General features: G+C 51.2%; 1 protein-coding gene across 3 annotated transcripts; it reads right to left on the minus strand.

The window, feature by feature from the left end:
- Window positions 1–4,486: 4,486 nt before the first annotated feature.
- Window positions 4,487–44,349, minus strand: Znf395 (zinc finger protein 395). Of its 3 annotated transcripts, XM_042699840.1 has the most exons (11): window positions 44,294–44,316; window positions 43,577–43,630; window positions 18,212–18,519; window positions 17,020–17,255; window positions 13,399–13,508; window positions 11,271–11,512; window positions 10,786–10,886; window positions 10,016–10,316; window positions 8,907–8,996; window positions 7,899–8,002; window positions 4,487–7,200 (listed from the first exon to the last, which is right to left on the minus strand). In XM_042699840.1, exons 3-11 carry the CDS (start codon window positions 18,461–18,463, stop codon window positions 7,089–7,091), a joined length of 1,548 nt encoding a protein of 515 aa, XP_042555774.1. In that variant the 5' UTR covers window positions 18,464–18,519; window positions 43,577–43,630; window positions 44,294–44,316; the 3' UTR covers window positions 4,487–7,088. The 3 variants fall into 3 exon arrangements, with proteins under 3 accessions (XP_042555774.1, XP_042555775.1, XP_042555776.1); XM_042699841.1 differs by lacking the exon at window positions 43,577–43,630 and having other exon boundaries at window positions 44,294–44,349; XM_042699842.1 differs by lacking the exons at window positions 43,577–43,630; window positions 44,294–44,316 and adding an exon at window positions 26,503–26,545.
- Window positions 44,350–52,731: the final 8,382 nt, after the last annotated feature.

Consider the following 52,731-nt stretch of genomic DNA (forward strand, 5'->3'; position numbering starts at 1 on the left):
CTCAGCCAGGAAACAGGGGAAAAATCCAAATACAGTCATTGACAAGCTAAAGGTCTGCAAAACTGGAGTGTCTTTGTCCATTTTCTGCTGCTGTAACAACAGCACACAGCTATCTCTTGATGTCCACAAAGGATTCCAAACTCTGAGGATGCTTAAGTTGCTTATGTGAAATGGTCTATTTGTATATAAATTGCACACAGGGGCTGGGAAGGTGGCTCAGTGGTAGAGCGCTTGCCTTACATGCATGAGGACCTGGGTTCGATTCCTCAGCACCACATAAGCAGAAAAAAAAAAAAAGCTGGAAGTAGCACTGTGGCTCAAGGCACTAGCCTTGAGCTGAAGAGCTGAGGGACAGTGCCCAGGCCCAGAGTTCAGGCCCCACGACCAGACCAAAAAAAACAAAACAAAACAAAAAAAAAACAAATAAATTGCACACGGCCTCCTGTGTACTTACAAAAGTTAATACAAATCATTGTGGGGCTGGGAAGGTGGCTCAGTGGTAGAGCGCTTGCCTTGCATGCCTGAGGCCCTGGGTTCGATTCCTCAGCACCACATAAGCAAAAAGAAAAAAGCCGGAAGTGGCGCTGTGGCTCAAGTGGTAGAGCGCTAGCCTTGAGCTGAAGAGCTGAGGGACAGTGCCCAGGCCCTGAGTTTAGGCCCTACAACCGGACCCAAAAAAAAAAACCAAAAAAACCCAAATCATTGTTATTCTGTGTGGTTTAGAGACTAGTCTGAACCAGGAGCTGATGGCTCATGCCTATAATTCTAGCTACTCAGGAGGCTGAGATCTGAGGATCGAGGTTCAAAGCCAGCCCAGGCAGGCTTTGAAGCTCCTCTCTCCAATTAACCACCAGAAAACCAGAAGTGGCACTGTGGCTCAAAGTGGTAGAGCATTCGCCTTGAGCAAGAAGAGCTCAGGGATAGTGCCCAGGCCCTGAGTTCAAGCTCCACAGATGACCAAGGAAATAGTCTATACAATGTTGGGTACAGATGTAATTCTTCACAATATTTTCCGTCTACAGTTGGTTGACATAGAGCTGACATCGAGCAAGAGCATGGATGGTGTGTGTAAATTAAGAATAGTCAATGCATTGGGCTTACAGTTCAGGCGAAGCAAGCTCAAGGGGCCGCCTCTGCTGATGGCCTTCTTGCTGCATGGGCAGGACAGGCCAGAGGGAGGGTGGAGCCTGACCTAGCCTGTTATCAGGAGCCTGCTCTTAGCTAACCAATTCAACTCAGGTGGGCACAGCCCCGGGACCTAGTCACCCCTTAAAGACCTCACTTCCCAAAAGTTGGATTAGCAGTTAAATTTCAACGTGAGTTTCAGAGGGAACTTGTTTTTTTTCTTCTCAAAACAGGGTCCCCATTTGTAACCCAAGGTGGGTCTTGAACTCACAATCCTTCTGTGTGAACTTTCTGAGTGCTAGGGCTACAGGTGTGTGCCACCATACCCAACTTGGAGGGGATGTTCAAACTAGGGATTCTAGGAAGTCAGCAGGAGGTGGCCAGAGGGTGGCAAGGTGCTGTGAGGGAGCTAGGAAACCCTGGTAGGTACAGGGGAGCTGTGAAACTGAAGACTTGCAACTCATAGCACAGAGAGACAGAGACAGACAGACAGACAGAGACAGAGACTGAGACAGAGACAGAAGAGTTATCCATATACTGAAAGCCAAGAAGTTCAGTATCTTTACTTCCTTCTCCTTCTGACTCTTCCCAGCTAGGAAGTTGGGGAGTCCAATCAATGCCACCCCAAATGTTAAGGCTAGGGAGCTCCCAGATGCAAGCCGAGAGCTAGTTAATTGATTTAGGAGGACTGTAGCCAACAGGTGGGACAGCAGGTTCTAGTTGGGACTTCTTTGTGGGGGGAGCGGCAGGAGGAGGAAGGGGTAAAAAAGCGGTTTGGCCCGCCTGTGCCATGCCAGTCTCTGCATCTCTCCCAACCCTGCGTCCTCCCTCACTGCCCCAGAAGCCACCCCCGAGATGCCTCCTGAGCCCCGACGTGTCTCCCAGCCCTCCTGGGAGTAGGCCCAGCTCAGGAAGGAGTCCATCAGGGCTCCAACGTGACCACCGCACCTCGCGTTCTTCCCACAAGGAAAGCCCATTCTGCTTTTTATGCATGGCACATTTAAATGCATTCGCAAGCTTGCGCCGGCCTGGCTTACTGGACAGGGTCTTCCCAGAATGGCTGGGTGCCTCAGTCTTAAGAGTTCAGGGCTTCCAGTTTCAAGAAAACACTTCTGAGGGGCCAGGGCAGCCAGGATCACTTTGCTTCCAGAGTCCCACCCACCAAGCCGGCTCTGCTAAGGACATGGCTAGTGCATAGAACGGACATCTTTAAGAACAGACCACGGCTGGGCGCCGGTGGCTCACGCCTGTCATCCTAGCTACATAGGAGGTGAGATCTGAGGATCACAGTTCAAAGCCAGCCCGGGCAGGAATGTCCATGAGACTCTAATCTCCAATAAACCACTCAGAAAAAACGGAAGTGGTACTGTGGCTCAAGCTTAGAGTGCTAGCCGTGAGCTGAAGAGCACAGGGACAGTGCCCAAGCCCCAAGTTCAAGCCCCATGACCCATGAAAAAACAACAAAAAAACAGACCATGCTCAAAATGCATTCTCCAAGGAAAGTACTAGGGTTTGAAGACGCCTTGCCGTCTGTGCCGAGGGCTGGGTCCGGGGTGCGGGGACTGGGTGCCTGGTGAGAAGTCATTGGTTGTGTGTCTGGGGGGGGGAGGCTGAGGGACCCCAGCTTCCCTCGCTGCTCCCACAGCATGAACTGTCCCTTGCGCATGCTCCCAACATTGCCACCCACCAAGAAGCGACACAGCCAAGGGCCTGCACAGTGCTGTGCACGTTCACCCTTTTTCTTTAGTTCATTTACCTCAGGTATTTTGTTATGGTAAAAAAAAAAAAAACAAAAAACATCTGAGTAGACATAGGCCTATTAACAGCCCTTAAGTGCCCAGCCCACTCCCTGATAAATTCAGAAATAGGGCCAAGAATAAGTTTTCCTTTGCCATTCAACACGCACAATGAAAATAGTTATCACCTGGATTACAGTCCCGGTGGCAAGATCTCCCGGTGTGTGGCTTTGGTACATACCTTGCTCTCCTCATCTGTGAGATGTGAACCGTAAGTCCCTCACAGGGTCGCTGTTTCTAGATAAACCATGGCCTCGGCAAATGTTACCCACTGGTTTGTTGTTGGGAGTTTTTTTAAATGTGTTTTGGCGCTGTGGCTTGAACTCAGGGCCTGGACCGTTTCCAAGCTCTCTTTTTTGCTCAAGGCTAGAGTTCTGCCACTTGAGCCACACCTCCACATCTAGCTTTTTGAGGTTAACTGGAGACAAAGGTCCCAAGGAGGCGGCTCCAGCGACTCATGCCTGTAATCCTAGCTACTCAGGAGGCTGAGATCTGAGAATCACGGTTCAAAGCCAGCTCAGGCGGGAAAGTCTGAGGCTCTATCTCCAACGAACCACTAGAAAGCCAGAAATGGTGCTGTAGCTCAAGTGGTAGAGCATTCGCCTTGAGCTGAAGAGCTGAGGGACAGCACCCAGGCCCCGAGTTCAAGCCCCATGACCAACCAAAGAAAAAAAGGTCCCAAGAACTTTTCCTGCCCAAGCTGGCTTTGAACCACAATCCTCAGATCTCAGCCTCTTCGGTAGCTAGGATTACAAGCATGAGCTATTGTCACCCAGCTGTTGTTTTGTAGTGCTGGAGATCCAATTCAGGACTTTGTGCATGCTACACATGCTCCGCGACAGAGCTGCATTCCCTGCCCAATTATTCCTTTTTAAATGTAACCTGTTATTAAAACCAAATGAATATGATGTGCAGTATGCCTACAGTGTGGTGTGTGACCACCTGTCCAACACCAAGGACAGGAGGAATTTTATTATTTTTAACCTTCACAAGGGAAATTGTCATTATCGTGGCCTATAAAGTTTGTGAATTCTATGAGCTTTGACAATACAACTATTTCTAACGCATCAGGTGATTATGTACATTTCTTTCCTTTTGCTTAGTGTTAGCCGTTCCCTCTTTCCTTTCATTCCCTCCCTCCCATCGAGGCCCTTGAGTTGCTTAGGGACATTGTATATTTTCCCACTTCCCTCTAATTCTGTCTTCTTCCTACTTTCCCTCAGATGTGCGCATATACATACCATATATGTGGTCAAGTACATGGAGTCACTTAGGAATGATACAAGTTGAGAGGAGGTCCTGGCTCTCGAGTCCTGTTTACTTTGTCAGCTCTCCTTGCATTTTGGAGTTAACATCCATATATCAGGGAGACCATGTGCTACTTGTCTCTCTGCTCTTGGCTTACCTCACTCAAAATGATTGTTTTCTAGTTCCCTCCATTTCCTGTGAATGCCATTATGATGTCCTTCCTAATGGCCGCATAGTATTCCATTGTAGATAAGTACCACAATTTTTGGATCCTAGGAATTGCATTTTATGTGAAAGAGAGACAGATGCACAGGAAGTCAGACAATGTACCATTTTATTCCTTATAAAATATATTTCATATCGTTGCTGTAAAAACATTACATTTCACATTTTTTAAAAAAAATTTAACAGTAAAAATAATACTTGGAAGACAGCGGGGGAGGGGGAAGGGAGAGGCGCCAGTAAGACACATTCACAAACGGGATTTAGCTCCCTCTTCTCGCTCTGTCTGTCTGTCTCTCTCTCATTCTCTGTCTCTCTCTCTCATGTGTGTCTGTGTCTGTATCTGTGTGTCTGTCTGTCTGTCTGTCTCCCTGGTAAAGTCAGAACTTGGGATGACCAGAAAGTAGCAGGACAAATTTCTCCCAACAAGCCACCTCCACACCGCGTTCCTGTCACCCTCTAAGTCGCCGAGCTGTCGCCTTGCTGTCACCGCGAGGCTCAAGTCCGAAGTTACAAAACGGACTTGAGAGCCTGTGGGTGGATCTCAGCCGTGTGTGCGCCGCAGTCGGCTCTGCCGGGAGCCTTCCGTTCCTCAGACGCCGTGCTCTTCAGAGCAGCAGACTCTGCACGGCTGAGGCCGTGGTTCCAATTCCAAGACTTCTGCACACAGGGAGCGCTGGAGAAAAACAGCTTCCCGAGCTGAGCTCTGTGAGCACACCCCGGCGCCGTCCTCCAGCCGGGCCCACACACCGGCGCCAGGAAGGGGAGATACAGAAACAGACGAAAGCAATCGGGCCTGATGCCACGGGCGTCTCTGAGAAGAAACCAATGGAGCAACCCTAGGGACAGGCCACGTGTGTCCACAACCCAAAGGACAGCCGCAAGACAGAGGAGCAGGTGGACGGCGGGAGAGACCACCAGCATGAGGAGGACCAGGGAGCAAATGCAGACAGGGCAGCTGCACAGAAGCGAGAGAAAGCAAAGAAAAAAACCCACACCACCGCAGGGCTTCCCGTGCCTGCCCAGCCTGCTCCCCGGCAGAAGCTGCCCTGCACACGGCAGAAGCCGGTCTCGCGTGGGGAAAATTCTTCCTCCCCAGCTCTACCTACTTGGCCCAAACCACAGTGAGCACAAGCTGGGATCGAGAAGGGGAGGGAAGGGCCTCAGTTTCCCCACCGCAGGCAGGTCTGAAGGTGGACAGTGAGGACACCAGAGGGACAGGGGCCTGCTGTCAGTTGTTAAGGACCCACGACATTGAAGGCCTCTGGCCGGCCTGCACCAAGAGTCAGAATTCCATAAACATCTGCTTCCGAGTTACAAAAACCCCCCACCGAACACACCCAACACCAACACACTGCGTGCGCCTCCTTCACCAGTCCAGACCACCGTCCCTTCCCACCCTCACTCCCTTGGCGCAATGTCTACGGGTTTTTTTAACACGCAGTGTGTCTCAGGTTGAAGAGGACATGTCTGTTCCCACTGATGCCACCAAGGAACCTCGGGGCGCGGGTGTCTGCCCTGGGACAAAGAAGAGTCCCCACAAGCCACGGTGGATGTGCGGCTCGGCCCCAGGAGACGTGGCTTAGCAGGGCGCCCTGAGCCTGTGGCTCGTGGGGGACACAGGACAGCAGGTGCCACGCACTAGCGGGACCCAGGGCCGCTGTGACCACGCATGCTGAGAAGCGTGAAACTGCACCAGCAGGCCCGGCCTCAGGGCTCAGCTTACACCACGCCTGCCACCTTAGTGAGCACAGCCCTAACCTCCCAACAAGAGCGCCTTGTCTGGACCTCCACGCCTGTCCTAAACCATGTGGGCTCTAGACCCACCTCAGCACTGCAGTCTACACACGCCCTCACCTCGATTTCCTCTCTTAACCCTCTCATCCCGCCTGGGCCAGGAACTCAGGGCAATCCCAGGCGAGGCCGAGACAAGGCAGCCAGCCAGAGCCTCTCAGGGCCACCCAAGAAAAGTGAGCATAATCCACTAAGGCTTCCTGGACCCCAGAGGACAGCGAGCACTGCGCCCCACACTGCGGAGAGGAACCCGGGGCGGGGCAAGGCCGTCTGCACAGACGCTGGGCCCTCGTGGTGGCGGCGGCGGCGCTCTAAAAGGAGATTCGCTCTGGGGCCAGTCTTTTAAAAACCTATTCGTCCTGGGCTCTGAGAAGCAGCCGTGCATCGGCTGGGATGTGGCCCGACATTGGGGGTACCCGATCCCAAAGCTGTCACCTTGCAAGGGTCCTGCCCCCACACACAGCCGCGGAGCTGACCCGCGCGCCACACCCACGGGCCTGCTCTCCGGGTTGCCACAAACATCTTCATTTCATTTTTTTTCAGGAGAAGGAAACTCGTCTCATTCACAGTCCCTTTTGGAGAAAAGGGTTGCGCCACGCACACGGAGCCGACCTTTCCTTCCCGGTGGGGACAGCCGCGTGCCCCGAGGCCGGGAGCAAGAGGAGGGGGAGGAATTCTTTGGTCTCTGGTCGCTGCAGAATACCTTGGCAGTTTTGGCTCTCTCCTATTTTAAGGGAAAGAAAAATATTTTCGCATCTTTTTAAAAAATAAAACATTCCCACGGCGGGGAGAAAGTGTTTTAAGTGTTACACCGCAGCGGCGCGCGCGCTCCGTGTCTCGGCTGCTCCGGCGTCTGCGGCGGGGCTGCCGGCTGGCGGCGGGCAGGAGCGCGGCCGTGGCACGTCAGTCCAGGAAGCGCTGGCACGCCTTCTTCCAGCGGCAGGCCGTGCACCACTGGTCCCGGTGCTCGATGCCGTACACCTTGCGGCACTTCTTGGCCTCACCGCGGGCCTTCCTGCCCAAGAGAGCAAAGAGTTCAGCGTCACACGCCCGAGTTCAATCCAGACAGCAACAAGGCTGAGCAAACAAGAAGGGGGCTGAGGCCGGGGCCGGCGGCTCATGCCTGTCCGTCATGCTGGCAACTCAGGAGACTGAGAGCAGAGATTCAAAGCCAACCTGGATGAAGCTGGGAATGTGGCTCAGTGGTAGAGCGCTTGCCTTGCATGCCTGAGGCCCTGGGTTCGATTCCTCAGCACCACAAAAGCAAAAAAGAAAAAAGCCGGAAGTGGTGCTGTGGCTCAAGTGGTAGAGCGCTAGCCTTGAGCTGAAGAGCTGAGGGACAGCGCCCAGGCCCAGAGTTCAAGCTCCATAACTGGACCCCCCCCCCCCCAAAAAAAAATAGCCTGGACACAGAAGTCCATGAGACTCCATCTCTAATTAATCAGCAGAAAAGCGGAGCTTTGGGGCATGGCTCAAGTGGCACCAGCCAAGCAAGCAAGCAGAGAGTGAGTGAAAAGCCCTGGTCCTGGCACACACCAAGAAGCTGGAAAGGGCGGCTCCAGCGGGAGCCGAGGGTCGCCCAGCCTGACGCTCAGGACACGGGCCAGCCCTGCGGTGCCCTCCACAGCTCCCCGCGGGCGGGCGGGCGGGCTCCCGGTCCACCCCAGCAGCGCAGAAGCGCAGACGACGGCAGGGCAGAGCAGGCCTTCTCACCTGGTGCTGCTCGGGGCCCGGGGTGGAGAGGTGACAACCAGGTGCGACTTGACCGCAGGCGCAGGCAGGGGAGGCTCGCTGAAGCTGAGCGACCGGCTCCGGACCTGGCAGGGGAGTGGAGCGTGAGGCCTCCCGGCAGCCCCTCCGTGCAGGGAGGAGCCCCAGGCTGGCATGACGCTGGAGGTCAACGGGGTCCTGGGCAGCCAGGCTGGGTGGGGGAGACTGCAGAGGGAGAGCAGGCCTCAAACGACCAAGCGGAGCGAGGGACAGGGAGCCACCGTGAGGAAGCGAGCGGCCAGTGCAGGAGGGAGGGGCTTCCCGCTGCCTCTCCCTCTCCGCCACCTCCTGGCACCGAGGCTTTGCAGCACGTGGCGCCCCCTGTGGCTGGAAGACGAGACTAGAGTCCGCCATTTGTGAGTCTCATGACTTCCGGTGATCTCACTGCAGAGCCAAGCGATCCAGGGCGCTCTTCCACGGGGGCCTGGGGTTTCTACTCCAGCACACACAGCCCCCTCTTGCTCCGGCCTTCCTCCGTGCCCACCTCCTGTCCTACTGCGCCACATGCACTCCTTACTTGCCTCTTGGCACTGACCCTCTAACAAGTACCCACAGACATCCACGGCTCAGTAGAGACCTGACCCTAGCATCTCCTGTAACTTAAGAGGACAAGCACACTGCTGGACCCTGACCCGTTCTGGAAGCACTTTTCCCTGGCTCCTGGGGGGCTCTGTCCGGCTCCATCACAGGGGAAGGGAGGACACGCGGAATCCACATGAAGTCTGGGGCGTCAGAGGTCTGCCAACGCACCAGCCACAAGCCAAAGACTCAGCTCCCAGCTCAGGGGTGTGTGCAAGAGCCTAGGCTTGTCCCCCCTCCCCTGCGGGGGATGTACCCAGGAGCCCCAGGCTTGTGCACCCCCCCCCACCAAGAGACATGTGCAAGAGCCCAGACCTGCTCCCAACCCAGGATGTGTGCAAGAGCTCCAGGCTTGCACGAGGGCACACTCACCGGTGAGAGAGGGGTGGTGGCAGGGGCAGCAGCCCAGCTGATGCTGGTGTAGATATGAGGGGAGACGGGGATCTGGAGGGAGGGCAGAGCCTGTGGAGACAGCAGGGTGTCGGCCGGGCGCCGGGCGGGAAGCAGAGGCTCTGCCGGGGGCCCTGACGCTTCTCTATCACAGAACGTTTGCACCCGGCTCTCCAGCTGTGGGCTTCACGCGAGGCTCGGATCTCTCCTGAGCTCCCCTCAGAGCTGGCTCCATGCTGGGCTAGAACGTGCCCAGAACGTGCCTCAGGCAGTTGCTAAAGAAGACCCGAGCCCTGTGAGGCCGTGCGGTGCTGCTGCAATGCGCTGGGCATCCCCACAGCACAGGGGCAGCGAGGAGCTCGCAGACGCCCCGCTGAGAGCTCTTCACCAAGGGCAGGCCCACGCGCGATCTTAGCTAAGTGGTCACTAGCTCTAAGGAGCTCGTTCTGTAAGCTTTTCTGATTGTTCTGAAAGCGCTGCTGCTTAATGACTAACTTGCAAACTGTCCCAGAGTCTAATAAAATGGAGCTACAGGCGCAGGGAGATTTTTCAGTGCAGCCCACGGAGGCGCACGTGTGCTCCCTGTGGACAGTGACAACCGTCCCAATGTCACTCTGGCAATTCCCCAAGCACACAGCACATGGCGGCCTCCCTCCTGGGTCCTCCGTGTCTCCTGGAGCCTCTAGGAAATAAGGACCTGACTTACTGACTGCAGCTAATCGTTTCTCGATGAAAAGCTTCCTGGCCCACCACTGGCAGAGTGGGTTTCAAAGCCTGAGCCCAGTACTAAGATGGGCCATGGGAATCCCAACCCCATGACACAGTGCCTGTCCACCCAGGCACCTGGTGGCTTAGGAACATGGTGAAATCTCTCACAACCACTCCCCAGGGCTGCCGCCAGAACTCTGGGGCGTCCCACATTTACTGGGTGACACCCCTTTCCTTTTCCTCTCCTGTAGAATCATCAGCCACTTGGCCGCAGAGCTCAGTTGTCAATTGGGGGCGGGGGAGCGGGGGGACCCCGGAGCCTGCGCTCTGGCGGCTGGTGACCACTCAGACCTCAGGCAGAGCCCCGTGTGCCCCGCCCATACCTGATAGGCATGGTCAGCCTGAATGTGCCAGAAGGAGCCAGGGGCTGACGTGCTGAGTGCACCCGAGGGCAGGGGAGGCTCCAGGCCGGATGGTTCGGGTCTAGGGTACGAAGCTTTGGGCGGAGGCAGTGGAAGAGCAGCAAGCGAGGGGCTGGTCACCCGGGGGGCGGGCACTGGCTCGGCAGAGGGAGTCCCAGGGGCAGAGGGGCCGGGCGCGGCCACGGCAGACTCTTCCTTCATCTGCACCTCCGTGTAGTAGAAATCCTCCTCCCGCTTGAACTGGTCCGAGTCCACGGTGTCCCTGCGCAGAAAGCAGGTGTCATCGGCTCAAAGCTGGGGGAAACTGAGGTACGAGGGAGAATCTGGGTGCTTGGGGCCACTTAGAGAGTCAGGGAAGGTCCCCAAGACACCCAGGAGCCCTGATGCCAAGGTGTGTCACAAGGATCAGGCTCTTGCTAGCAAGGAGTGAATGCTGCTTCCCTCCAGGCAGGGCTAGGCCTCAGCTGCCACCCTAGTGGCCTATATGGAGAGTCAGCGCCTTGGCCCAGCGCCCAGCAAGCAAGCGAGGCCCGGGCCCCTGCGAGAAGCAGATGCAGCTTGGCCACGCCACTTGTTGGCCACGGGGCCCCCTGAGCGAGCAGCATGGCAAAGGCAGCTTCCTGTGGCCGTCAGGACGGCATGGGTGACCTCGGCAAGCTGTTCCTGGGAACCGCGGAATGGGGGCCACCTGAAGAGCACCCTCAGCTGGGAGGTCCGAGCGCCACACCTACCCCAAGTGAAGAGCTTTGACGTGCCGCTTGATGCCGACAATGGAGCGCAGAACTTTGCCACAGTTGGGCCACAGGCACTTGTACATGACCTTCACTGAGTTCTAGGGGAAAAGAAGCCCGTGAGACGGGTGTGCTCCTCTGCCTGGCCCGGCATCCTCACTGGGGAGGAACTTCACTGAGGCCGTCCTCAGCCAGAACCAACAAAAGGCCCTCAGGAAGGGCGCCCTGAACGGCAGGAAGCCCTCAGAGGCAGCCAGAGCAGTCAGGAGGGGCTCTGGCCGCCCTGCGGCCTCTCATGTAGGCGCCTCTGTGGGAATGCAGGGAAAGTGGCGGCGACTGGGAGGAAGCTAACCAGGCAGAGGATCTGACATCAAAGTCCAGTAATACGTCAAGGAAACAGACACAGCAAGAGAAAACTGAGGGGAGACTTGGGGTCTCCCTGCTCCTCCGGGGCAGGCCATCCCTGCACGCCTTTAGTCACGTACCTTCCTCTTCCGTGGAGCTGGTTCATCCAGCAGGAAAGGGTCAGGGTCGGTCTCAAAGCCATGATCGGTCTGGGGAGAACCGAAGGCGTCCCCCAGGTACTTGGGGCTGGCCTGCGGGTGGGGCGGGGAGGGGGTGGAGACGCCGCTGCTCCCGCTCCAGTGCCCGCTGGTGGTGCTGCTGCCGCTGTCAGACACGTCGCCGCTCTCCTTCCACGGGTCCCCACAGGCCGCACGGGATGACGCTGGCGGGAAGGAGAGAAGGTGAAAGGGCAGGCAAGGGCTTGTGGCCGTTCGCTCGTCACCATGGCTTCCAGCGGCAGAACGGCTCAGCCCGCTGTGCACCCCATACACGCTGCAACTGCAAGGTGTACTCAGTTAACCAAAGAACCCAAGTAAAATGTATTTCCCAAGCCAGGCATGACGGCCTAGGCCTATAATCCCAGCTACTTGGGAGGTGGCATTCTAAAGGACCACAGTTAGAAGCCAGACCAGACAAAAAATTAGGAAGATCTCATCTCAACAAACAAGATGAGAATGCTGATGCGGAGCGCTGGTGGCTCACGCCTGCAATCCCAGCTCCCCAGGGGGCTAGGATCTGAAGATTGTGGTTTGAAGCCAATCCAGGCAGAATATTCCATGAGACTCTTATCTCCAATTAACCACCAGAAAGCGGGAAGTAGAAGAACACTACCCTGGAAGGAAAAAGCCTAGCAAGAGTGTAAAGCCCTCAGTTCAAGGGTCCAAAACTGACACACATGAGAAAAGATGGGTATGGCGGTATGCACTACAGTCCCAGCTATGGAAAACGCAGAGGTAGGAGAATCTTGCTCTGAAGCTGGCCATGGGCAAAACGCAAGACTGTATCTGAAAAGTAACTAAAAGGGCTGGAGGTGTGGCTCAGGTGACTGCCTAGCAAGCCTCAATAACAACCCCCCCCCCCATCTGCTAAAAGTGGAGGAGCCCTCCATCCTGAGAACCAAGGAAGTTTTCTTTCCCATTGGCTTAAATAAGACATATATTGTAATTTTTTAAAAAAATCTTTAGCAGCAAACAGGAACTGACAGCACAGGACTATGGTATGTTATCAGTGAGCTACAGACAGGTTGTGTGCACACATGCACACTCCTAATGGAAGTGGAGTAATCATTTTCTTCCCACTTGGGACACTTTTCTGGACCTTACCCAACCTCTAGGCTTTCCTACACCTGGAAAAGTTCCTACAGCTTAAAAAGGGTCCCTCTTTCTCCCTGGGACTTTGCTTGGGCCAACAAAGCAGACACACACTACCAGGCTTCACCACTAGGTGTCCTCGGAGTGCACCAAAGCAAGCTTTGGGTGGAATTAATTAAATCTGCTTTAGCTCTCCTTTATATTTACTTTTCTATCTAGGGAGATGATTACTTATGAGGGACACTTGTAAAGGCTGCTTTCCTTCAGGAATGTCCTTAGAGATAACTCCATATTCTGCAAGCTTTTAGGCAGCTTGCAATTCAATTAGGGCTCGTGGATTAAAAAATCATTCCCTGGGAATGAATAAGACAGGCCAGCCATATAATAATAATATTAATATTAATAAACTTCAGGTTTCCTACAAGTCTTGTCAAAGGACTAACAGCCAGAAATCTTCCCTTCCCCCATTTCACTGATAAAGTATCTTGAGGTCATGAATAGCAGGATTTTGTCTTAATTTAGAAACCTGAAGTCATACCATTGCTTTTATTAAGCAATTTGGTTTATTTATGGTTCCATGATTTCAGGTATCTAGCCTATAATCTCACTCACTGACAAGGCATTTGGAATGGAGGCATGATTTTTCTGAAGCCACAAAGGACCATCGGGCCCACTTCTACCTTGGTGAACCAAATATTCCTTAGGCCTTGTTCAGACTCCATGGTGGCACATTCGCCCATCCAAGAGCTTGCTCACATGGCCAGCATGGCTCAGCACCCAGCTCAACCCTCTTCACAACATCACCAGAAAGCCCACCCAGCCGGCTTGGTGGCACTCGGGCGGCCTGAAAGCCTCCAGAAACCCTAGGGACAAACTGACTCTGGCGATCGGCTGCTCAAAGGCGAGGTGAGCCATGGGCCTCTGCTGTGCCTGGAGCCCTTCGGCCCCCATTACTCACCAGAGAAGTTGGTCTCTGCTCTGGGGGGACTCTGGACAACTGGACTGCAGGACAGGGACGTCAGCACCATGGCCGCCATCATCTCGTCCATCTCTACTGCATCTGACTTCCTGCATCCAAATGAGCGGGTGGGAAGCGCGCTGTCTGTGTGGACTGAGCCACAGCATCCACGGAACAGACACCGTCCCCACGTACCCCTCCCAACAGCCCGGTGTGCCCACGTAATAGGAGAAGTCGACCGTGATAGTCTTCTCATTCTAGACAGGCCGCATGGCTCAAATGGTAGAGTGCCTGCCTACCAAGTTGAAGGCCAGGAGTTCAATCCCCAGTACAAGAGAAAAAAAACTCATTCTGAATGGTATTTACAATAATTAGCCGAGTATCAGCAGATGAGTTCCATTCTTTGTGTGTGTGTGTGTGTGTGTGTGTGTGTGTGTGTGTGCGTGTGCACGAGCACACATATTGGTGTGTCTGTACAACTGTGCATGCCAGTACTAAATCTTGAATTCAGGGCCTTGCACTTTCACTTGGCTTTTACCACTTACAGCTGGAGCTCTACCACTTGAGATATGGCCCTAGTTGTTGGGTTTTTTTTTTTTTTTTTTGTCACTTGTGGGGTTTGAACTCTGGGCCTGGATGCTGTCCCTCTGCTCTTCAGCTAAAGGCTAATACTCTACCACTTGAGCCACAACACCACTTCCTGTTTTCTGAGTGGTTTACTGGAGATAAGAGTTTCATCAGGCTGGGAAGGTGGCTCAAGTGGTAGAGAGCTAGCCTTGAGCTGAGGGACAGCGCCCAGGCCCAGAGTTCAGGCCCACAACTGGCAAAAAAAAAAAAAAAAGGCTCACGGACTTTCCTGCCCAGGCTGGCTTTAAACCACAATCCTCAGATCAGATCCTCAGATCTCAGCCTCTCAGCTAGGATTACCGGCATGAGCCACCGGTGCCCAGCCTGCCTCCAGTTTTTTAACGGAATGCCTTATTATGTGTGGGAGAAGGAAGGAGAAATTGACTAAGACAACTGTTCCCTGTTAAATTTAAATATAAGACAGGGAAGGGGACGAATTTTAGTATTCTGGATTGCAGTGGACATCATGAAACCATGCTTGATTGCACTGTTAGGACTCTACTCTCTTCCCCTAAATAATTTCAAGCTGCAGAGTTAGAAAGGAAGTGAGGCCAGTACAACTGGCCTTTGATGGCTGGTAGTCCTAGTTATTCAGGAGGCTAAGATCGAAGGATCAACGGTTGAAGCCAGCCCTGGCAGACAAATCTTATCTCCAATTAGCTACCAAAAATTGGCTTCTGAGTACCAACAGAACCTATTATATAAGCCAGGATACAATAAATAATCCAACATAAATCTTGGTACCTCCAAACAGCAGGATTCCCTAAATTTGACATGTGATTTTTCTTAAACTCTCTATACAATTACACTGATTTGAAGTAAAATTAGAGCTGTAAGTTAATGTATTAGGAAAAGAAACTGAAATAAATTTCTAGATAGCTAGTCTGCTCCAAAGGGTTGTACTATCACTCTTTATAATTCGAGTCTACTAAACTAGGCGACTGGGTTTGAAACCACTAAGTTAAACAGTTTATGAGCTTCGAATTTCACTTCCACTGAACAGAAAAGCAAACTCCTGGATGGCATCCAGCTGAATACACAATCACAACGTGGCTTCCTGGCCTCAGAACACAGGGTCTACTGTCAACCGCGCCAACAAGCAGCCAGAGATGGGACAGGCTGCACTGCTCCACAGCAGGAGTGGGAAGCGATGCCAGTGGGTACTCTCTTTTTACAGCATAATGAGGGGCTGGGAAGGTGGCTCAGTGGTAGAGCGCTTGCCTTGCATGCATAAAGCCCTGGGTTCGATTCCTCAGCACCACATAAATAGAAAAGGCCAGAAATGGTACTGTGGCTCAAGTGCTAGCCTTGTGCAAAAGCAGCTCAGGGACTGCGTCCAAGTCCTGAGTTCAAATGCCAAGGCTAGCAAGGGAAAAAAAAAAAGCATAATGATCGTCTAACATCGAAGATCTATATTCCCAGGAAAAAGTCGCATCCTACAACTCTAAAACAAAACACCCACTCTTTGCTCAACACTGATGTCTCTGAATAGTCAATCCAGTCCAAGTGTCAGGGATCCAGGCTGGAAAGAGCCTGCTTCCCACTTTTGCACGGCCTTGGGCTAGGGAGGAGTTTACATTTTTAAGTTTTTTTAAGAGGAATATTATTTCTGGACAAGTGGCACATAACAATTGTACTGAATTACATTCAAGTTTGAGGATCCACAAATAAACTACCTTGGAGCAGCCCGTGCCCAGAAGCCCACATCACCCCGCCGGGTGCCAACTCCAGGTCTGAGCAACTGCTTTCTGTGTCTCCTCTTTAAAGACTAGGAGCTGAGTTTGGTGGAAGCCTGGAGGGAGGAGCCCTTTGCCAAACTGAGAGTTACAGGGAGTAGCGATGTCTTTCTGTGTTCTTATAAACAGGAATGGGGAAGGTTGGGCCCATGGGCTGCCAGGGTCCCAATGTCATTTGGTATACAATGGGACAGACAGGCACATCTCCCGCTGAACGCTGTGGCCCTCTGCCTTATGGGTAATCCTGTACAGCCTGAGAACAATGTCATAAATATCCAAATGACTCTGGGTATTCACACACAGTGACACAAAGACCTGTGTGCATCTGATCATAGACAATAGCAGTTATCAAAATAAACTCCAGGAGATGGAAACAAGAAGTGTTTTCTGTTTTGCTATTTGTTTTCTTTTTATCTTGTTTGCTTGTTTATGTCTTTGGGAGGGTAAGGGGGCACAGAAATGGAGGGACAAAGTGAACAAACAAATGCAGCAGTGGTACTCACTAGACACGATGTTGAAAAAGGACTATACAACTGGGTACCAGTGCTTACCAATATAACCCTAGCCACTAAAACCTGAGCATTGCAATTCAAAGCCAGCCCAGGCAGAAAAGTCCCCATGAGATTCTTAGCTCCAATTAACTACTCAAAACCCAGAAGTAGAGATTTGGATCAAAGTGGTAGAATGCTATCCTTGATTAAAAAGAGCTTAGGGACAGCACCCAGGCACTGAGTTCAAGCCCTATGACCCAGGGAGGGGAGTGTAAGAACTATACAACTTGTGGGTAGGGATGGGAGGGAAAAGCTGGGAGAGAGCCAGTGAGAGGGTGACATTATCCAAAAAGAAATGTACTCATTACCTGACTTATGTAACAGTACATTACCTATGTAATAACTATTGTTAAAAATATCCATATGGGGCTGAGAATGAAGCCTAGTGGTAGAGTGTTTGCCTAGCATGCATGAAGTCCTGGATTCCATTCCTCAGTACCACATACACAGAAAAAGCCGGAAGTGGTGCTGTGGCTCAAGTGGTAGAGTACCAGTCTTGAGCAAAAGAAGCTCAGGGACAATGGCCAGGCCCTGAGTTCAAGCCCCAGGACTGGCTAAATAAATAAGTAAATAACTGGATAAATAAGCAAGCTCGGCAGAACACGGGCTCCCATCTCTGCTGAAAGAATGCCATCCGTATTGGCAGGCACCTAGGACCCAGCACCCCTCCATGCAGTCCACACCGTGCCCCCACTGCCCCCACAAACCTCTTGGGGACGTCAATGTTCCTAGAGACGGGTCTGTAGGCCGGGCCCCGGGCCCCATGCTCCTGGGGAGGCCCCTGAGGCGCAGGGGCGCCCTGCCGCTCCGCCAGCCACACTTCCTCTGCCTTGCAGCACACCTGCAGCTTCTGGTCCAGCAGCCAGACCGTCACCTCGTCCTCCGCCCAGCGGTGCCGCTCCACCAGCCCCAAGCGCTCCTGGCCGCCATGCCACACACACACCTGCGGGGAACGGGACCTGGTCAGCTCGCCCAAGACCCCACCCGGGCCCACAGCCGGGAGTCAGGACCAGTCTGCCACGGTCTCCCTGGGCACATTCATCTTTAAGTCATGCGCTCCCCTACAGTCTGTCCCCAAAGTTCAGGAATACCCCACGGAACAGCGCTAGAAAGTCGCTAGAACATGGCAGCTCTGCTGTGGGACAGGATTAATACCATCATCACAGGAACAGGTTAGCTATGCAGAGAGTGGGTTGGATACCAAGGGTACCTACAATCGAGTCCGGCCCCTCTCGTTCTTCTGCTCACCTCTCATTCCCAGCCCCCTGAACATCAAGTCAAATGAAAACGATCATCCACAAATGACTCGTGTGGTATTGTTACAGCTTCTGGAGACAGGCAGGCTGCCGCGCAGGTCCCAGTACTCACCACCACCCATTCTTCCCCAGAGATCCCTATGGACCCTGGCCTGGGCCAGGGGGTGGACCGGCAGCTGGGCTTCGCTCTGAATCTAGAATCGCTGCCGGTGCCCCTGCACATCCACTGTGCCACCTGCCCAGGACTGCCTGTGCCCTGTGTCCCTCCCTTCAGAGACATCCGTGAGGAGGAGCTGGAAGGCAGGGCTTGCTTTAAGCTTAAAATCCTCCTGCCTCAGCCTTCCCAACTGCTGTGATTACAGGCATGCCTCGCCCTGCCTGCTGTCAACTCCCATAGACTGAGGCCCTTTTCCAGACTGTGTAAAGATGCTTGGAGCATCCCAGAATGCGTGGCCACCTTGTCGACTAGACACTGCCATGGGCCCCCAAGGGAGAAATGACAGCGCATTCACTGCTTAGAGCCCCAGGACTGGAGGAGGCAGTCCGAGCTCAAACCAGAGCCCACAGTGTTTCCAGCTGGTCACTCAGGGAAACCAAGGCCCAAGCCCTGGACGCAGGGCCTGTCTGGGTTGGATCCACTTACCTTCTGTCCAGGCTGAAAGGCCACCTGCTGGAGGCCCGGGGTGCCCAGAGCCTTGCGGGCCTCCTTGGGCTGTTCTTGGCATGCAGGGTCCTTAGGGGCGAGGGTGGGCCGTGGAGTGGCCCCCTCTGGCAGCTCCAACGGCGGCTCCAAGGGTGCTCCAGTCCCCACTGGCCCGTCCGAAGCACCGGGTCCCAGCACCCGGGCCCCCAGGAGGGAGCGCTTACCCAGCCGGCGAGACAGCACGCTGGCCATGCTGCTGCCTTCTTCGGGGGAAGCAAAGGCCACAGTGAGTCACGGCCCACAGGTGTCTGCGGAGGGAGAGACATCGGTCACACCGTCATCCTTCCTGGCAAAGAGTGTACAACATACTGAAAAGCGCAAAGGAAAGCGCGCCAGCATGAGCCTTCAGTGGCCTGCTCCTCTGCCAAAAAGGCCTCACTGTTTTTAAGCGGGCTTTCCCTGACTGTGGCTGGAAAACACAGCCCCGCTCTGCGGCTCTTCAGCAGACCCGTGGGGCCGGTCTACACCTCTGTCCCTGAGGGCGGGACCCGAGTCCCCCTGTCCTCGGGCCCTGCCCACACCACAGAAGCCCGCACACTGGCGGACAAGCACGGGAGTGAACGCAAGTCGCCCTGGGGAAGGCCCTCACGCACAACCCTGCGGCTCACGCGTGAACACAGCTGTCTGAGACACACACTCCCTAGCCGGGAAGGCCCAGGGCCGTCATAATAATGTGCGGATCTTGGAAACAAACCCCACTTCAGCCTCCCCATGTCACGCTCCAGGGAACGATCCCTGAGCATCTCCTACCCGACCACAGTGGCAAAGGGCTACAAGGAGACTCCTGCCCGCCCCAGCCCGGCTCTGCCTCCTCGTCTCGGTCCTGGGTCATCTGTTCACAGCTACCTGTTTTTGAGATAGTATGTAGTTGAGGAAAGGAAACCAGCAAAGTGCCTGCCAGCAGCCGCAGGGCTGAGGCAGGTGTAAAACCCAGGTTTGCCAAACATGGTGACACGCATTTGTGATCCAGCTACTCAGGAGACACAGGCAGAAGGATTGTGATCTGAGGCTAGTTCAGGAAAAAAAAAAAAAAAAAGTGAGGCACTACCTGAAAAATACCAAAAAAAAGGCTGGAGTTGTGGCTCAAATGGTGGAGTATGCTACTTTGCCTGGCAACTGTGAGGGCCTGAGTTCAAGTACTACTGCTGCTGGTCTGCCCCCCATCCCAGAATACTTCCCAGGCTACTTCCAGGCATGCGGCCGTTCTGCCACATTCCTCCTCAACCACCACTCCACAGTCCCATTCACATCAGGCGACAGGTGCTGGTGGCTCATGCCTGTAATCCTAATTACTCAGGAGGATGAGATCTGAGGATCATGGTTCAAAGCCAGCCCAGGCAGAAAGTCCGTGAGAGTCTTATCTCCAATGAACCACCAGAAAACTGGAAGTGACACTGTGGCTCAAGTGGTAGAGTGCATGCCTTGAGCAGAAGAGCTCAGGGGCAGTGCCCAGGCCCAGAGTTCAAGCCCCACAACCAATAAAAGAAAAAGGAAGGAAGGGAGGGAGGGAGGGAGGGAAGGAGGGAGGGAGGAAGGGAGGGAGGGAGGGAGGAAGGAAGGGAGGAAGGAAGGAAGGGTTCTCTAGACCCCATCTCCAAAAGAACCAGCAAAGAAGGACTAGAGGCATGGTTCAAGTGCTAGGAGCCAGCGCAGCAAGCACAAATGAGGTCCCAAGTTCAAACCCTAGTAGTAATGCAAAATAAGTATATAAATGAGGTAAAATCAGTGCTCTTGTCAATGCGAACTGTCTGAACAGTTCTGCAGACCTTTTTTCACTTTTTTACCCTGGTCCAAAAATACCTTGGGGTGCATTTGGGCCCCTCCTCAGTCCTGGCCTCTTCCCAGCTTGTCTGGCAAGTTCTACTAGCAAGCATCTCTACAATAACAAACCACGGACTGCAAAAATAACTCTGCAGGATAATAAGAAAGTTGCAAAGATTGAGCAAAGGCATTTTACCCAGGGCCTCGAGGGCTGAAATGTGATAGAGCGTCTGCACTGTTAATGCCCAAGAAAGCAGAGCTGGGAACAACAGAGCGCTCCCCCGCCCCTGTGCACATTTCCCTAGGCCCGGTGGCAGTGACTTCGCAGCAATCGCCTTTCGGGAGTAAATTTCTCATCACGCTGGGAAAGCTGGAGTAAAGGACCTGGGTGTGGCTCTGAGGTAGAGCTACCTCGCTTTCCTCAGGCTGGGGGTTCCATCCCCAACATGGGAAAAAATCTAGAGTCGTGGAGGTGTGGTCATGTGGCAGAGCAGCAGCCATAAGCAAGCAGAGTAAGAGTACGAGGCCATAAGTTCAAGACCCAGTACTGAAGAAGGAAAAACAAACCTAGAACTTCTATTTCCATAGAAGCTGATGGAAGCTACATTGTGCAATACCAAGTTCAGACATCAGATGGCAGCACCAACCCAGGCTGGGGGGGGGGGCAGACTATTCTTGGCAGAAATCCTAGTGGCCACCCCCACTTTCCAGAGCAGGAAGTTTAGGGTTTCTACCACTGAAAATGAAGACAGGGTTGTGTTTCCAAAATTCCTGGGTTTCCAGTCCTCAGACAGCGGGCCTGAGATGTTTGGCCAACAAACTCTGCCGCTGTTTTTGTAAGCTTTTTCTTCTCTCTGAAGAATACTTTCTAGCTTGTTGGTAAGCAGCTAGATCTGCCTGTTGGAAGCAAGGCGACCTGCCCGCTTCCTGTTTGCTCCCACACCGCCGGCCAGGCCTTCTTGTGTAGCCTTTCTCCCCGACTCCAGTTAAAACAAATTTGATTGTCGGTTTTATTTATAGTACTCCTAAATCTTAATTTTTAAAAGCAGAAGAGAAAGAAGGAAGGGAAACTGTCTTTATTAAGTGCCTCTCAGACATTTTTATAAATTGTATCTAATTTGAGCTTCAAAACAATTTGAGATGGCCCTGAAAAGGCTGTGCTTGTGGCTCCTGTCTGTAACCTTCGCTACTCAGGAGGCTGAGTTTAAAGCCAGCCCCAGCAGAGGACTCCAAAAGGCTCCTATCTCCAATCCAGTTCAACTTGGGGGAGAGGGGAAGCACAGAGGTTTTGAGATTCTAGGTAACTGAGCTGCAGATAGGGGGCGGGAGGTCAGACTTCAGACTGCCAAAGTTACAGGACTGGAACCGACAGCTTTGGGTTTGAACTCACATCTATCTGGTTGGTGTCCAAGGTCACACAAACCTAGCAAATTCAGGAGGTGTGGAATCTCACAAAGTAAAACACGGCATTAAACTGCTTTCCATTCACATTCACATGCTATTTTTTTCTCTGATAGACTCTGCAGGTCTAGACTCCCTCCCCCCAGCCCCCAGCTTCCATTCCATGGAAATCCGTCCTCCGCTGGCATCTCAGCTGCTTCTCAACACAACTCAAGGTCGCAGCTTCGCTCTGACCTTGCCCGTCGTCCAAGCCGCTGTTAATCATTTAGCGGCAAGGGCTGGAAAGACCTTTGCACACGCACGTGCCCCTCAGAGGGCCCAAAGGGATCATGGGATCAGCCAAACAGGGGACACCGGCCGCCCCATGGAGGTGGCTGGGCTTCGCACGATGCCGTTGCCGGCTGCCCTCCTCCTGTCTTCGCCATCCTTAGGAAGCTGGGATGGCCAGGGCTCCATGGTGCACACCACAGCAGGAGGCTCATGGAGTCACCAGCGGATAGGGTTACACGGCAGGCAGGCCCTGGAGGTGGGGAAGGGAGGGAAGTCGCAGCTGTCCCCCCCCCCCCAGGAGCCCCCTGCACAGGGCCTTCCCTGACCTCCACCTCCGTTCGCTCTGGCACAGGTGCTGCACGTGATGCTGCCACAGGGGAGAAACCCAGAAGCTTCTACTTCAGGGTAACAACAGTATTTCGGCAAAACATCGCCCTACATTTTACAGTCTCCACTTAACAAAACCCCTTGTTTGGACAAAAACCTTTGCGAAAGGCACCCCCGTCGAGTTTTAGGGGGATCTGGAGCCCCCCCTTGCCCCTCAGCTCTAGTGCTGTCACCCCCCGGAGGGACCGGCTACCCTGGAATGTGTGGACGGGCCAGTGTCTAAAGAGGGTGAGCCTTGTCCGGGCCCAGCGCACACATCCTGATGTGTAATGGCCCCTAATGAGGACATCTGCCACCGGCTTCTAACTGGAACTGACAGAACAGGAAAACAAACCTTCTCTGTGATTCAGAGTTGCAAACTGCTATTGTCACATGACCGAGGCTGCACAACACATGCCTCCACACACGTACGCGTGTGCACACGGTGGCCGCTCTCTCCAGCCACCCAGGGCTGTGGCAACACAGCCTGACAGCCCAGCGGCACGGCCAGGACACAGGTCCCCAGCAGGGATTCACTCACAGCTAAGGGGGTGCTCTGAAAGTTTAGGAGAGTGAGGTTTGGAGTAAGAGCCCTACGTGCAGAAGCTCGGGTGCTTGCTACCTCTGTAATGCGTCATTTATGGGTCAAGGTGAGAGTCGCACCCCTTCAAGAATGTCTGCCAAACCTCAGCTTTGGTATTTCAACATCACCCACTGCACAGTGCTACAGTTCAAGTTTTCAGTTCTTGAATTAGTATCTTGTGTATCCTCATTCTTGGCACTTCTGGGACTTGGTAGTCAGGGCCTCAAGCTTGTGCGCTGCTTTTTCACTCATGGCTGGCACTCTACCACTTAAGCCACACCTCCAGTTCTAGCTGGCCAATTAAAGGTAAGAGTCTCATGGGGTTTTCTATCTAGGCTGGCTCTGAACTGTGATCCTCAGATCTCAACCTCTTGAGTAGCTAGTATTACAGGGCTCATATATCGTGAGTGTGTGTGTGTGTGTGTGTGCGCGCGCATGTGCACATGCACGCACACCAATGTGAAAATGTGCTAGCCCTGGATCTGAACTCAGGGCCTGGCACTGTCCCTGAGTTTTTATGCTAAAGACTAGCTTGCTCAAAGCTAGCATTCCACCTCTTGAGCCTCAGCTCCATTTCAGGCTTTTTTCCTTTGGGTGTTTAATTGGGAATAAAACATTCATGGACTCCCTGCCCAGACTGGCTTAGAACCTCAATCCTCAGACCTCAGCCTCCTGAGTCGCTAGGATTACAAACCTGAGCCACCAGTGCCAGTTCAAATATCATTCTTAATATTTTACTGGAAAGCTACCAGCTTTACCTGTTAAGTCTAACATATCATAACTTAAAATTTTTGAAGTGTTATATTCTAGACTCAAGCAAAGGCCAAAATGTTACCCGCACACTGCCTTTCAAAGACACAGAGCCTTTTGCTCAGGCTACCATCAAAGAAGACCAGCCTCTATAACAGAGCTGCAGCAGCGCGGGCTCCCAAGCCTTCATTCTCCCCAGGGATTAGCCAGCAACTCTGCTGATGGGTGCCACGCACACGGGAGAACACAGCTGTGATGATACGCAAAAGCCTGTGGTCTTCCTGGTCTACACGTCACCACGTGTGGATGCCAGCAGAACCAAGTGCCATAGCTCAGCACCACTACCTGAGGGCTTGCGATCCTCTTCTGCCTCCTCTCCCCCTGCCCTCCTCAGAGAATACTCAACACACTCGGACTTTTTCTTCTCAGAAGAAAATCTGACTTGCCTTTGGTGAGAAACCCCAGTGAATATCCAAGACCCTCACCTAAAGCTTCTAGACCGCTGACATTATTGATCAGGCCACATCATATTATTTTGTTTTAATGGGTATGGTATGTATTTAAGATTTTCCAGGTCTGGGAAGATGGCTCAGTGGTAGAGTGCTTGCTTTGCATGCATGAGGCTCTGGGGTCGATTCCTCAGCACCACATAAGCAGAAAAAAGCCAGAAGTGATGCTATGGCTCAGGTGGTAGAGCGCTAGCTGTGAGCTGAAGAGCTGAGGGACAGCACCCAGGCCCTGAGTTCAGGTCCCACGACTGCCCAAAAAAAAAAAAAAAAAAAAAAAGATTTTCCTAGCTGGACAATGGTGGTTTACACTTGTAATCTGAAAGGTTCCATCTCCCAGTAAGTAGAAAAAGTCCAACTTTAGAGGCCTGGCTCAAGTAGTAGAATCCCAGCCATGAGAGGAAAACAACAAATAAAAAATGAGCAAGAGACGGGTTGGGAAGGTGGTTCAGTGGTAAAGCGCTTGCCTTGCATGCATGAGGCCCTGGGTTCGATTCCTCAGCACCACATAAGCAGAAAAAGCCAGAAATGGCACTATGACTCGAGTGCTAGAGCACTAGCCTTGAGCTAAAGAGCTAAGGGACAGTGCCCAGGCCCAGAGTTCAGGCCCCATGACCGGCCAAAAAAAAAAATAAGCAAGAGCAGGAGACCCTGAGTTCTGGCCACAGTATAACAATTTTGAAAAAAATACAAGCTTCAGATAATATAGGACTCAACATGTTACTGACCAATTCATTATTTCTTTTTTTTTGTCCATCATGGGGCTTGAACTCTGGGCCCAGATGCTGTCCCTTAGCTCTTCAGCTCAAGGCTCACACTCTACCACTTGAGCCACAATGCCACTTCTGGTTTTCTGGTGGTTAATTAGAGATAAGAGTCTCACAGACTTTCCTGCCTGGGCTGGCTTTGAACTGTGATCCTCAGATCTCAGTCTCCTGAGTAGCTAGGATGACAGGTGTGAACCACTGGCACCTGGCCCAATTCATTATTTCTAAACCATAGGTCAGACAATAACAACTTAAATTGTTAGGCATTCTGCTTTCCATCACTTTCTGAAGGTGTGTTTGTTTTTAAGTAGATCATACCATATCAGAGTACCATGGTTTCCACAACACTACTGTCAAGATGACAGGCACCTAAAGCCCGCCCACCCCACTCAGGACCAGGACCACACACAGCCTCCCTCCAACAGAGCACCCAGCACTCATTCTTGCTAAGAGATACAGTAAAGAAGCAAAGAATAATGATCCCCAAATGACAGCGATGAGCACAGGAATCGGTCATCTGAGCTGGTTACAATGAATTCTCTCCAACAAATAATAAATTATCCCAATTAGCAAATACTTCTGTGGGTCTGAGGGTCCAGCAGCCATTCAGTCAAGCAACAAGGCCATTCTGTTGAAAGGATTTTCACAGACCACACCAGGACCCCCGCCCTTCCCCTTCCTTCACCCCTCCATCCTCGCTGGCTCTCAGAGACAGAGCCCTCTGGAGTCAAATGAGCTGATATGGGCACGGCAGGAGACAATGTGGCCCAGCGCTGGTCATGCAGTCAGGATGCGGGGATCTGCAGCGATTTCTACTGCAATCAAACATCCCTCGTCTGAACACCCAGAATGCTCCAAAAATCTCACATTCTGTGAGCACCACCACCAGGATGCCACAAGAGGAATGTTCCACACCTGGCCCCAAATGACAAATAGCAATGCCCAGGCACGCTGAAAATACTGTGTAAAGTTACCGTCAGGCTATGTGCGTAAGGTGTGTGTAAACTCTGTGTTTAGACTTGGGTCCCATTCCCAAGATAGCACATTATGCTTATGGTAATATACCCAAACCCCCAAATTCAAAAGTCTCCATACACTGTTATACCAGGCATTTCAAACAAAGGCTATTCAGCCTGTACCACAAATCAGACTATCAGCCCCCTGAGGACAGGAATGGTATCCCTTGCCTGTACCATCCAGTTTTAGACTATAAACAGGTGATGTTCAGCTGGGCTCTGGTGGCTCATGCCTGTAATCCTAAGTACGCAGAAAGTAAAGATTGCTGACCATGATAGCCTGAACAAAAAAGTTAAGACCTACCTTAAAAATAGCCAGAGTAAAATGACAGAACATCTGCTTAGCAGGTACGAAGCCCTTGTGCTATAAAGGAAATAGAAAGGAAATGGAAAAAGGAAAGGGAAAATGCAGCACCTCCCAAAATGCAGAAATGAACACAGGTACCAAAAAGCAAGGTAGAGTTTTAAATATTCAAACTCAGTTCTAAGACAGTGTTCTTAAAACCAGGCAGAGCCGGGCACCGGTGGCTCACATCTGTAATCCTAGCTACTCAGGAGGCTGAGATCTGAGGATCGCGGTTCAAAGTCAGCCCTGGCAGAAAAGTCCGTAAGACTCTTATCTCCAATAAACCACTCAGAAAACCAGAAGTGGCGCTGTGGCTCAAGTGGTAGAGTGCAAGCCTTGAGCTGAAGAGCTGAGGGAAAGCTCTGGGCCAGGCCCAGAGTTCAAGCCCCATGACCAACAAAAAAATAAAAAATAAATAAATTTAAAAAAAAATAACCAAGCAGAGCTGCTGGTGTTCATACACACCTGTAGACCAGGTACTCAGAAGGCTGGAACAAGAGGATCACATAAGCTCATGAGTTTGAGCACAGCCAGGGCAATATGATGAGACTCTGTCCAAAAAAAAAAAAAAAAGCAGTAGGCAGAGACTGATGGAAAGCACAGGTCCTCATACACGCAGGCTGAGCAAGGTGCCAGCCCTGTTTCTGCCATGCCTTGCGCAGGGGTGAGGACACGCATGTGGAGGGGTCGGTTGCGTGGTAACAGGCCCAGGAGGAGGCTGGGGGTGGATGTGGATGAAGGATGACTTGGCATGACTGTACCCAGAGCCAGGTCTGGAGGGAGGAAGACAGCAGGAGCCGAGCAGCCCTGGGGAAAATAAGCTGTGAGAGACACGGGAGTTGTCTGGTGGTCTTCTAGGTGACCTTTAGGTCCAGCCCTGGAACCCAAAACACCAAGGAACACTTGAATGGCAACAGGGTCTACACTCACCTTCCCAAGCACTTCTGAGGCCTCTTTTCTCCCCTGAGCCTCAGCAACTCAGCCAAGTATGGAGGGAGATATTATCCCACATACAGCGGCCGAAGCTTACGTCCCCCGAGGACAAAGGCCAAGGCCGGCAGGGCAGCACTGACAGCTCCCACAGCTCCTCGGTGAGCAGTGGCTGCCCAGGAGTGGACGGCGGGGTGGGAGGGGGCTGGCGGGGAGAAGCGCGCGAGTCAGTGGAAAGAAGCGATCTGGGCACTGGAGCAACTGCCAGCCGCAAGCAAAAGCTGACAACACGTGACGGCCACCAAAAACACCGAAACACACACGAGAGGTGTAAAGGCCTAACGGCCGATGGCTAATTAGCCCGGGGTCCTGAACAGGCCCCCCAGAAAGGGAGGCCTATGTGGAGGTGGTGCTCGATGCGGGAGGCTTGATGTCCTCGCCCCCAGAGGCGCACAGGCCCCGTGCGGTGACTCCCCGGCAGCCGTCTCGGTGAGTAACCATGGTGATGCCCAGTGACGTCACCTCAGCAAGTCACCACATCCCAGACAAGGCCACGGGGGGGGGGGGGGGGGGGGGGGAAGGGGAGTGCACCTGGAGGAGGGTGAAGGGCCCTCAGTGAGACCCACGACTGCCTGCTCCTCGCACTGGATCATCACCGTACACAAGGCTGCGGTGCCACAACTATGCTGGGAAGCCACATGTGCACAGACAGGGGCCGCCTAGACATGTGTGCATGACCGGAGTGACCTAGTTTCTCAGACTAGATGCCATCCCATCCAAGAGGGGGCACGCACACAGCAGAGTCGCTGCCCAGAGGCATGGGTTGGTCACCACCACCAGTGTGGTTAGGGACAAATGCTTCCACCTCAGAGCCTCTACCTCCCCACATCACCTACCGAGGTAAGAGCACACCTGCCTCCCAGGGTTGCTGTGGGCCATCGCCTGCAGAAGGCTCTACATTCAGAAAGAAGCAGCAGGTATTTGGCCTCCTCCCTCTGTCCCACCCCTACGCTGGCCCCCTGCTAGACAGCTCAGAGGGGCTGAGAAGACTCTGAATAGTGACAGCCACAGCCGGCAGCTGTCTTGCACCAGGACATCCTACCAGAACCTGAAATGCAACTACCGACTCTCAAGGAAATCCAGAAGTGAACCATGGGTGAGCCACCAATTAACTGAAATCACAACACAGCAGATCTCAGCAAGATAGGGAAGGCAAGAAATCCAACCTATTCCATTCAGAGATCTGCAGCCCAAACGAAGCAAACCAACCCCTGGGCTCAGTGCAGAGTCAAAAGGCTTCACCTTAGAGCTCAAGGCTAGCGGGCAGCCCCTGCCCACGGCCCAGGGGCCCGGGCACTGCTCTCCTCTGTGTCAGGCTGCCCTCCTGCTGCTCTGTTCCCCTGTGCCAACATACCTTGAGGCCCAGCCTAGGGTGGTTCAAAGCTGGCTGCCAGCCCTGGGCTGCCTCAGGAAGGAGACCTGGCCTATGCCAGTACAATGCCACACTCCAGCACTGAGCTGGGGCGACCAGGACATAAACACCAGGGTCTTAGCCACCTGCTGGTGCTCATCAGAACAACCCAGATCCTGAAGATGCCGAGCACTGAACCTAAGATTCATGCCCTGCCATTTGAGAGTTCCCAGCCTAGACTTCTGCCTGGTCCTTAAAACCAGCATTTGCGTGGAAAAGCACTTAATCTTTATGTTCACATGTGAACTACGCTGTACAGTAGGACGAACAAGTGGAAAGAAATATGCAAAAAACATTCAGCAATCTTACATCACTAACTGAAAAAGAGATGGCTTTTACAAGTACATCCAGAAAGACAGATGAATGTCCACATTAAATTTTTGACATCAGTTGAAATATTTTGATTAAAAAAAAAAAAGCCTGAGTAACTATAGCCTGAGAGACAGTCATGTTTTCCCAAAAAAGCAAAAAGACAGCCTAAAGTGGAGAGAAGAAAGACATGTCAGGGAAGATCATAAAACGTAAGTGGAAAGCAGATGGAAAAGACCCTAACCCTGGCTTTCTCTAGAAAGAGCCCTCTGCAGGATCTTCATGATCTGACTGAGAATGAGTTCAAACACCAGAGAAAGAGAAGCAGACTGGGCCAGGGCCAGCTCAGACACACCCATTGCAACAACACAGCAACACCATAAAGCAGGTAAGATATTTTGAGCCCAAGTGATGAAATAAATGTGGGCCAATCACAGAGGCCCACAGTCAAGAAGTATGAGAGGAAGAAAGAGAGAAAACACGGCTCAGCAGCAGAGTGCCTACCTAGCAACCACAAAGCCCACGGTTCAAACCCTGGTACCACCAAAAACAACCCAACTCCAATGCACACTACTTTATGGGTTGAAGATGTAGCTCACGTAGTAGAGTGCCCATCTGACAAATGGGAAGCCCTGAGTTCAAACCCAGAACCACCAAAAAAAAGGAAGAAAATACAAAGTCACTCAGAAGGCCAAGCCCTGGCCAGTCTGGGAAGAGATGGGGGGAGAGACTGACACCATATGCTGCCATCTTGCCAGTAGATCAGGCCAGCAGGGAGACAGTGGTACTCGGTTCAGGGCCAGCAGAAAACTGGATCGTTTGAAGAGAAGGCAGTGGGATGTTCACAAGAAATAAAATCACATCTAGCCCTTCATTAGAACTGTTACAGAATAAACAGATAAGGACCTACCAGGAAACCTTGAACATAACCCATGGCTTTCCCAAGACCAGCGCACTTTCAGGAATGTGGAAGGGCCATCATTAATCGAAGACCTATGAGCCAGACCCATGCCAAACATTTCACATACTGGACTTCATTTATCCCCCAACCGATTCATGAGATAAGAACCATTGATATCCCTATCTTACAGACCAAGTAAAAGTGAGGAAAGTAACAGATCTCAGCTGTCAGTCGGGTATGTCTACCCTCTCTGTGCTCTGAGAGGCCATGCACAGAGTGACCGCTGGGACCGGACGATCTTCATAGGCCAGTCACAGGGAGGGAAATGTGGCACGCTGGCTGTGCCATGCAGGGGAAGATGGGCAGAATGGTGGTGAAGTGTGAGCTGCTGTGCTTCCTAGAGAGAAGGCACTGTCTCACAGTCTGGACTGCAATCAGCTCAGATTCCCAAGTGAGCTCTTCTCCCGGAGCCTTGTCATATCCCTGTGTCTTAGTTTCCTCACCTCTAAAATGCCTCCCCCCCAGGCTCCCATCCCAAAGCACAGCTTGGCACTTTAATAAGGCACTGAGTTGGGCACTGGTGGCTCATGCCTGTAATCCTAGCTACTCAGGAGGCTGAGATCTAGGGATCACAATTTGAAGCCAGCCTGGACAAGAAAAGTCTGTGAGACTCTTATGTTCAATTAATCACAGAAAAAGCTAGAAGTGGCACTGTGGCTCAAGTGGTAGAGTGCTAGTCTTGAGCAAAAGTAGCCCAGGATAGCACCAAGGCCCTGAGGTATAGGCCCAGGACTGGCCAAAAAAAAAATAATAATAAGTCAATGATTTCTTTACACAAGTGCCTGGTTTTTAAGAATCACCAAGCTCCTCTTCTTAGAGATTCTTCTGTTCCCCTCCCAGGTCTGAGAGAGGAAACAGAAAGAAAAGGAAAAAATGCACATCAAACAGAGAACATAGAATGTACAATAAATGTTAGCCTAAAAAAAGACAGCAAACTATGGATGGTGATAAAGAGCCAAACTCACAGGCAGATCACAGGGCAGAGCCTGAACAAACAGCAGGACAAAACAATAAATTCTAACGCTGACAAAGATGGTGTAAAACATCTAAGAAAAAAAATATGAAAGCCCAGCAAGGGCTCTTGGCCTATCAGCCGCCTCCTGTGTGGGACTCCAACACTGAGGGTCAGACCGCCATCCCGCTGCAGCCAGAGGCCAACGGAGGAAAAAATCTGCACAGCATCACAGCACCACTAGAAAACGAAAAGCAGCCAGAAGCACGGCTCGAGGGTACAGCACCTGCCCAGCAAATTCAAACCCTGAGTTCAAACCCTAGTTCCACCAAGAAAAAGAAAATACACTACCTACCCCTGCCTCAGCTCCCGTAACATTAGAAAACTGTCTGCTTAGAACAGTGGTCACCACCTGTCAAGAAAGACGACCGTCAAGGCCAGAGGACAGCAGCTATGTGCCAAGCGCTGAGGCCAAGACTAGAAGGCTAGGCTAGTGTTCTTCGGGCCAGAAAGTCTAGTGCCAAGAGGAAGGGAAAAAAGGAGGCACTAATCTGGCCACCAAATCTGTAACACCTGCTGGAGAGGCAGAGACGAGGAGGCAGCAGGGTGCAGGACTGGGTTTGGACAAGGGTATGAAGGCGGGGGGGGGGGGGGGGTCTCCTAGAGACCCAACCCATGTATCTTCACCCTCTGAGAAAGGCTGTGAAGGCAAGGATGGGAGATCACCAATGCCACGAAGGCCTGCACCGCCTCCTGGCTGGGTAACCAGTGGTGTGAGTACACAGCCAGCCTTGAGTCAGGGCAAGCCACTATAGACAGCCCAGGGCCACTGTCAGCCACCCCTTTCTGTGCCACACTGGCCCCTAGGGGTGGCAGAGGGAACTGCTGGGACTAACATGACAATGTCCTGCTTTCTAGGACCTCTGCAAAGAGCAAGGGATACTGGCTAGATGTGCAGTGAACAGAAGAACACACCCCTCTTCTCTAACGAACACAAACCCTTAGTAACAGCCCTACAGCAAGGCTCTTTAGCTCCCATTTCCTGGCTGAGGACTAGAAAATGTCTCTCACCACTTTAACATACATTAAAATAAATCCTTCCTAAAACTCGTGTGTGTGTGTGTGTGTGTGTGTGTGTGTGTGTGTGTGTATACACATATCACTAAAATCTTCCCAAATGCCTCACTTTGGCTTGTAAAGGTAAGCCTTACCATATGTTAAGATGGCTCCAGGAGGACCCATGGGGTGAAGCAGACTTACAAGTTACCATCCAGAGTCCACCCAGCCATCCTGAGACTTCCCTGCACAAGCTCTATCCACAGACAGGCCAAAGTCCTGGGGCGGGACGGGCCCAGAAAGAACAAACCGTGGGGCCCCAAAGGAGCTAGCGCTGATGGGAGGCCCACAGGGACAGGCGAACACACACGTGTGCGCTCTAAATCCTGCCTAGTCTTGAAGTGATCATTGCCTATGCACACTGGCAGCATACACCCCTCATACACATCACACACACACACACACACACAGCCTACAGTAACCCCGTAGGAATTGGTGACCCAATAGTGTTTTCCTCCAAATGCACAATCAAAGCACCAGTCCACCTACTTCTCCAGAGAAAAATCCAGAAGAGCAGCAACAATGTTTCCTCCAACAGCTAGTAACAAAAAGAGAGGAAGTGACTTACAGTGCCAATTAGGGAACCCTGAAATCTAGTCTCAGCCTTCGGATTCCAAGGGCGAGAGGGCAGGAATTAAACCAGACCAAGACGGCCTGCATGCTGAGGAGACACCCTCGTGAGATGGCCGTGCATGCGGGGCAGTGCGCATGGCTTTCTGTGCCACCTAGGTGGAAACACAAGCTTGCAAAACTGTGAAGGACACCAACAGCTCACCCCTGTCCAGTAGCTAACTGCTATCCACAGACAGCAGTGACAGGAAAGGCCTGGAATTAGGACTAGTCCACAAGACATTTTTTGCTTGCTCTGCAGGGTCTGCAATATTGTTTCCCCTATAGAGACTGTGTTTGTGCATGACTTCTGCAGTGAAAGTTTCATTTATTTTTTTCTTAAAGAAAAATAGACCCTGGTCAATACATTTCATAATGAGTTTGGGGAGTGACCTGTGCTCGGCCTGCTCCCCCCTCCCCCTCCCCCTCCAGTCCAGCAGGCTGAGCCATCTGCTTCCAGCCAGTTTTGCAACACAGATCTTGTTTCAATCTTTCAAGTGCAACTCTGTAACTTCGTGGATTGTTAAATTTACATGGCAGCTCAAAGAAGAGACAGAAAAAGAGAATGCTTGTTGCGAGGACTTCCCATAATCCTAAAGAAGATCCTAGAAATAATTCCAGGTCAAACCCAGCAGTACAGCCCAAAACACCAGGGCAGCCACACAGGCAGGCACACACGCATATACCAATGACACAGCTCATGACCAGTCACGCTTCCTACACTTGAGTGACCTGAGCCTCTGACACTCCCATCTGGGAGTCAGGGTTTCTAGTATCAACCTGAATCCCTCGACCCAAGGAAAAGAACCTCAACACCTATTAGACACATATACTATCATAGATACTATATATACAGTAACACACTACATCATACACTACAACATACTGTATATACATATATTACATACACTATATACTATAATGTATACTACATACTATAACATATACTACATATACTATAAACTATAATATATACTATATACATATATCTCATATGCTATATTTACATATACATTATATGTACTATATACTATAATACATACTATATATGCTATACTATGTATACTATATATACTATAATGTATACTATAATGTATTTTCATTTACTTACTAGGAGCACCTAACCACATAGAATACTGAGTTTATCGTTGTTTATTTACTGCTATGGTAGGTATTGAAATTAGGGCCTCATGTGTGCGACAATTTCATAACCAATGAATGAGCTACATATATACAGCCTAGCCCTGGATACAAATTTTTAATTACACACACACACACACACACACCTCTTCAAAACACCACTTATTGATTACTTAGAAACACCTAATTAGCCCAGCACAGTGGGTCATTTCTAAAGTCCCAGCTACTTGGGAGCTTGTGACAGGAAGATATAGTGGAGATAGAAAGATCACAATTTGAGGCCTGCCCAGGCAAATGTTGGTGAGACTCTAGCACAAAGAACAATGTGGGAGAGGTGGAAACCCAGCTACATGGGATGCAGAGGGGGTAGGACTGAGAGACCCTACCTGAAACATGGCTGACCATACAAAGGCTAGAAGCAGGGCTCCAGTGGCAGCGACTTGCCTACAAAGCAGGAGGCCCTGAGTTCCAATCCCAGTACTGCCTCATACACACACAGTATTATAATACAAAGAAGTGACTAGGAAAAAATAAGCTACCTCCCGCTGGGGCAGGATACAGGAGCATTACAGGGGCAATAAACATGCTTTGTCCCCACAAGCCTTTGTCAGAACTGCACTTAAGACATATATGTAAATTTCAATTTTTTTGTCTTTTTGCCAGTCCTGGGGCTTGCTCAGGGCCTAGGCACTGTCTCTGAGCTTCTTTTGTTCAAGGCTACCACTCTACCACTTCAGCTACAGTGCCAATTCCAGCTTTTTCTGGTTATGTGGTACTGGGGAATTGAACCCAGGGCTTCATGTATGCTGGGAAGCACTCTACCACTTAGCCACATTCCCAGCCATACCTCAATTTTTAAAGAGAGGAAAGAAAGCCACACTCAAAAACAGCTTTTCTCCCTACCGCAGAGAACCCTGTCCTATGGACATTTGAGGATCGCTCAATACCATAGCGACAGGCCCCATAAAAATAGACAAGACTAAAATGGATAGAGGACACACGAATTTCAGAACCGCACACTAAGAGTAATTCATGTTCAGAAGAAGAAAAATACAGAAACAGGATAGCAACTTTTTAATTCCTCCTGCACTTAACCACTAACTGTAGTAGCTTTTACTGAGAGTCATATGTCTTTCCAATACTCGAGGGCAAGACAGAGTGACAGACAGACAGACAGTTAGACCTGCCATTCATTATTATATCTTGCTTTATTAGAAAAAATAAGTATCTAGGCATGGTGGCACACTCCTGTAATCCCAGCACTTGCGAGTCAGCAGAGGCAGGAGTGGGAAGCCAAGCAGGACTAGAAAGAGTTCGAAGCCATACATACTGAGACCCCATTTCTGAAAAACCAAGGAAACAAAGGACACCTGGGTCCCTCGCCAATTAGTACACTAAGATTTTTTTCAATTTTAGGTCTAAATAACCAGTGTGTGTGTGTACCAGTCCTGGGGTTTAAACTCAGGGTCTGGGCGCTGTCCCTGAGCTTTTGCTCAAGGCTGGCACTCTACCATGTAAGCCAGAGCTCCACTTCTGGATTTTTTGGCTGCAGGAGGGGGGGGGGAGGGGAGGGGAGGGAAGGGGTGTTTAAGGGGAGGTAAGAGCTTCCTGCCTAGGCTCTCGGAGCTCAGCCACTTGAGCAGCTAGGATCACAGGCGTGAGCCACCTGCACCTGGCCCTCCCTCTCCTTTTTTTGGCTTGTTGCTGGCTGGCTGCTTAGTTGATGAGTGGAGACAGGGTCTCACTACTCAGTAGCCCAGGTTACCTGGGACCTCTCTGTTACCCTGAGAACTGTTGGGAGGGCTTTGGAGATCAGGTTCACCCCTCCCCTTGTCTGCATAGCAGGCCTGATCACACCTGCAACAGTGGGAAGCTCAGGCTTGTCCACCATGGGACAGGCTGCCAACCAGAGAACCGCTTTCCCTGCAGAGCCGAGCGCGGCCCTCGCAGTGTTGAACAAGGCCCGGCAGCCCACCCGCTGCACAATCAGGAGAGGACAGACACCATCTCCTGTCCATGGATCCAATTCCAACCCCAGCGGACAAAGTGAGTGTCTACCCTCCTTCCCTACACCACACAGCCGCTGAAACACTTCGAAGGCGCTACTGTGCCCATGTGGTGAGCACCCTCCAGTCAGGCCTGCGACAGCCTCGGCCCATCTCCTCCAGGAGGGAATTCAACAGGGTTCCTGCAGTGGCTTAGGACCCACCAGGTCCTGAAGCCAATCAAGTGACTCCTTCATTTGATTGTTTATTAAAAGCTCACACTAACTCACAAAGCCTCCTCAGGTCAGGGGCTGAGTCTTACTTGGTGATTCCAGTGCCCAACCCGGTGTTTGAAACCCAGATACTCAACACTGGCCATTGAATCTTCTACCCTAGTTTGACCTGACCGTGAACAGCAAAATGTTTTCCAAGTAGCACTATTTTCCCCACTGACGAATAATAAAATGAAGCACTGTATTTTGATATTCGTGTTATGAATACATTTCCTTACAGTTATTCTGTAGGTGCACTGGTCTTTTTTTTTAATATAACATTTACATTCACATTTCAGTTGCACCTTCTCTTGTAACACAAGCATTCTTCCCTCTGATTTGAAAATGATTGCTAACGTTGTACCATTCCCTTATAAAGACATATCAAACCTGGGCACCAAGGGCTCAAGCCTGTACTCCTAGCTACTCACACAGCTGAGACCTCAGGATCAGGGTTCAAAGTCATTAGGAAAAGTCCCTGAGATTCTTATCTCCAATCAACATGCTACACTTGGGCAAAAAAGCTCTAGGACAGCACCCAGGCCCTGAGTTCAAGTCCCAGGACTGGAACAAAAATAATAATAATAAAATAAAGACACATGGATCAGAACTCAATCACCCCATACCTGCAGCCCACGCTACTGCCCACTTCAGCTTTTCCAATTTTTCCCCATCTTTGCCTGTTTTGTTCAAAAGTCTCTTATAGTAGCCAGGCGCTAGCGGCTCACGCCTGTAATCCTAGCTACTCAGGAGGCTGAGATCTGAGGATTGCAGTTCAAAGCCAGCCCAGGCAGGAAAGTCCATGAAACTCTTATCTCCAATAAACTACCAGAAAAACCAGAAGTGGCGCTGTGGCTCAAGTGGTAGAGTGTTAGTCTTGAACTGAAGAGCTGAGAGAAGCACCCAGGCCCCGAGTTCAAGCCCCACAACAAACAAAAAAAAAAAAAAGCATTCACATTTTGAATATGATCTCAGAGATAACCCTAGCGAAGGAATTATCTTATAATGTATAAACATGATATATTTTGGTTCAAAGTTTCCAAACTAAATCAGACTTTATACTTGTTTCTTACTGAATTTTTCTTTCTTTTCTTTTTCTGAGTCTTGGTCTACCTGTTAAATAAGCAATCCCTCCCTCTATCATCAACATACCTTCCACAGTCATCCACGGAGCAGCTCAAAGCTCAGGCTGGAATACTATGGCATTACTTTCAGACCCATTTCCTGAAAGGGGGCTGATTCAGTGCCAATAATAAATTGTTTTCTGTGTGATTATCAAGTTAGCCACGCCACCCAGTCCAGATTTTACCACTTAGGACTGAACATGGAGAATCACATCCTGAGACACTGTTCATACTTCACGGAAGCCACAAGGAGCCATAGCTGCTGCCCGAATTCTCCAGTTAGTAACCCAACGACCGTACAGAACAGTGTGGATTCATTTTCCCAGGAGTCTGACTTCCAGTTCTCCTGCCACCCTATAGTCACATTTTTAAGCAAAATGCACTTTAGCTTTTTTCTGAGACAGGGTCTATCTATGCAGCCCAGGCTAGCCTGGAAGTCACTGAATAATCCAGGCTGATCTCAAAGCTATGATCCTCCTGTGCTCCACCCAAGTGCTGGGATTAAGAGCATGCACTTCATGTTCAGGTGAGTGATACTGGAATTTAAACTCAGGGCTGTATACTTGCTAACCAGGCACTCTACCACTTGAACCATACCTCCAGCCAGCCTTTTTGCTCTGGCTATTTTTGAGCAAAGTCCTCACCTTTTTACCCAGACTGGAACTATGATCCCCCTGATGTCAGCTTGCTGTTATAGCTAGGATGACAGGAACATGCCAGTCCATCCAGCTATTGGCTAAGATGGGTTCTCATGAACTTTTTTATTTTTGCCCAACAGGCATCAATTAGCAATCCTTTTGATTTCATGTCCTGAGTAGCATGGATTACAGTCATGAGCCACTACACCCATATTAACGTTTGTTAATGTTACATCAGCAATATTATTTTAATAACTGAAATATATCCGCCTGTAGAAAGCAGGACTAGTGGTGGGTCCCACTCGCCTGTGGCTTCCTGGGAAAGAACCCTGGCCTCTCCGGGTAAACCACACTGCTGAAGATGACTCGGATTTAGCTGACTCCAGCTGCCTTGCACACAGGCCCAGTGTTCTGGAATCACTCCCATTCGCCGCTGTGCTTGGACAGCTATTGTGTGGTCATCATGAACCTGTCTGGATGCTGGAGACACTGCAGGGGTAAGGAAACGAGACACGACTCCGCCCTTCTCACACTTCCCTTGTACTGACTCACAGATCCAAAGCTCCCGAGAATCTAATGTCAAGCGGCATTTGACAGCCTGACTCACGTCTCACCTAGTTATTACCTGTACCTAGACGGCACCCTCAGAGAACCCTGCGAGGAGCTAGCACCTAACAAGCGGGATGCACCTAGAGCAGAGGAGTGGGGATCCCTGGAAATCTACCTCACTCACAGACTGCAAGTCAGGCTCTCTCTAAAGAAAACCATTCCAGTCATCGTAAAAGTGGTTCCGGTCCCAGCCAGCACTCAGAATGCACTGCTGACTTCTCCAATTCTATCATGTCACTCTCCTGCCAGAACCCAGAACCCATGATGGGCCAGCCATCCCCAACTCCTTGGCTTGACCTTCAGATCCCTTAAAAACAGGCTGTGCCAGGTGCTGGTGGCTCACGCCTGTCATCCTAGCTACTCAGGAGGCTGAGATCTGAGGATCACGGTTCAAAGACAGCCTAGGCAGGAAAGTCCATGAGACGCTTATCTCCAATTAACCACCAGAAAACCGGAAGTGGTGCTGTGGCTCAAGTGGTGGAACGCTCACCTTGAGCTGAAGAACTCACGGACAGCGCCCAGGACCAGAGTTCAAGCCCCATGACCGACCAAAAACAAAAAACACCACCTGAGGCTGCAAACATGCAACTGTGGTATTCAGCATTCACTATTAACTGTCTCTTGTGGGCAGGGAGGGGAGGAGAGGGGAAGCAATGGAAAGAGTGATGTCCAAAAAAAAGAAACACATGGGCTGGGAAAGGTGGCTTAGTGGTAGCGCATTTGCCCAGCATGCACGAAGCCCTAATGCATGAAACCCTAGGTTCAATTCCCCAATACCACATAAACAGAAAAAGCTGGAAGTGGCACTGTGGCTCAAGTGGCAGAGTGCTAGTCTTGAGCAAAAGACGCTCAGAGACCATGTCTAGGCCCTGAGTTCAAGCCCCAGGCCTGGGGGGGAAGAGGGGCCACGAGGAATACTCATTACCTGACTCATGAAATGGTACAACATCTTAGTAGTAATAATAAAATTGTATGCTTTAAACACTGAGGTGGCAAAGCTAAATGCCTGCAGGACTCAGCAGAGAAGGTAAGCAACTAGATGGAGGCAACAGGCAGCCCAAAGCCCAGGGCGGAGGCGATCCCTGTGCGGAGCACGCAGCCTTCCCGCAGCTCCCGCTCCCGCCACACCTGACTCTGAAGGAACCTCAAACCCAGACACTTGCTGGATCTTTTTTCCAACTTTGTTAAAACTTTGGTGTTGTCCTAACTATAACACCAGCTGGCCACCTACTTACAAGCCCCTCACTGCATACAACCCTGCGCCACATCTACAGCGAGGTCTCCCTCTAGCCTCACTCAATCAGCAAGCCACACCCACCTCTCACCACGACACCACTTCCCACCACCACACACCCTACAAAAAGCATCTCAGATGTTTCTTATTCCAGAGTTTTTCCAAGCCAGCACGGTGTTGCATACACGTAATCCCAGGTACCTGGAGGCTGAGGCAGGAGGATCTTGAGTTCAAGGCCATTTCCAGCAAAGTTACTGAGACCCTATCTCAAACATAAAATACACTGACTAAAGTATGGTATACACGAAGTTGATTTTCATTAACAGAGGGCTTAACAAAGTAAGTACCAGGAAGCTAAAACACTGTCTTGTCTACAGGAGAGGGCCAAATGAACGACGACAGGAACTATATTGGTAAATACAATGTGCATGTGTAAAAATGGAACTAGGAACTTGAATAGTGGGGGAGAAGGATGGAAGAGGTAACACTGGCCAGGATGCATTGTACTTATAAACCAACACATTGAGGCCCTGGTGGCTCATGCCCATAATCCTAGCTACTCAGGAGGCTGAGATCTGAAGATCGTGGTTCCAAGCAAGCCAGGGAATCCTTGAGACTATTATCTCCAATTAAGGACCAAAAAAAAATCCAGAAGTGAAGCTGTGGCTCAAGTGGTAGAGCATTGGCCTTAAGCACAAAAGCTCAGAAACAGCACCTAGTGCCTGAGTTCAAGTCCCAGGACCTACACTCAAAATAAACAAACATGCTGAATTGAAATTGTTTTACAATTATCTAAAGGTAGCTTTTAAATAAATTTATTTTTTAAAGTGAAATACAAAATGTACCCACTACCTTACTTATGTAACTGTAACCCCTCTGTACATCACCCAGGCAATAAAATTTTTAAAAATAATTTTTTTTAAAAAATGAAATACAAAAGGCCTCGGATCTTGGCTCGAGGTAGAGTATTTGTCAACCACGCACAAGGCCTTGGATTCAATCTCCAGAACCACAAAAGGGTTTCCGCAGCCACACGGGCACGGGTTACTGCTCCTCACTCCCTGCCACCCCTTTCCTTGTCATTTTAACATTCAATTGTTTTGCCTTGCTCCTTAATCCAAGGAGCACGTTAGCTCTCCAACTAGACTGCACGCGTCCATCTCTCTATACTTCATTCTCCTTTGGCATTGAGAAGAATAGCTCTCCATGGAGCAGCTTTTTAATTCGGAATGTGAAAATCCTCCATGCTTCTCAAACTGTGGGTTTTGATCTATCAGAGAGTGTTTGGGCCAGACACCAGTGGCCCACACAGTAGTCCTACCTACTCAAGAGACTGAGGAGATTGTAGTTCAAACCAAGCGCAGGTAGATAAATCTGAGAGATACTTATGTCTAATTAACCATCGAAGAAAATCTAGATGTGGAGGTGTGGCTCCAGTGGTAGAGAGCTAGCCTCAAGCAAGAAGGCCTAGTGAGAGCACCAGGCACTGAGTTCAAGCCCCAGTACCAGAGCATAGATGCGCGCGCGCGCGCACACACGCGCGCACACACACACACAGAATAGTTGGGTCATTTAGTAGACTACAAGAAACTGTTTATTTTTTTTTTAAGTAAAAAGTAATTGAATTTAAGTCAGAAGCATGCACCAAGCAAAGGGATGTTGTATATCATGAACTGAAGTCATATTTTTTACATAAGATTATGTGTACTAGATTATGATATAAATTTTATTTTATTGGTCATGGGGCTTGAACGCTGGGCCTGGGCGATGTCCCTGAACTCTTCAGCTCGAGACTAGCGCTCTACCACTTGAGCCACAGCACCACTTCTGGTTTTCTGGTGGTTAATTGGAGATAAGAGTCTCATGGACTTTCCTAACACTGGGCTGGCTTTGAACCACGATCCTCAGATCCTGAGTAGCTCGGATTATAGGCATGAGTCACCGGCGCCTGGCTTATTAATGTAGGTCCTGGTCAAACAGTATCAAAAGCATTGCTCTACAATGAGTAAGTGAACTCAAGCCCTGCTCCATGCACATTTTCTCTCTCTTTTTTTTTTGGTGGGGAGAAATGGTCAGCTATTCCCTATGAAGAAAAAGAAATCTGACCCACACCATCAGCCTTCCCCCAGGCCCCCTCTTCTGCCAGCTCACTGATCCTACATGGCAGAGAAGCAGGAGGCTGGGTAACTATAATTACATTCTCCGCTCACTCAGTAACCTTCTGCAATCATCCTTCAAACCCCGATGTTGCAAGTTGAGGCTTGGGGAATTTGTTCGGCAAATCACCCCACATTGCCTTTGCAACGAGAAAGCAGAATTCAAAGCTCAGAAGAAACAGCCCTGGCTCCCTTCTCCCTGCTGGTCTCCCAACTCCTGGGACAACTGGACTGAGTTGGAAAGGACTGGCTCTAGAAAACGCAATATTCCTACACCCCAATTCCCTTCTTCAGGTCATCTGGACGCTCGCTCTCCCCTACCACGAAAGGGACACCCAGACTATCCAGACTGCGGTGCAGAGAAAAGTTCAGGCATACTTCAAAACCCAACAACTGACACCTTTGGCATCTCACTCTACTTCTCTCCAACCTCCATCCCACCCTCGTGCTTACAGGATAAATGATCCCAGTTTCCTGGAGCGCCCACTCCCTAGAGCTGCTCCTCCAACTCCGCAGTCACAGCCAGGTGAAGTCGAGTGAACACAGAAGGGCAAAACACAGAAACCTTGGTAGTCGACCTAAGTCCCACTCACGTTCTGCTGTCTTACGACCAGGATGACTCCACACTTCCCCCAGTGCCCTGCCCACTCTTCCCCCCAACACCATATCCTAGTGTTCCCACCAACCTCAGAGCTGCCACTGCTGGGGAGCACCTACACTCAGATATCTTGGCAAACAAGAGATCTACAAGCTTGAGTGTGAATTACTTCTCTGCAAAACACACATTTCCGATTTCTCCAGTTACCAACTTCAGCAGGTCCAAGGTCCTGGCAAACCATCAATTCCCACAAAGAATTAATTTCCCTTGGTGTCTTCTTCAGCCTGCCCCTGTTAGCAGATTGCTTCAACAGTAATACTTCTAAGACCCAACAGCTTTTCCATTTCCAATTAAACCGGGTCTAAACCCTGAGCATGCCACAACTGCCACAGTGTGCTAACGGGTCTAGCTCCTAACGTTACTTTCAAAAGCCTTTCCACATATTCTCCTTACATCACTCACTGGTCCTCAGATCTTCTCAGAACACATGAGAAGAGAGCGCAATTTCTCAGTCTGGCTTTCTAGGCCTTTCACAATTTCTGCCATTGCTCCTCTCCATCTTTATCTTCTTTTCTTTGTCCCAGACTGGAACTCGAACTCAGTACCTGACACTCTTCCTCATTGATTAGTGCTCTACCAGCTGACCCAAGCCTCCAACACCTCCATTTTTATCTTCTATGTTCAGGAAACATCCCAAGACAAGTAAAAGCAGCTCCTCCTCCTCAGGGAAAGTCACGTCATGTACAACCCTACTTTGTGGAGCAGCTCAAGGGTCTCCAAGGACGCAGCTCTAGCGCCCTCCCCCCCTCCCCCCTCCCCTGTGGCCGGTGTGGGGTTTTGTTTCTGTGTCCTCCCTGAGGTGGTAGGTCAGGAGGAAATCTTCCCTTGAACTTTTGTACCCTTTCTTGCTGAGGACAACCACTGCTGGTCTTTTCTGCATCCCACCTGTTACTTCTTTCCTGACTTTGGGTCTTGCCAGTGGATTATTCTCCACATACAGAACTTACTTCGAAACTAATCCCCTAAGTCCTTTTAACTCGAATGTCAATCTGCTGCGTCCCCATCCTGCAGCATGTATGCCAACTGGACCATCAGAACACATTCATTTCAACCTGAGCACTCCAATGGCTTTTCCCTGGGTTTGCTGAGGATTTTCACTTTCTCCTGTACCTCTAACCATCTCCCAGAGAGCCGGGCCTGGAGCTGAGGACACCCAGGGACCGATGTATTGTATTTCAGGCTCCTCCAAACCAGGAACCTCGGTCTGACCCTGGGGAAGGGGGTCAGGAGGCTTCCAATACCTGTTGCCGGGCTGGGCTGGAGCTCCGTGGCAGAGCGCTTGCCAAGCAAGTGCAACGTCCTGGGTTCGATTCCCAGTACCCCCCCCCAAAAAAGCAAGACAAGAACACATACACCCCCAAAAGAGAATCAATACCTGTTGCTCGTCACTCTGGAGCAGACTGCCCCGGTGACACCCTTCCGGAAAGGGCTGTGGAGAGAGCAGTGAGGCCGCCCAGGCTGGACGCGGCGGCCTGGCACGGAGAACGCACGCCCGGGGCGGGGGGGGGGGGGGGGGGGGGGAGTCCTGGCCCGCGGTGGGAGCGGCCGCGGCGGGGCCCCCGCGGGGCGCGCGGTCCGTGGGCTTCTCCAGCGCCCCGGGCCCCGGCCCCCAACTTCCCCGGAGGCCGCACTGCCAGGCAGGGCAGCGACCCGGCCGGGGAAGCTGCCGGCCCGGGCCGAGCCCCAGGCCCGCCGGGGGCCCCCGTGCGGCCCCTGCGCCGCGGGCGGGAAGGGCCGCGGCCCGGCGGAGGGCGTGTCGCCGCCCGCGGCCCGGCCGGAAAGGCGCGCTGCCCGGTGCACAGGTCGGTCTTCCTCCCGGAGGCCACCGCCGACCGCCCACCGCTCAAAGTTGGGAGGGGGCCGGCGCGAGGCCCGGCGGCGAGGAGGTAAACACGGTGCCGCCGCCGGCCGCCGCCGCCCCCGGGCCCCGCCGCAGCGCCCCGCGCCCCGCCCTCCGCGGCACCGGGCCGCGCCGGCCTCCCCCCCCCCCCCCGCCCCGGGCTGCGGGCCCGGCCCCGCGGACGTGCGGAGCGTGGGAAGTTCCCGGCCGGCCGCCCCGCCGCCCCCCGCCCCGGGCCCCCGCGCAGCTCACCTCGGCCGCTCGCCCGCCCGCCCCCTGGCGCGGCCCGCGGGCCCCGCTCCGCTCCGGCCGCCGAGGCGCAGTTCGCGCCCACCTGGCCGCCCGCCCTCCCCGCTCCGGGACACAGCGCTCACGTACGCGGCCGCGGCCACAACCCGGCCCGGATTCCCCGCCCGGGAAGGGAGCGGAGGAGCAGCCAGCGATCCCCGCCAGGCAGCGCGCGGGCGGGCGGGCGAGCGGGGAGACTCGGGGGGCCGCCCCCCGCCCGCGCCGCCCCGCCCCGCCCCCGGCACGCCCGCGTCCACGCACCGGCCTCCCGTACACAGTCGGCGCTCAATTAGTGCCCCGGCGGCTCCCCGCCGCACATGCGCACTTGAACCTGACCCACTTGTGACCCGCCCCCGCCCCCAAATCGGCGCGGGCCGCTGCGGCCCCGCACCCGGCCCGCCAGCCGGGCTCTGTTTTCCTCTTTGCCCCGAATCTGCACCGCCGGCCAAAGTTTCTGGCGGCTGTTTCCAGGCCTGGCTCGGGCACCGGCCTCCCCGCCGGGCCCAGCGCGCCCGCGGGCGGGAAAGCGCGCCCCGGGACCCCCGCGCCGCCCGGGCGCCCCGGCGGGGGTGGGTGCTCGACCGCGCGGAGCGCCGAGCGCGGCCCGGAGACGGTGGGGACCGGCGGGGGGGGGGGGGGGGCGTTTACCGTTTCTGGGATTGAATGGGAGAAAGTTAACGATTAGCCTGCAACCCTTCGGTAAACAATGCCGGGGGCTTCGGGCCCAGCTCCGGCTCTGGGACCGTGCGTAACCGGGAGAACGGCCGCGGTTCCAGGTATGGCGCTCTGTTTTTCCTAGATAAGCCCGAGCCACCGCGGCGGGAGGCCCGCGGGTACTTGCATCTGTAGACAAGCACGCTTTGCCCAGCGGACTGAGTTCCCAGCCCTCCTGCCGTGGTGTGTGCCTGGCAGTCCACAGGACGGGAGGGGGGGGGGGGGCTGGAGCAGGCTGCAGTCTCCGCCTGTGATCCTCACTTCACTGCTTGGCCTAACTCGGTGATCTTCGGCACGTTCTCCAACTCTGAGCATTTCTTTATCTGTCAGATGAAAGCAAGCAGCGCAGAAGTAGTGCCCAGCTCACAGCAAATAAGGAGAAATAAGTGTTTCCCTCCCTACCTCACTTCCTGCCATTTATTAAGTAATCCTAACCGTGATCCTAACTTCTTAGAGAGATCTGAAGATCACAATTCAAAGGCAACCTGGGCAGAAAAAAAAAATCCGTGAAACTCTCGTGTCCAATTAACTAGCAAAAATCTGGTAGTGGAGGTGTGGCTCAAGTGGCAGAGTGCCAGCCTTGAATGTGAAAAGCTAAGCAGGAACACCAGGCTTCTGAGTCCAAGCGCCAGTACTGGCACAAAAGAAAAAAGGAAAAGACAAAACAGAACCAGAACCCCAGTTTAGCTAAAAGGCTGGTTCTCAACTGGAGAATGGATAGGTGACTTTTGTGCACCAGGGGACACTTGGACATGTTTGATTGTCACAACCAGCAGGGAGGACATTTCTAGGGGCATCTAGGTTGCCAGAAACCAGGTAGCCTTCTGTTCACCATCCTGCAATGCCCGAGACAGCCTCTGAAAGTAACTTACCTCCTCTCAAAAGTTACCTAGTATGCTTATTGTTGGAAAGTCCGGTCTCTATCTTAACTCACAACCTCTGGAAACAGTTCTGTTTTGCATTTGGAACAAGACCTTGTAAGGGACAACAGCAATTGCTTTAAGATGCAAAGCCTTCCCTTCACAAGAAGAAGATTGTAATCTTACATTTTGTTATCAGAGAAACAAATAGAACACACGCTTAGCTTTGTATTGTTCTCATTTATCCTCCAGGCCTACCGGCTACTCACCTAGGATTATCCCTCACTCACCCTGCAGCTCACACTAGAGTCCCTTTCTCTTTGGAAGTAGATTAGTGTGCACACAGCAATTATGGAACAATACAAGACAACATGTAATTATACTTTAATTGCTGCCCTGAGACTAAGGTGGTTCCAAGGAAAGGGAAATGGTCCCTGCAGTGGAGCCCAGGGCTTGCCTGTGGTACTGAGCTATTCAGGAAATGTTTATTGAACAAAATGAAATGGTTAGGGAAAGTTTCTTACACAAAATAGGGTCCCAGCAAGTCTATAAATTTCCTGAACAGCTAGATTAAACTAGATTTTGTAAAAGACCATTGATAGCTGGCTGTGAAAGTATTTTTTCTCAAACATCTAATTCATAGACTTGTGTATTCTTTATTAGTGTTATTGTAAAGGTGATGTACAGAGGGGTTACAGTTACCTAAGTCAGGTAAAGAGCACATTTCTTTTTGGACAGTGTCGCCCCTTCTCATTTTCTCCTTGTTTTTTCCCTCCCAACCCTTCCCCACACGAGTTGTGCGTTTCATTTTCAATGTAGTGACTAGTGAGTATCACCCTTTGTCCCATCATTTCTGTGTTTCCCCTTAAGATCCCCAAAGCAATAAACTTATATACAATACAAAAGGTACAGAAAACAAAAGCAGCAACAAAGGAGGAAAAAAAGCAAAATAACAAAAAACAAACAAAAACAAAACTCTTAGCCGGATGCCAGTGGCTCACGCCTGTCATCCTAGCTACTCAGGAGGCTGAGATCTGAGGATTGTGGTTCAAAGCCAGCCCAGGCAGGAAAAGTCTGTGAGACTCTTATCTCCAATAAACCACTAGAAAACCAGAAGTGGCACTGTGGCTCAAGTGGTAGAACACTAGCCTTGAGCTGAAGAGCTCAAGGACAGTGCCCAGACCCAGAGTTCAAGCCCCATGACCAACCAAAACAAACAAAAAAAAACCCTCCTGTCTCCATTTCTTGATTAATTTCAATAAACATCATTTTAATATGATCATAGGCACATAGCTATTGAGCCTTTGTGATCCTCTCCTAAGAATATCCTCCTTTGGTCTCACTGTGTGAATGTCTAGAGTCCTTTGTAATTTATCATGTCCATGTGTATTTTTTTTTAACTGTACAGTATAGTTGCTTGCAGATTTACAGGTACATTCTAGTTACAACAAATGCAACCTTTTTTCAGTCTGGCTTTACTTCACTTAACATACTTTTTTCTCATTTCCTTACGAATGGTACAGTATCATTCTTTCTGATGAAAGCACAGAATTCCACTGTGTATACATACCACATTATCTTGATCCATCTTCTCCCAAGGGGCATCTGGGTTAAAAGTTTCAACCATTTGACAAGTGGGAGGACCTGTTGTGAATACTCTAAATATAAGCAGAACTCATGGTGTAAGCTGTTTGAGACATCTTAAAGGCAGGCTGTGCAAAGGCACATGCTTTCTCCAAGCACATGCTAGATGCCAATCTTTTTTTACAGCAGGTAGATACTTGCACAGTACGCATTCCAGAGTTCAACACATTAACACCAACTCAGACAAAACATCCCATCACAAACATCCAGCCCCAACCAAGCACACACACACACACACACACACACACACACTGTACCTTCCCAGGTGCTGGACTCTGTCCTGGACACACTGGACAGCACACATTGTACAAGGATCCTGATTCACTTAAAGACCATCACTACTGTGGCTCTCCATTTGAAGCCAGCCAGGCAGAAAAGCCAGTGAGACAATTATCTTCAATTAACCAGCGAAAAGCCAGAAATGGGAATATGGCCCAAGTGGTAGAGTACCATCAGCCTTGGGCATAAAAAAACTCGATAGGGGCTGGGAAGGTGGCTCAGTGGTAGAGCGCTTGCCTTGCATGCCTGAGGCCCTGGGTTCCATTCCTCAGCACCACATAAGCAAAAAGAAAAAAAAAGCCGGAAGTGGCGCTGTGGCTCAAGTGGTAGAGCGCTAGCCTTGAGCTAAAGAGCTGAGGGACAGCTCCCAGGCCCAGAGTTCAGGCCCACGACCAGACCCAAAAAAAAAAACTCAAGATAGCATCAGGTCCTAAGCTCAAATCCCAGGACTGGCACACACAAAAAAGTTGGAGCTGGGTGCTAGTGGCTCACACCTATAATCCTAGCTACTCAAAAGGCTGAGATCTGAGGATCAGGGTTCAACGCCAACCCAGTCAGGAAAGTTCATGAGAGTTTTCTCTCCAAATAACCACCAGAAAACTCAGAAAACTGGAAGTAGAGCTGTGGCTCAAAGTGGTAGAGCGCTAGCCTTGAGAAAAGAGCTCAAGTACAGTACCCAGCCTCTAAGTTCAAGCCCCAAGATTGATGGCCAAAAAATGGCATCTTGTACCTTACTTCTATCAAAGCAATTAGCTCTTTACAAAGTATCTCCCATTAGCTGAGGTTAAGGTAAGCAGATTCAAGACCTCTCCCCCGCCTCATTTCCTAAATGCTTATGTCATGTTTGGTGACACTTCAAATCTGAGATCGCCATCCTCCCTAACTGCAACCTCCCAACTGCTTCTAGGCCCACCTTCCTCTAACCCACTCTAGCCTCTTTCTTCTACTTCAGACTCTTCAAAGGCTCCCCTACATTTCTGTGGGGGTATGTGTGTATGTGTGCATGTATGCTAGTACTAAGCTTGAACTCAGGGGCCTGAGCACTGAGTTGAACACCTGTGTAGGCCTGCTTTGAACCACAATCCTCAGATCTCAACCTCCTGAGTAGCTAGGATGACAGGAGTGAGCCACCGGTACCTGGCTTCCTGTATGCTCTTGCTATAAAGTCCCTGTACTGGGCCCAGTCCTTCCTGGTGCTCCTTTCTGCCTCTGTCTATCCCTTCACCTTGTACTCCAGACCTGCTTGTCTGACCTCGTATTCTTTGCCTGAACTTTCTTTGCATGTCACAAACTGTCTTTTCTCTACCTACCCTCCAACCTGCTTACATGGCTTTTCCTACTCTTCCTCCAGGAGGAAGATACAATATTCTCCACAAAGCTTCCTCTAGCCTTCAGACAAATGAAGGGCTTTCCCCTTTCTGTCCACAAGTACCCGCTACGTACCCCTAACTCACATGCTGAAATTCTCCTGTCCTCAGCCCCGCTGACCAGGCACCAGATGAAGACCATGTTTCCCCATGGTGCATCCTGCACGGGCACAGGGCCTGGAGAGAGCGATTGGCACCTGAGGAACATCTGTTAGTGAAGCGATTGCTGGCAGGACAGAGAGACAGAGTGGAGGTGATCCATGGCCAGTTCAAAGCATGCCTCGACTCCTCTGTAGATCCTAGGGCCTTTGAAGACCTTCTAGTCATTTCTTTGGAGCTCGCCGAATGCACCAAGTCTTTGGACCCTATCGGAGTTTCAGTTGACGCCTCACCCACTTTCCAGACTCTCATCCTAATCAACAACTTGCTTGACTCAGCTGTCTGATCCAACCCCAAGTATACCATGTCCAAAAACAGACTTGAAACGTCCCTTCAAAACCCCTCTGTTCCTGGGTGTAAATGGCAATTCCATTCTTCTAATTGCTCAGGAAACAACTTAGAGTCACCCTTTTCTCCCCCACCCTCCCTTTTTTTTTCTCATACTCTACAATCAACCAGAGAATCCCATGGATTGATTCTGTCTGCCTGATACCTAACCATATCCAGCACAAATTCTCTACTCCAGCTCTCCTGCGTGGACTGCCACCGTAGGCTTCTGACTATCTTCCTGCTGCCTATGGTGCTCGAACCAGAGAGACTTGCATTTTTATTTATTTACTTTGTGCCAGTACTTAATCTGGAACTCAGTACCTCATGTTCTGGCCTCACTTTTTCATTCAAGGCTAGTGCTCTACCACTTGAGCCACTCCTCACTTCCAGCTTTTTTTTTTCCTTTTTTGCTGGTTAATTGGAGATCAGAGTCTTCACCTTTCCTGCCTGGACTGGCTTCAAAATGTGATCCTTAGATCTCAGCCTCCTAAATAGCTGGGATTACAGGTATAAGCGATCAGGGCCTGCCAACATAGTTGTCCTTTTAAAACCTAAGTCAGAGCATATCACCTCCAAGGACTTTCCTATCCAGTCACTATAAAACCCTAGTGACTCAAACTCACCAGACCTTCCCTTGCTCACTCCTCTTTAACCCCCAGTAGGTCCATCCACATTGACCCTCTGCCGTTCCTTAAACCCACACCCTCCTAGACCTTTCCAGAACTGGTTCAATGACAGCCATGTTCCCTCTCCAGTGTATCTATTTAAATAGTACCAGCCAGCCAGCCCTTTACCAGCCTTTCTCTTTTTCACACTTACCCACCTCAAAATCTCTCTCCATCCTCTTGACTATAAGTTTAGTGAAAACAGGGTCTTTCTCTTTTTTTGTCGGTCATGGGGCCTGGGCGCTGTCCCTCAGCTCTTCACTCAAGGCTAGTGCTCTATCACTTGAGCCACAGCACAACTTCTGGCTTTTTCTGCTTATGTGGTGCTGAGGAATCGAACCCAGAACCTCATGCATGCAAGGCAAGCACTCTACCACTGAGCCACCTTCCCAGCCCAGGGATTTTTTTTTTCTTATTGCTGTGTACTCAGCTTCTGAGACAGTGTGTATCATATAGCAGACACTCAGTGAACAATCAGGAATTAAGGGTCTGGAAAGATGATCAAAAAGTTAGCCACATCTGTAATCCTAGCTACTCAAGGTTCAAAGCCAGCGTGGGCAGGAAAGTCCATGAGACTCTAATCTCCAATTAACCACCAGAAAACCAGAAGTAACGCTGTGGCTCCAGTGGTAGAGCACTAACCTTGAGCTGAAGAGCTCAGGGTCAGCACCTAGGCCCAGAGTTCAAGACCCAAGACCAACAAAAAGAAAAAGAAGAAAATGCTAATTTTGTATTTGTAATTTATTTGTATCTGTCTTCTGATAGAGAAAATCACAGTGTATTTTAGTGAACAAAAACCGGCCCAGCATGGTCTAGCAGCATTTTTGCTTGAAGCAGTACAAGAATCAGAAACCCTAAAGAGAAAGTGCCTTTCCAGTATGCCCGGAGCCAATGGAATCTTGCTGAGATCTAAGCAGTCAGAGCGGCATCAGCTTTCCTAGAGAAGGCGGGCTGTACATTCCAACCACGAGAGAGGATTGATTGGTTGCAAGGAGCTTGCTCAATGCTTAAAACGCTGAAGTATGGTGCTCGGATCTGCTCACTGACACTTTCACACAAACAAGCTCCCACACGTGTGGACAGCCACAGATACACCCCAGCACACATTCCTAGGTCTTTGCTTGCTTCCTCCTATGCCTCAAACTTTGAATTTCAGCAAGAGTCTGCACTCAAAAGGAGAAGGAAAAAAGTGAACTCAGATCATAAAGTCTAATGACTCTAGCTATGAAAGAATGTGTAAGCCCGGGCAGGCTGCATGTGCACATCTGGTTTTTTCCTTTTATGCTTTTGTGATTTCTATGACACAGGAAATCCCTTTGAGAACAACCCCGCCTGATTTCTAGAGAGTGCATTTTAAAAATGGGGGATTAAAATTATGTTTATCTCACTGCTTAAGACAGGATGATAAAATCCAGAACAGGCCCATTTCAAGGGGAGATCAGCTTGCCTTCATCTCACACCGTGTCTCTGGGGAGGGGGGCGAGCAGCTGAGCCTGACGGAATGGAAGAACCAAGGGAAAGATTTCCACACAAGGGTTCACACAATCCACACCGGGCTCTCACTCCAGAGCCTCCCAAAGACAGGAAAATATCAGGGAGCAAAAGTTCCACATCAGCTCAAGTCAATACATGCTATCTAAGTACCTCCCTGTCCCCAGGGCCCTCTTCCATTAGAGGCTCTGAATGAGTCTTCTCAAAGAAGGTCCCCAATGAGGCCTTGGGGCAGCCATCTTTCTACCCACAAGGCCAAAACTCGAAGCTGCTTAAGAGATAACTACATAAAAGAGGTGGCTGAGGTGGTGAAGAGATTATTCATTCCCCCAAGCTCCCGTGTGTTGGAAGCCTGGGTCCCACTGTGGCACTATCTGGAGGTGGTAGAACCTTGAAGGGGTGGGGCCTAAAGGGAGGTGGTAAGGTTATTGGAGGTGTCTCCCTTGGGGAAGATGAATGCTGGTCTGTCTCATGGTTAGTGTTCACCAGAGTGAGTTGTTAGAGAGGTTAGGTTCTTCTGGCTTCCTGTGGTTTCTTCTGCATGTTCTTCTGCCATTGTGATGATGCTGGTTGTGAAGCCTTCACTAAGCTGACTGAAGGGCACCTCCTACCATGGACTTACAGCTTTCAAAACTGTGGACTAATGAAAGCTGTTTCAGCCAGAAATGGTACCTCAGGCCTTGTTATCCCAGCTACTCAAGAGGCAGAGATCTGAAGGATCGCCTTTGGAGGCCAGTTGGGGTAAAAAGTTAGTGAAAGCTCACACCTGCAATCCTAACTACTCAGGAGGCTGAGACCTGATGATTGTAATTCAAAGCCAACCCAGGCAGGACAGTGGTGAGACGCATCTCCAATACACTACTCCCCCCCTACCCCCCTCCCAAAAAAGGGGC

Source organism: Dipodomys spectabilis, unplaced genomic scaffold (genome assembly GCF_019054845.1).
Source record: "Dipodomys spectabilis isolate Male_0828 unplaced genomic scaffold, ASM1905484v1 ptg000263l, whole genome shotgun sequence".
NCBI classification, from domain to species: Eukaryota; Metazoa; Chordata; class Mammalia; order Rodentia; family Heteromyidae; genus Dipodomys; species Dipodomys spectabilis.

Coding starts and splice junctions, on each gene's coding strand:
- Znf395 (XM_042699841.1), bottom strand. CDS start 18,463: ATGGCCAGCGTGCTGTCTCGCCGGCTGGGTAAGCGCTCCCTCCTGGGG. Junction 8,997..10,015: donor AGGCTGACCATGCCTATCAG/GTATGGGCGGGG, acceptor CTGTCTCCACAG/GCTCTGCCCTCCCTCCAGAT. Junction 8,003..8,906: donor CCACCACCCCTCTCTCACCG/GTGAGTGTGCCC, acceptor CTCCCCTGCCAG/GTCCGGAGCCGGTCGCTCAG.